This window comes from Mytilus trossulus, chromosome 12 (genome assembly GCF_036588685.1).
Source record: "Mytilus trossulus isolate FHL-02 chromosome 12, PNRI_Mtr1.1.1.hap1, whole genome shotgun sequence".
NCBI classification, from domain to species: domain Eukaryota; kingdom Metazoa; phylum Mollusca; class Bivalvia; order Mytilida; family Mytilidae; genus Mytilus; species Mytilus trossulus.
The window spans coordinates 18,179,953-18,252,041 of record NC_086384.1 but is presented as its reverse complement, the minus strand read 5'-3'; the positions used below and the strand labels follow the sequence as shown (position 1 = coordinate 18,252,041).

Here is a 72,089-nt window from a genome sequence, read left to right as displayed (position 1 = left end):
TTATAGTCATTATGTAGAGTTGTATATTCTTCGATTTTAATTCAAACATGTTAAAAGGAAATTTTGTTACAATAAAACATGTATCTAATCTCTGCTAATGAAATGGTACCAGATGTGATTGTGTGTGTGTCAATGACTGTCGACAACAAAGACTTCATGTAAAAACAGAGTGTCAGGATCCTTTCAAATTAAAACTTGTTATTACCTTATTTACACATTTCAGGGGTGATAATATCAAGTAATTAAGAAAACAAATGTTTATTTTAGTTTGTTTTTTGCGCCAGACTTTTGTTGTGTGGCTAATAAAGAGAAATACGATCAATCTGTTATGCGAACACTTTTACTGAGAGGTCACTAACATACTGTAATTTGGTCATATATTTGTCAAAGACAGCCAGAGACACACACGATTACGTTTAAATATATATAATATACAAGCGGCTCTCAAAGAGCATACGTTACGTGGGGGGAAGCAAAAAATATAGAGCTCCTTTTTGAGATATTAACTTTTTCTTAAATGACGGGAAAAGGCTAACTTTTTCTTAAATGACGGGAAAAGGCTGTCTCAGACTTTGACCTTATATTTGATTGGTATAATTTGGGTATCAAAAAAATTCTAACCCTGACCAAAGTACATCCTTAAGTTATACACAATACAGTATAATCAAAACTGTTATAAATTCTATTCATAATCAAAATTATTGTTTCATAACCAATTTGAAATCGACTTGTCTCAAGACTCTTGATTTTTAACCATACATGTCTGAATTCTTTATTGTGGCCAGTAAAATCAAAATGTATCTGTGGATACAACGATTTATTTTAATGTTATGCATAAATAGTACAAGAGCACAATAAGAAAATATAAAACTACTATATATACACCGCAAATATTGCGGACGCCTGACGCGTCTAGACGCGTTCCATTTTTAAACACAATATGTTCAGTTATTAACATTCGTGTTCCACATTGAACGCCAGCGTTAAAGAATATAACACATTGTGTTCAGTCTTTGAACGCACATGTTCAAGACAAGTGTTCTAAATTGAACACTAGAAATGTTCTAATATTGTAATGGGGAGTGAAAAAATATTTCATCGCTTCAGAGTCAAACAGACGATGAATAAGGGTGATTCGCACTATAATTTGACGATAAATGTATTTTAGCTGTATCAACATAAGCAAGTTATAGTTTGATAAAAAAAAAATGACGGGAATTTGCCCCAAAGTGGGTCAACAGGTGCAAAAAACGTCAATTTTGCCGATTTTTCATCCCTTCTCTTGACCCAGAAGACCTAGGGTTGCTGGTTAAGGTATCCAGCTGTAGCCTGTGTGTAGAGTGGACCCTAGTGAACAAATAGACCCCAACAGTTGTTAGGTCGGAGTGAATCTGATCTTGATTCATCGGTCTACAGAAGGTCATTTGGACCCAAAATACCGAATTTCACGATTTTTGCCGATTTTTGACTTCGAATGGACCCAAAACCGGAAGTAGTTGTTTCCTATGCGTATTTCAATAATAACAATGATCAGTAGTTATATGGCTGTGGGTTTGCACTATCTTTGCCAGTTTTATGCCTCTGAACTTCTTGTGTAAGATACAGATGTGAAGCCTACCCCTCCAGAAAATTGAGTTTTAGCCAATTTCAATTTTCCAAGTCCGTATTTGTGCTCAAAATGCTACTTATACATGAGTATAAGTATGGAACGCCATTAGAGCCAAATAACGGTTATTAGGGTCCGCCCGTCAAAAGACGGGTGCCGCATGGTAAGTGTTAATAGCTTTCTCATTCTTAAATACTTAAATCTTAGTAATTCATTTTAGCAAAATTGTCCACCGTCCATACATGTATTGTTATGTATTCTTATGTTACTTTTATAGGGTACAAACACAACTACAGTACTGAGGGGTAATTGTTCGTGCATACCTCGCCGAGAATGAAGAGAAAATTTCTCAGTTCAAGAGATGACTACTTATCCTGCACCATAAAAGTACTTTCATATGTAAGTTTAAGAATTTTAGGAGTGCCCATTGACTTCTTACAAGTTTTGTTATTGCAGATTTATCAATAAAATGTGCACCATTCACTGGTGTACATTATAATCAGAAAACTATTTGAGCTAAATTCGATAAAATAACATCAATTTAAATTGGAATTACCGTATACAGATCATAAGTGAAATTACTACATATCTTAAAAAAAAAGAGGCAAAAGGTAGTTAGTTTCTAGAAATGTGAGCAGTTAGTTTAGTGACAAAAAGGTAGTTAGTATCTAGAAATGTGAGCAGTTAGTTTAGTGACAAGTCTAACGACAAAGTTTTACCTAAAACACCTACTGTATGAGCATTTGCTGGACACTTCCTACCATCTTTTTTTAAAAGTTATATATAGAACACGAGAGCCCATATACTTGAAAATGCATGTATACCACTCTTTAACAAATGTATCTTATCTAATAATGCTGACAAGTATAATGGAATTAAAAAAACGAAATAAGAGTTTAATTCTAATTCTTAAGGAATATCGACATGATCCATAATTTGTTTACTCATACACTTTATATTTCATATTTTAGAACTCACAGTTGATGGATAACAAGGTTAAAGAGTAGTTATAACCCAAGGAGACGAATGTTCTAAAAAATGGAAGCTCAAAAGACGAATGTTCTAAAAAATGGCAGCTCAAAATCAGTTGTAGACGACTCAAATCATGTTCAAAAGTAGAGGCCCCCCCTCGAAAGTACCTAAGGTAGCAGTGTTACATGAACACCGACTCGACTAGTAGAAGCATATACACAGGGTATTTTATGTTTGATATTGACTATCTGAGTGCTATGAAAGCTGTGGATCATCGAAAATATTGGTGATAAACGAGTCATTGACATAAGTATTTTGTAATTCAGGACAGTGCTTGACTTGAGAAGTTGCAAACGATGAGTTAAACTGTGTTCATAAGTCACTAAACTTTGTTGTTACATACTAATTTTAAATATGACGAACAATTTGTTTATGGTTAAATATTTGGACACATTAATTTTTGCAAATTACAAATGTTATATTTTTAATTTGTCTAACTTGTCATTTTAAAGTTGCTTCAATATTTCACATTGTATTGTACTTTTTTTTTTAAATTTTGCCTCTTTTAATCAATTAAAGATATTTTTAATCAATTTAATTATTTGTTTTACAAGACCACAATAATGTTTCAGAGAATAGAACACTTTTTTCTGGAACATGTAAAATTGTGTTCCACTAATACATGTATAAACTATGTGTTCTGGATATTAACACATACTTCTGGAACACAGTCCGAGCGTTCCAGAAGTGTTACAAGGCTTGGAACGCGTAACGGCATACAATTTTGCTCACAAGGTCATGTTCCAGATTCAAACACTAGGCGTTCAAGGAGTACACACTATCCGATCAAGAATAACACACATAGCGTTCGAAGGATGCACACATGATGTTAAAAACTGGAACACCAAAGTTAATATTTAGAACACTGTTACGCGTTCCAGATTCAAACACTCGGCGTTCAAGGAGTACACACTATCCGTTCAAGAATAACACACATAGCGTTCGAAAGATGCACACATACTATTAAAAACTGGAACACCAATGTTAATATTTAGAACACTGTTATGCGTTCCAGAAGTGTTACAAAAGGGTGTTCAAAAAGTGTTCAGATTCTTAACACTTTTATTTACAGTGTATAAGGTAAGATGTGGTGCTTTAATTGTGGTGTTAGAATATCAATTGTTTCGGTATTTGGAATACAAAGCGGTTTTTGTTGAAACATTTCCAATCGCAACTATTATGTTCAGTAATATAAATATTATTTTAGCGAAAATTGAAAAACAGTATCAGTAAGAGACAGTAAGAGGAATGTGAAAAAGGTATATTCCCGTTTAACAAAACTGGATTTTTTTTCAAACACCCTTCGGAAATTAGAAACATTGACAGTTTTTTGCACTTAATGAACAACACAATATTCGATACTTACTATTATATAGACGCGAATCCGTAGTTTTTAGTTTATATTACCAAACTGTGTCAAAATACAATAAAAAGATCTACGTCAATTGACTGCTGGAAAATTGTCTCATTGGCAATCATACCACACCTTCTTTTTATATTAGAATAGACACATTATTAAAGATATAATAGATGTCGATTTTTTCAATCTGGCCAAAAAAAATAACAAAAAACGATGGCAGCTGTGATCAAATGATTCAATTTCAATATTATTAAACCCTGTTTTATTACATTCACTCCTACCTTAGTTCCCATTAATTCATATCATTAGGAATACGGTATTTCAAATTTCATCAAAATATCATTCATTATATTAGCAAATCGTGAGTATTAAACGTGGGTCTTAAACTATATCTATTTTAATAAATATGAAAAATAACTAGTCTTTGGTACGTGCAAGGCATAGGCTAAAGAAATGTAAAATCTGAAAATAAGAAATTATTCATTTCCCCAAATATTCATAGGAAATCAAGTCATTGGTACCATAATAATGATAATTAAATACCAATTTTAGAAAATCACGTAAGATCACCAAAAATAACTAGTTCGGAGTTGTTAGTTATCGGCTATTAAATCTTTCAGAAAAAAAAGAATGTTCCTACATTTGTTATCCATAGGGTCAGGCTATAATATTTCGCCAATTAGAAACACTGTGTGAAATAAATGAAGATATGTGGATGTTTTACGTCCGGCTATTCTGTCTGGATATTGCGAACTGGAAAAAGCTATTTACAGACCAGTGTCTGTTTGTCGTTTGACCTTCATCAGTTTACTCCGACTGCGTTGTTGTGGCTGGAACGGAGTATCAGGTCGTTCTGCTAGTATGGCTGTTTGTATTGCCTCGATCTTTCGATGCAGTGTTGATGATGGGCGATGTGTGTGGTGGTGTGCGCAGTGGGTCTGGGTCGTTGATGTCAAACCCTTCATCGAAATCGATTCTACTGCGCTTGCCTCTGTCATTTATGGAGGTGTAAAATACCAGGCGATGGCAGGCCTTTTGTGGTTGCAAGGACTGATGACAATATCATTATTGACTACAACCCCAACTGGTTCCCCTTTGTACTTTGTTGGTGTATAAGTACTTGACCGACTATATATATATGGTGTCTTTTGCCTCGGTTTGCGTGATGTGGTCTACGCTGGTGGTTTATTGATTTTGAGTACCAGGTACAACGGCTGTTTTGCTGGCCATCCACTGATCGTAAAGGTTAAGTGTTGCGTCTCCTGGTAGATGATGGCTTGTTCTTGCTTTTCAGGGCCGGTTCAGGTTTCCTAGATGTAGTATCTGGTTTCTTGACCTTGATCCAAGTGAGTTGAACGGATACTTGGTCAGAACTGGCGGTTAATTTCCATTCGGATTTTCCTGCTCTTTTCCATCCTACTTTATTGTTACCAATAAGGATCTCAGTTTATTAGGTAGTTCCATAATGTCTGTCATTGTTGTTTACGATTCTTAGTTAAAGTTAACTTTATTGCACTGTTTATCTGTTTGAAATACAAATGCCCTGACAGATATTTATACTACAAGTTATGATTAAAAAAATTAATTAATACTTGGTTATATACATATATTTGTTTTAAATCGATTGAACAGGAAATTCATCTTCAGATGGAATGTTCAGCATTCGAACAACAACGACCAGTTATGTTAAATTTGGTTTTAAAACATGTTATAATGTCAAAAATATAGACATAGAAAACATTTTTTTTTGGTTTCTTTCATGTGAACATATAGAAATACTGCAAGACTTTGGCTTTTATTTGTATAAATGCTTAACAATAAGAAAACAACTTACTACTAGCAAAGACGTATAATACAACAAGCGGTCGCGAATTAAAGTCACAGTATAAATAACCCTTTGTAAAATACATTGTAATAATAGTGTTTAGATTCTAAGCACAATTCTAAACACATCTTTTGTGCATTTTTTAAATGTTTTGGTCTAAACATGTCTAAGTTCTAATCATGTTTAGGCTGACAATATGTTTAGCTTAGAAACTAGTGTTATATTCATTAAAACTTAAATTCTTCGGCACATTTAAAAGTGTTTATATTCAAAACATGTCTACATTTAATGAACTTACTGAGAAATGTGTTTGTAAACATGTTTAGAACCAAACATGTAATCCATGTGTTTATTGTTTAATCACAATGTTTACAGTGTACTGGTTCTAGTCTGCAATAAAAGTAGTTGAGACGAAAATGAGGTGAATTACTAGGAATAACTAATTCATTGTATAAAAGTTAAATAAAATTTTATTGCTGTTCTTGATCTTAAAACACAAGTTACAACCTTATTCTACGAAGCGTTCTATACTGTGTTATTAATGCTATTAATCAAACCTTAATCACGTACTTTCAGGATGTACTTTGATCTTGCAGTTACAAATTTGATTCATACCTTTGCGTCGTAAATTTCGAAAGTATTCAATTCGGAAAAGGTATATGAATGGATTTATCATGGAGTTTATCCCTGCAAACAAAAAGCACACATTCCTTACAAGTCGAGATGATGACAATCCGGTAGAAAATCCGTCATATATATACACTACTGTTAAAGGTGTGTTTACAGTAAAGAATAGAATAGCTATAATACCAATTGTCATGCACAGTTTCAGGTCGGATTTTGTTATTTTGCGAACATTTAACATATCCATTTTCTTTTGATGTTGAATAAGATATACTAATAAAGTTGTCATTGCAACCACAACTCCGATTTGAGTTACGGCAAAAATTATTCCGAATGTTCCATATGCTGTATTTTTTTGTTCTTGAAACAGACTATCAAAGGAGCACGTGCGGTCATCATGGTAACTTCTAACAGTAACCGCCGACACGATGCCACTTAGCACTATAGCAAGTCCCCATGCGATTATAATAGTGAAAATTGAAACTTTCTTTTTCTGTTCGCTCAGAATTTTTATTTGTAAACAAATGATCAAATTCCGTTCAATACAAATTCCTAACACTTGAAACATGGACGCCATAAACGTTACACAAATTAAGTAGCATCTGGAAGCACAGTTAGCGAAAGATAGCTTTGTTCCTCCGAGTGTGCTCGTTATCAACAACCAAGAAACTCCAAGTACAGCGTCCGTTATACTCAAACTAAGCGTATGTATGTATTTCATTTTCAGTTTTCTGAAGAACGTCAATATTACAAACACTAATGATGGAACATTAAAAACAACCGTTAAAAATCCAAAAACATATAAAACTAAAACGAACAATATAGAACTTTCATCGTTACAATTAATTCCGCAATACGTATCATTTTCAAATATTGTAAAGTTCTCTGTTATGTTCATTTTACCGAAACCAGGAATATATAATATTTTACTCGTCTAAACATCAACCCAACAATGTAAGATCTGCAAATTTGCGAAGCAAATTTTTTGTTCTTCCCTCCCCTGGATTCGAACTGATGCTTCTGAGATATTGTGACACCATTCACTGTATATATTATATATTATATATACTGTTCCCAGCGGACACTGACCAATGGCGATCATATTATCATGACTTAATGACGTATCTTTAGGGATTTACGGATTATCGCATCAGGTCAATAATCAAGAGTCACATTGAGAGAACTGACCATTATTGGAAAATATTAATTATTAAAACCATTATTATTAAATTTCTATCGTCATATTTGTGAATGAGTTATATATAAGTAATCGGATCGGATTAGACAAACATGCATATATTGTTTCAGAAAATATACACGTGTTTCTCGTTTCTCGTTTTGTTTATATAGATTAGACCGTTGGTTTTCCCGTTTGAATGGTTTTACACTAGTAATTTTGGGGCCCTTTATAGCTTGTTGTTCGGTGTGAGCCAAGGCTCCGTGTTGAAGGCCGTACTTTAACCTATAATGGTTTACTTTTTAAATTGTTATTTGGATGGAGAGTTGTCTCATTGGCACTCACACCACATCTTCCTATATCTATATAAAACTGCTACAAACTGAAATAATGAAGAAGAAAATTGTTTTAGCGTTTTCATGAACAAGAAATTTGAATATGGTTACTCCATAGAGTATATCTTTTAGACACAATAACACAATTTAAAAGAAAATCGAGGAAATGATTACAGTAGAATTCATTGAGCGTGTAGGTAAAGGTGGAATCTTGGTTATCTTGCTTTTTAGATGAACCATTAAGTCATTATTAGATAATGTAAACTACCACCTTTACTTGTAGATAAGTCCGACGGATTAACAAAATATCTTTCTGTAGGACTTTGGTTCGAAAACATGTTACTCAAAACGTTCGACTGAAATTATGGCTTAAGGTGATGGACGTGGAAATCTGCAATAACGAGTAAAGAAATGGGATCCATGAGTTATGATTGCCAATGAGAAAACTATCCACCAGAGTTCAGCTGAACAGAAAAGAACAGTTGTCTCTCTGTCGCACGAATGGGATCCATGTGTTATGATTGCCAATGAGACAACTATCCACTGGAGTTCACCTGAACAGAAAAGAACAGTAACTCTGCCTCTGTCGCAACTTAGAAAATGAACAACATTAGATTTTGATACTTTTTGGACATTATATAATAGATCTTCGTAAAATCTTAATTTTCCATGTATTTGCAATATTTCTGAAAAATTGTGTTAATTATCATTGCAGAAGATTATGCATATCTAATGTCATGTTTCAATTTGTTTTCAATCGGGATTATTATATTGTGATAATTTTCAATTAGCGATTCGATAAATTTGTGACAGTGGAAAAAGCAGCTTCGTTTATTATTTGGACTTTAATATAAAATTCTTAATTTTGATATTTAAGACTTTAATTCTTTGTGATTTATAATTCATTTTATTTAATAATTTCGTTTCTATTTACATTTCATATCCCGGACTAAATTTCAACATGCTTTGATATGTATTTATATCTCAGTTTGGACATTGAGTGACATATTTTAATCTGTAAGCTAATTAGTGACATTTTTACCTTATTTATAATGTATGTTCTTAATTGTCATAATCAGATTATCATTTAATATTTATTCTTCAAGTTCTAAAAATAGTTTAATCTTTGTCAGTGAACAATATTACTCAAATTAATTTATTTTATGTACCGGTTAATTGCAATTATCACTTATGTATAGACGTATATTTATGAATGAATGATCTTTATAAAACCAAAATACATAGTTACAGAGAAGAGAATATTGTTGCAATCTATCTATTATCGCTTTTACATGACCGTCCGTGCAAGTCCCGAATGGGTCGTCAAGGTCGTTCGAAAAACCGTCTCGTCAATCGTTTTTACAAAGTACTAAGAAATCATAAAATGATTATTCAGGGACAATAACACACACAGGAGCCAGTTGACAATTGTGGTCAAGTTGAGATATTCGTAGATCGTGCCTAGCAACTTTGATATTTACTACGTTTCTCTATCTATTATGGTTTCTGCCCAAAAAAAATGCATACAGTTGATAGAAAAAAATCTTTCAAGGACAATAATTCAAAAAGGGTTCAGTTGACGATTACGATCATGTTAGCTTGATTGTTGATATTATTTTGCTGAATACTTTTGTTTTACTGAGTTTAGCAACAAAAAATTTGACTGTCCCTCTGGTATCTTTGCGTAATTGTAGATTTTATTGTGCTTATATGGTTTCTGTTAAAAGTGCATCAAATTGATAAAACCATTTTGAATGGAAATAACTTCTTTTGAGTTGTCAATATATGACACTAAGCCACGTTGACCTATTCTGAAGAACAATTTTAACTTTGAATATTCACATTTTCTCTATCATGGCCTTTACTGTTTAGAAAATCACTATAAAAAATAACAGTTTATCTATATATATTATGATTTCTGCACAAATTTGCTACACTCATCGCTTTAAAAGGTCAATAACTCCTTGTAGGCTTCTATAAACGAATTCGGCGGAGTTCGTCAATTTATTTTTCTCTCCGGATAAATTTGGTATGCACAATTTCTCTCTGTAAAATTTTCTGCCCAAAAAAATTGTTCTAATTTGTCTTTCAAAGGCAATAACATTAAAGCATGTGTGGGGTTATTTACGATTTCGTTCATGTGGATTTATTATCAAATAAAATTTTGCTGAACATTTTTACACTATGCAAATTCAAAAAAGGGTAAATACATCAACAACTCCAAAAAATGTTGTCTAACTTGTTGTCTTATGTATATATCTTATTGTTCAGGTCAGTTTTACTGTTAACGTCATAAAATTAACGGTACCAAATTTTTTGCACCAGATGCGCATTTCGACAATACATGTCTCTTCAGTGATGCTCGTGGCCAAAATATTTGAAATCCAAAGCTTATATAAAAGATGAAGAGCTATAATCCAAAAGGTCCAAAAAGTATAGCCAAATCAGTGAAAGGAATCAGAGCTTTGCATGAGGGAGATACATTCCTTAATTTAAAATAATTTCTAATATTTTGTAACAGCAAATTTTAATAACACAAACAATCCGTATTTTCATGCCAGTACCGAAGTACTGGCTACTGGGCTGGTGATACCCTCGGGGACTTATAGTCCACCAGCAGAGGCATCGACCCAGTGATCATGTGTCTCTATCTTTTTCAGTTTTCAATACATATAATAACCAAAACGGCATGTTTGTAATAAGACATTTCAAAGCCAATAATGCCACTACAAGTCAGCACTCGCACCCGCAAAGTGGAAAGGGATTAATATAAGTTGCAAAACTTGTTTCTCAATCCACTTTAAATAAATATGTTTAAACTAAGGCCAATAACTCCTAAATCAATTCTCTGAAGATAAACATTGAACTTCAGAGTAGTTTTGTTCATGTCAGATTTGCTTTGATTAGAATGTTGATGATTTGATATATGTATATAACATACTGTGAAATGTTCTTTAACTTGACATTTTAGGTGCAATAACTCCAAAATATGTTGTTTATCTGAAAATTCCAAAGGAGATCTATAGCTCTGTCATTTCATATAAATCTTAAATAAAACATTTTTTTTCTTTCTAATAAATAGAAAATGTTATTCAGAGTTTATATCTGAAAGTAAAACTCTTAAAACAAAACTAACATAAATTGTGCCAACCGCGTACGAGAGTACGAGACCCTCATGGGTAGTTAATACACGCCGTCAAACGCCCCCGTAGTAGCAAGGAGTTGTATAGTTTACTATAGTTTACGATACAAATCCTTGTGTTAGTAGTAATAAAGAGACGTTAATGAATTGCCTCGTGAAATTTTAAAAAGCACTGAGCAGTTGATCAATATGATACGTCATAAAGCTGATATTTGCATCTGAAGATGTAGATTTCAAAGTTGATTGCTTTAAAATATTTATCAAATTTCAGCCATACGTGTATGTCAAACGATGAAAGTTTTAAAATTGTTATATATATATATAAATTTATATAATCTATTTTAAATAATCTAAGCATATTTCTTCATACTTTTAACGAGGTCAATACGCTAAACGAACCGGTGCTTAACGAACCTGTTTAGAATATATTGACCGATATATTTAACATATAAAATTTTATGAAAGCGCTTAATTTATATATGTTCCAGACCATATGAGTATTTGGACCGTACGCGTACGGTCCGGACCGTATACGTATACCCATACGGTCCGACCATACGCGTACGGTCGGACCGTATGAGTATACGCATACGGTCCAGCTGGCAATACATGTTATTGAGTCAAATAGATCAAATTTAAACAAACATTTATCGAAATCTTTGTTTTTAGTTTTACAAATTGTTATTATTGCAATTAGATGGATAAAGTGAACAAGCGAACAGTTGAAATTAAATTTTAGTTGAACTGTACATCTGAATCCTATTTTTGTACTCTCGCACTAGGTGACACTTGCTACCACAAGTAACGTAATATTTGTTTACATTTACATGTTTTCAGTTCATGCATGTTCCTAAGCTTTGCATTTTTTTTTATAATATTATAAAACAATCACAGTGTACAAGCGGACAGTGACACAAAACGGAAGTTGCTGATCTGTCCGACGGCGATCGGCTCGTTGTTTTTCAAAAAAATATAGAATATCAACACAAAGTGTCCCATAATGGATTGTTCAGCAGCTCAAGGTAAGTGAATAACTACAATGATGTATTTTTGACCATTTAAAGCTTATTTTATGCTTTTAGCATCAACCGTCTTTTTAAAATAACTCCTGATCATGAAGAGGGGTCAAAATTTTGCGATTTTTCGAGTCATAAATCTTAACAAAACTCAAACATTTTCAAGATTTTTAATCGATACATAGTTGAATAATCATATTCCGCATACACACACAAAAGTTTGGTTCATTTTTTTTTTATTATATTGTCACAATTGAATCTTTTCTATTCAAAGTGTACTGTCCGCCTCGTTGCCACCGTATGTTTTCATACTGTCCGATTCGTTGGTCATATTCATGATCGATATCTTAAGCAAAAGTAAGATTGAAACATGCAATTTATCCACATTTAAACTTTATTCAACACAGATACTGTCTATGATTATATATGGAAAATATTTATAGATTATATATTCAGCTTGGATCTCGTGTCAATTAAAGGGGGACATTGGTCACTCTTCCAGAACCTTTACTCATGTCTGCTGCTCGTATTCATCGTTTGCGGACCTTGTTGTTAGATTCTCTACCGATATAATATTCTAATAAATGCATGGTGAATTCAGTACACATGTTCCCTATGACATGACCGCCTGGATCCGCAACTGCCTAAGCGATTACAAATACATGTATTAAGTAACGTGAATGTATTCATATTAATTTATTTAATCGATGATTTGTACATATAAGAATTGAATAATAACTCATACAGAATAAATGCAAGTTATGATAAAAAATTTAACAAGAAAGGCTTCACCGCATACTTCATGTTAAATGTGTGTATATAAGTATTCTTACCTCTACTAAGGCAATAGGAAAACAAACTCATGGACCATTCAAGTACACCGTAACTTTTCAATTGATTCTTTTTGACTTGAATTCCAAGCCATGAGATTTGTTTGATTATTGGTGAAATAAGACGCAAACTGGGTGTAAAAAACTATTGTTTTGATTTTCTGTGTCAAACGTTTATAAATATAAAAAAGAAGATTTGGTGTAATTGCCAATGAGACAACTCTAAACAAGAGAACAAATTAAATGACACAGAAATGAACAACTATAGGTCACCGTACAGCCTTCAACAATGAGCAAAGCCCATACCGCATAGTCAGCTATAAAAGGCCTAGAAATAACTTTTGTTGCATGGTTGTATTTTTCATGAAAAGTTATTACCCCTATTCATGTTTTTAAGTGATAAAAATAACAATGTTCCACATGAATGTATGAATAAATATACCATAAAAATCACCTACGTGCCCCATTTTCCTAAAACAAACTAGAGAAACGTATATTAAATTTTCATGTGCATGCATTAACAATGCTTTTTATATGTAACAATCAGTAACATTTTATAAATGCTGATATTTCCTAGGAAATCGGTCATGAATGTGGATAAATTGCATGTTTCAATCTTACTTTTGCTTAAGATATCGATCATGAATATGACCAACGAATCGGACAGTATGAAAACATACGGTGGCAACGAGGCGGACAGTACACTTTGAATAGAAAAGATTCAATTGTGACAATATAATAAAAAAAAATGAACCAAACTTTTGTGTGTGTATGCGGAATATGATTATTCAACTATGTATCGATTAAAAATCTTGAAAATGTTTGAATTTCGGAGTTTTGTTAAGATTTATGACTCGAAAAATCGCAAAATTTTGACCCCTCTTCATGATCAGGAGTTATTTTAAAAACACGGTTGATGCTAAAAGCATAAAATAAGCTTTAAATGGTCAAAAATACATCATTGTAGTTATTCACTTACCTTGAGCTGCTGAACAATCCATTATGGGACACTTTGTGTTGATATTCTATATTTTTTTGAAAAACAACGAGCCGATCGCCGTCGGACAGATCAGCAACTTCCGTTTTGTGTCACTGTCCGCTTGTACACTGTGACAATTGTCCTCCCACATTATGCTTACTTCCGATATCTTCAATTTCAGTGAGCATAATTCAATACAGAAAAAAAATGTAATGTATTACATCGACATGCTAACTATAAGAGATTTAAGTAGCGTTCTTTTTTTAAGTAATTTTAAAACTCTAAAGTTTGTTTTTCAATTACCTTATTTTATGTGTTGATCTGTTATATGCATTTGTATCTAATAAACTTGACTAACTTCTTAATATTAGTCAGACCGTACGCGTACGGTCCGACCGTATGAGTATTTTGAAAAAGTGCGCATACGGTCCAGACCGTACGCGTACAGTCCAAATACTCATACGGTCTGGAACATATATATTCCATATGTAAATATTGTAATTTAAAAAAAAAAGAGATAATGACTGAATGATATGATGTTATGCCCATCATAGGGGCCTTTTAATTTCGGTCTTTGTGTCCTTCCTTTTGTCCACGCATCCATTCTTTCGTTCGTTTGTTCGGTTGTTCGGTCGAACGTTCGTCTGTCTGTCCCGTTTCGGGTTAAAGTTTTGGTTATAGTTTTTGCAGGTCAAGGTAGATTTGATGAAGTTGAAGTCCAGTCAACATGGTCAACTTGAAACTTAGTACACATTCTTCGTATGATATGATATTTCTAATTTTTAATGCCAAATTAGTGTTTTACTCTTATTTCACGGTCCAATTAACATATAAAATGATAGTGTGAGTGGGGCAGCCGTGTACTATATAATCATTTCAATGGTATAACACTAGTTCTTTAGTTTCTTTAGGGTCTTTTAAAGCTTACTGTTTGGTGTGAGCAATATGATCCGTGTTGCACGAAGACCGTACTTTGACCTATGGTTAATGGTTAACTTTTATAAATTGTGACTTCAAAGCTTCCAAGGATGAAGAGTGGTTTCATTTGCACTCATATAACATCCTTTTCTAAACACTATAACCAAATGGAATATGACTGTGATCGACATAATTTTCCGAAGTTTAATAGATATCTTATTAAGCCCGGCAGAGAGTCTTGGCATTAATCTGTATTTCCTTTGACTATTTTGAAAGATATACATATGTCTATTATTCTATATAAATCAATCATACGTCCCTTGTTACAATACTCCACTCAATACAGTGTGGTCACCATATTTGAAGAAAGATATAAGGAAAATCGAAAAGATCCAGCGACGAGTTACTAAACGTAGTACCTAGTATAAGAGTGTTAAGTTATGTAGAAAAATTGAGAGCATTGGGGCTGGGCCTTCCAACACTTGAGTATATACAGATGAGATCGTTATAATATGATACAAGTATATAAAACATAACATGGGATAGATAATATTTAATGGCAAAATATGTTTGAGTTATCTACTAATTCTACTAGAGGACATCCTTTGAAATTGATAAAAAAAAAAAGACCTTGAAGTCCCTTGAAGAGGTGTTATTCAGTCAACTCAACGTCTTCCGCATTCGTTTTCACAAAGGACCATCGGGCCAATGGAATACTAGTAGTCTTTCAACAGAAACAGCCTGTTTGTGAGTGGAATCTGTCAATATTTTTAAAAATCGTATTAATGATGAACATTGGAATGGGAAGAAGTTTAATCCTACATGACATTAGCCTATGATGACATAATGAATATATGCAGCAGTATTATGGGGACGAAGTCCCCAATAACAGTAGAAAATTCAATAAAAAAAAAAAAATCGGGAAAATCTCCCGAATTTTTCATTGTACTAATGAACTCAAAATCATTCAATTTTTTTTATGTCATGTTTTGAAATCCCGGACCTGCGTAGAAATCTACAATGTACTTCCTTTTTCCGGTTTTGTTTGTATGAATCTTTAAGTAAAATATATATTTACCAGTCTATTAATATGAGGCAGGCATTACCTGTAAATGGGGACGAAGTCTGTATGAATTATTTCAAAACATGACATAAAAAAAAATGAATGATTTTGAGTTCATTAGTACAATCAGAGACATATAATTGTATTATATGTCTCTGGTACAATGAAAAATTCGGGAAATTTTCCCGATTTTTTTTTTTTTATAGAATTTTCTACTGTTATTGGGGACGTCGTCCCCATATAAATAGGAAGGAACGGAATATCAATTTCATTTTTATATGAAAAAACGTTACCTAATGAAAGGCTAAGCGTTTCTTTGTTTACATTTCATATGACGTCATAACTTACGCACAACTAAACTCCCTAACAACAGAACTAAAATCGGAAAACGTTACGGTATATTTCCGTTTCTTTTTTTAACAAATATTTAAGTTACAGAAAAATAATTCATACAGACTGTCTGTATGAATTATTTTTCTGTAACTTAAATATGTGACAGTGAGACTTCGTCCCCATTTACAGGTAATGCCTGCCTCATATTAAAATAATATTAAATCATAAGTATTTTCATTTAATATAAAGTAATTACACCTTATCGCTATTTCCGCTTGACCCGAGAATCTGTTCCGCTTGAACTATTGGCGTCATACAACAATCACTTTTCCATTGTGGCGTCAGACATTTTGAATTATGACGTCAAAATTTTACGGGACCCTGTGTGATGTCCAGTAATGGCGGACAAATAGCGATAAGGTGTATTACGAGGCGGCAAAAGAAGTTATCAACTTAATGATCGCCGCAATAATCCAGGTAGAATCCAGGTAGGTAGGTAGAATGAAGAACACACTGACTTGAAATAACAAATTCTTGTAAATCTTTCATTATCCGGAAATCTAATGTATCCGAAAACGATCTGCATATTACCATTACACTCAAATAATACCGCCATCTTTGAAAATGGTAAACAGATGACAAGAAAAGAATAATGTGTATTGCATGAATGTAAAAAATACAGATAATTTATAGCTTGTACGATACAAACAAACATGTCATGCATACCTTTGAAAAACACGATTAAGACTTTAGTGAAACAACACTATGTTAAAGACTGAATGTCTGCAGGTTCTCGGGAGTTTGATACAAATGTATCCTATCAATAACTGGGTAAAAAATAGCGATCCAAATAATTATGACATCTTAGATCGACGTAAGGCGTCAAAGATTTTTTTTATAGCCTCTCAAGACGTCATAATTATTTGGACTAGGTAAAAATATACCAAACTTGTCTATCACAGTGAGTCTTCCCCTACGTTCAAATTCCTAAGTGTATCTATATTCTCAACGTTTTAATCAGATCCCCTGTAGTTGGTGATCACAATTCACTGTATCGCTAATCCTGGCTGACCAGGCCGCTTGAACTTTTGACGCATACAACAATCACTTTTTCATTGTGGCGTCAGCTATTGTAAAATTATGACGTCATAAAACACAATAGCTGATGCCACAATGAAAAAGTGATTTTTGTATGCGTCAAAAGTTCAAGCGGCCTGGTGTGATATCCAGTAATGGCGGACAAATAGCAATAAGGTGTATACTGGTATAAAAATTTTGTACCAGTATTGTAATTTTTTTTGGATCTGGGGGTCGAAACCCCCTGGACGATTAACGCATTTGAATGGGGACATATAGTTGGACCCCCCCCCCCCCCCCCCCCCCCCCCACTTTTGTCCTCGGTTGGGACCCCCCTTTTTAAAAATGGCTGGATCCGCCCCTGAACAGCAATACTGGTACATTACTGATATATACCAGTCATGAGTATTGTAGTTGTATTGTTGACTATACTTTAAGGTTTAAATGAAAACTGAATTTTAAGCAAAATTAGATTTTGATGTTCAAAGGGAGATTAAATGAACTCAAAAAGATTATAGAGGATAATTGTGAAATCAGTTAACATGATTAACAACCAGTTTATTTTTATTTTACAATATTCTATATATAGCACATTATCTAATTAAAATTACTCTAAGCGCTTAACATGAATTAATTAATGTAACATTAAAACAATCAATGCAATAACAATGAAATAAAATTTTGAAACACATATACAAAAACAAAATGAACAGAATAGTTAAAAGATAAAAAAATAATCGTAATTAAAAGGCATGTTATACTACATGTACTACAAAGAAAAGAACAAAGTTAAAAAAGTCATTGTCAGTATAAAAAGTTACATGTAATCACTAATCACAGAAAGCGAGACTAAAATAATGGGTTTTCAAATTTTTCTTAAAAAGTTTGATTGAGTGTTCATGTCTTAGATGGCTAGGAAGATGGTTCCAGAGGCTCGCAGTAGCTTTGTCGAAACGTCATTCTCGATAGATTTTGGTGCGTACACAAGGTTGTATAAGCTGCATGGCGTTTTCCAATCTAAGAGATCTTGATGGTTGATAGGCACTTATAAGTTCCCAAAGATAGAAGGGTGCTAAGCAATGCAGGATTTTGAAAGTATACAAAAGAAGTTTATATTGTCATCGTACTACACCGCAATCCAATGAAGAGACACAAGAACTGGTGTTATAAGATCATGTTTCGTGGTACGTGAAATGAGTCTGGCTGCCGTATTCTGTACTCTGCTGTAACTTTTTGACTAAACTGGCATTTACTCCATACAGCAGAGCGTTTCCGTAGTCTAGATGTGACGTAACGAGCGAGCACACTAAAGTTTTACAGGCATCCTTGTTGATATATTGCCAAAATTCAACCAATGTTCCTAATTTGGAAGTATCATGACTTTGTGATGCCATTGACCTGCTTTTCCATGCTTAATGTTCATGATGTTCTATCAAAATAAACACCAAGATTTTTGACTTCAGATGCATTGCTTACTATTGATCCATCAAATAACAGATGACAATTTGAAAATTCCTTTACACGATTTTTTGGTGAAAATTAGATCAGTTCCGTCTTGCATTTGTCTTGTCTTGGTTAAGTTTCGAATGTTTAAGCACATCCATTTACTATTGTCAGCTAAATAAGTCTCTAGACATGAAGATATGTTGTCCCAATTATCCATATCAATTAATAAAAATAATAACTAAATAACAAAATATTACTGTAATTAACTCTGACATATTTTTCAAACAATTTTGTTAATTATATAAATAATTGCTTATAATTTTATCATATTTCTATATTTTATTTAATTCAATTTAAAATAAAATTTTATTATTATCTTGAGTTAATTTTGGTGCGTACACAAGGTTGTATAAGCTGCATGGCGTTTTCCAATCTAAGAGATCTTGATGGTTGATAGGCACTTATAAGTTCCCAAAGATAGAAGGGTGCTAAGCAATGCAGGATTTTGAAAGTATACAAAAGAAGTTTATATTGTCATCGTACTACACCGCAATCCAATGAAAAGACACAAGAACTGGTGTTATAAGATCATGTTTCGTGGTACGTGAAATGAGTCTGGCTGCCGTATTCTGTACTCTGCTGTAACTTTTTGACTAAACTGGCATTTACTCCATACAGCAGAGCGTTTCCGTAGTCTAGATGTGACGTAACGAGCGAGCACACTAAAGTTTTACAGGCATCCTTGTTGATATATTGCCAAAATTCAACCAATGTTCCTAATTTGGAAGTATCATGACTTTGTGATGCCATTGACCTGCTTTTCCATGCTTAATGTTCATGATGTTCTATCAAAATAAACACCAAGATTTTTGACTTCAGATGCATTGCTTACTATTGATCCATCAAATAACAGATGACAATTTGAAAATTCCTTTACACGATTTTTTGGTGAAAATTAGATCAGTTCCGTCTTGCATTTGTCTTGTCTTGGTTAAGTTTCGAATGTTTAAGCACATCCATTTACTATTGTCAGCTAAATAAGTCTCTAGACATGAAGATATGTTGTCCCAATTATCCATATCAATTAATAAAAATAATAACTAAATAACAAAATATTACTGTAATTAACTCTGACATATTTTTCAAACAATTTTGTTAATTATATAAATAATTGCTTATAATTTTATCATATTTCTATATTTTATTTAATTCAATTTAAAATAAAATTTTATTATTATCTTGAGTTAATTTTTAATAAATTCAAACAAATTATTACACTATAACACTGTAAATTCAGCATTTACATGTATGCCATCGTATATTTTTTACAGATATTTTGAAACATGACATTGTATATGATCATATGCATTTGTTGGTCTTTATTTTCACATTAAACAAGATAAAAGATATCAATATCCATTATCATGATTATTGATTAAACATGAAGAGTAGTAAAAAAAAATGGGGCAGGTGGGAGGATTTTTTTTTTTTTTTTTTTTTATTTCATATGAATCTTTTTTGACGAGTTCTTCATATTTATATATGCAAGTGAAATAATAAGCTTATATGTATACTGATAGGTATAAGGCATGTAAGGAATCTTACATAATTTTTTAAATCCTTTAACTAAACAACAAAAACATGTGAGAAATATTAATGCTCTCTTTAGTTGGACTACCTATAGCTACACCAATTGTATTTAGGTTTCTAAACAATGGTTTGTATTCCCATAAAATGAAGCAAATGCATTGGTATGCAACATAATTATTATGAGTACAGAATAAAACAAAAACTCATTGACGGTGCACACATTTTTCGAATGCAGCACTTCATACAAAATGAATGAATGAAGATGAATGAACTATGTTCAACCCCTTTTTGTCCCAAAAAAATTGCAGTTTTATAGAATTGTTAAAATGTACACCTTAATCTATTTATCAATGTTTATTGGAAAGTAAAATACTACTGCTACATAAATATGGGATGTTTTTGACAATTCAATGCACTTACATGTACATATATACATGATATATATATATATATATATATATACATGTATCGGGTACTAGTGTCAATAAGTCATGCTTAATTAATGATATCTTCACAATTTTAGCATTTCAGTTAAATTTAAGACAGTTTGGTCTTAAATGGAACATGATGGAAGAGGTCACATCTGTGTTATTCTTAATATGTAAATGAAACTTGTATTTGGTGATAAAACATTTAACATTATTAAAGGTTGAGAGTGAACACAAAAAAACGTCTGGAAAGTGACGTATTATGGCATATTTGATAGATTTGTCTTATTTAAGCATGAATTTGCGCGTCTGTAATCATAAACTCAGTTCTAATCTTTCACATAAACTAATTGAATCGACTGAAGTAGACACTAAACATGCAAAAGTGATTAAAAAATGTTCAAAATCTTTCATCAGATGAACCTGGAATTTGAGTCCAAAATCAACCCTTAGCAAATTAAAGTAACCATGCTTACAGGATCGGCAAATGTAACTTGTAAAAATAAGAATCATTGTTAGGTTCTTCATGTACTTTTTATAGTCTTTTGAGTATTTCATGTAATTATTAACATGATTAACAAAATAAAGTAAAGTTTTGATTTATTTTTCAGAGAAATGGTTAAATAGCAAATGAATAGTATTCCAGAATAATGCCTAAATGGTTATTTGAAAACATAAAAGGAAGATTTTGAATAATTTGAAGATTTCAAGGAGCAACAAGGTAAGTTTTTGTTTAAACACAAATCTAGCCTTGACCTTTCATACATGTCAAAAATGTTGACTCCTCTTCGCCTTTTCAGAATCTAAAGGACTATTGGTAATGTCATTGTTCATACACAAAAATGAAAAGAAGGTTACACCATTGGAGTGCTTTCCATTGTTTAGAACATTCTAAACCAATCACAACCTTTTGGTGTACTCTTTTAAAAAATTTACCCAGAATGCATTAGATTCTGAAACGGCAAACTAGTAATTATCACTCTGACGTACAGAAGTAAAATATTGGTTAGATATGAATGGGTTTACCAATTTAGAGTTGTTTCAGTTAGTCAGAAAATGTAAGATTTCACTTATTTACGTAGATTCATGAAGTGATTTTGCTCGTGCTCATCATTTTCATCATTCATCTAACATGCCTAACGGTTTTCAAAATGACAAAAGGTTTTTATGCCCCACCTACAATAGTAGAGGGGCATTATGTTTTCTGGTCTGTGCATCGGTCTGTCCGTTCGTCCGTCTGTCTCGCTCCAGGTTAAAGTTTTTGGTCAAGGTAGTTTTTGATGACGTTGAAGTCCAATGGACTTCAAGCTTAGTATTCATGTTCCCTATGATATGATCTTTGTAATTTGAATGCCAAATTAGAGTTTTTACCCCAACTTTACGGTCCACTGAACATGGAAAATGATAGTGCGAGTGGGGCATTCGTGTAATGAGGACACATTCTTGTTCAAATCTATTTTGTCACTTAAATTTAAAAATGTAAAATTTCGCAAGAAATACTATAAATCAGCCTGTCTTCATGTTTTTAACAGTTTTATTAGCTCACCTGGCCCGAAGGCATCCGTCCTCCATTGTCGTTTACTTTTACAAAAATCTTCTTCTCTGAAACTACTGGGCCAAATTAATACAAACTTGGCCACAATCATCTTTGGGGTATCTATTTAAAAAAACGTGTGGCTTAACCTGGTTAACCAACCAAGATGGCTGCCATGGCTAAAAATAGGACATAGGGGTAAAATGCAGTTTTTGGCTTATAACTTAAAAACCAAAGCATTTAGAGCAAATCTGACGGGGTATATTTGTTTAGTAGGTCCAGATCTATCAGCCAAGACATTTTTAGATGAATAGGACAACCCGTTGTTGAGTTGCTGCCCCTGAATTGGTAGTTTTATGGAAATTTTGCTGTTTTTGGTTATTATTTTGAATATAATTATAGATAGAGATAAACTGTAAACAGCAATAATGTTCAACAAAGTAAGACCTAAAAATAAGTCAACATGACCGAATAGTCAGTTGACCCCCTAAGGAGTTATTGTCCTTTATAGTCAATTTATAACAATTTTCATAAAATTTGTAAATTTTTACTAAAATTTTCTACTGAAACTACTAGGCCAAGTTCATTATAGATAGAAATAATTGCAAGCAGCAAGAATGTTCAGTAAAGTAAAATGTACAAATTTATCACCATCACCAAAACAAAATTTTGTCTTGAATCCATCTGAATCATGTTAATATTCACATAGACCAAGGTGAGCGACACAAGCTCTTTAGAGCCTCTCGTTTTATGACCCTCTTCTTATTAAGGTTAACGATTTATGTTGTAAGTTGTGATCACAGGTAATCTGCTTATTGCCATCCGATCATTGGTCTCTATAGCTATAATCCATAATAAACATCATAAATTATTGACCATCATTATTATTTTCCCTGTAAAATCGGCCAGTTGACAATTTAATTTAAATTTTTCTCGGATGACCACAATTGGCAGTTTATTTATCATAAATTCAGCTTTTGAACAAAATGTTTTCCCCTGTTGACAGTTCGCATTTTAATTTCAATATTTCTCAAATGATTACAGTTGGCAGTTCTTGTGCAGTAGTTTCATCATCTGAACAAATTTTCTAATCACTAGTCAGGACTCAGTCAGCACTGAGGTTGTGAGTTCCAACCCCGCCCATGCAGGTGCACTTGACTCCAATCTTAGTTGACTAGGATTGTAAGTTTTTCTATCGAAGGTCAGTGGTTTTCTCCAGGGACTCTGGCTTCTTCCACAAATAAAAACTGGCTGCAAAAAAATAGCCCAAAAGTGGCTTTAAAACACCAAAAATTAAAAGTAAACAAATATAAATTAGACATTTAAACAGTATGATACAGCCAGGAATGTTTTCAATGATTGGATTAAGAATTCACTACTTGCAACAAGGTCAGTTTCTATAATTAACTATTTTAAATATTGTAGCAAAGAAAATGTCTGTTTTCTATAGTTTGAAACTTTTGGTTTCTAAACTGTATATTGATTTGACAGGTAATATTACTTTTAATTGCAAAATCACTCAAAAAGAATAAGATATGATCATGTTTGGCATTAAGGGTTCCTTTATTCCCAGAACATACATATAATGGATATCAGTTAGAATCTTTAGATAAAAGTTACCTTGATATAATTGATGGCAGTATAATTTATAACTTCTCCAATTTGTTAATTGATTGTTTGTCTGTATTTTAGGGTAGACTTTAAAATGCCACTTGGAGGTTTTAACTTACTGAAAGAGGACACAAGACTGATAAAGTGTGATGATACAGTCTATAAGGTAAAAGTTTTACCGCAGAGAAATTTCAATGATTGTCTCCCTTGTTCTGTGCCAGACGCGCACAAACAGATTGAAGATGTGTTACGTGCCATGCTATATATGGACCAGCGGAGTGTTATTTTCAAACCGATCCATACAACAGACTTTGTTATAACAACTTTAAAAAAAGGTTGGAAGACGTGTCGAAGTTTGAATTTCTTTGTCAACGGGAAACAATTAAAAGCGTGTCCCTATCAGTATATATTGAAGGTAGATATAAAACCGTTAATCGACAAAACGACATTTTACGCAAAAAGAAAAAGTTTAGAGCATGTGAAAAATCTTGATAAGTCACATGACAAATCTAAAAATAGAAAATCAGATGAAGTAAGAACTGACCCTAAACAAATTGTAGAATCTTATAAAAATATACAGAATAAAGATGATATACATTCAAATGATACATCTGTTGGAAATGATGAAAACTTGAAAAATGATGAAGAGAAAGAAAGACAAATTTTGATGGAAAAAATTAGAAAACGTGAGAGAACGAAAAGAGAAGAAATACGCAAGAAGGAAGAAGTTGAAAAACTATTTACCAATGTTGGTGTATCAAATAGTCCTGGCAATGTAAAGCTAAGAAAATTGTACAGGACTGAGGTCTATTGTAACACACCTGGATCTGTTAATCTGAACAAATTTTATAATACAAGGAGCACCTCAAAATCAAGAGGGAATGACAGATTGTCAGAAATACATGTATCAGAAAAAGTAGGACAGAGAGACGCAAGAAATATTACAAGATCTACACAAAAACAGGTAGATGCATGTACCTCTGAGGCCAGTGGTCGGAAAAATGATAGTAAATTGATAGATACAGATAATGTTTCAGAATGTGAAACACTTCTCAGTAGCAAGACTAGGCCACCTAGGTTAGCTAGAAGTCAGATTGATAAACAAAGTTTGCAGGGTAGCTCAGTATCAGGTATTCCTAAGACGTCTAGAAGGCAGTCAGTCCGCTACTCTGAAGATGAATCTGTATCTTCACAAGAGAGGGAACTTAGAAGCCAGTCTGCAAAATCAAGTGGTGCAGATTATACAAAAAACGTACAACAAAATAGTTCTAAGTTAAGACAGAAAACAAAATTAAAAGGAACTCCAAAATGTGTGTCAAAGAAAACTCCAAATACTCACAGTAGCAAACAGAGATCTTGGCATTCAAATAAGAGATTAAAAACAGCAAAACAGTTACCAATTAAAACATGTGTTGACCGACTAACAAGGAGTAGAGCTCACTCTATTAGTTCTGGATCAAATACCGGAAGTTCTAGGAAAAATACAAGATTGAATATATTGAAGGAAAGAAAGAATAGGAGTCAAACCCCAGTAAAATCAGTGTCACAGAAGAAATCAGTTGAAAACTATAGTGTAAAACCAGTTAGGAGACCAATTTTACAAAATAACCCCTCTGTTGCACCTGAAAAGTTGAGAATGAAAAAGTCATCAGGCTGTGGCAGGAAAGAATCACCACCCTCTACAAGCGAAAGTCGTAGGCTTCGACAAAATGTTCGAAGCATGAAAACTGTTACAACAAAAAATCAGGATCATAAGACAGATACATGTAGCATCTCACAGACTAGTTCTTCTAGGTCATCGTCTGAATCTCGAAGTTTGGATCCTTCTACTCGGAATGCAGTGAAATATTCTTTCAGGAGCAGAAGTCTGTCACCACAAGGAAAGAAAAGAAATAATTCTGGGAAGTTACAAAGAGGAAAAGGACCACATAATTCAAAGGATGATTCTAAGAAACAATCACAGAAAATTGACCTTTTTAGGTCATATCAATCAATCGGAAATGAATCAGATCGACTTGAAAATTTAAGGTACAATTCCTTCAGTAAGAAATCAAAGCGTGTTACACGGAATCAGATGGATCGGCATGAAGTTGAGAAAGAAGAAATAGCGGAATCAATGAAATTGCAGACAATATCAAAATCAGATTCTCCACCATCTTCTTTAAGAAGATCACCAAGGAAACGGAAGTCAAATGCATTATGGGATTTTATTGATGCTTTTATTACACCAATGAAGAAAGTTTTTAAAGGTTGATATTTTATTGGATAAAGTTTACTGTATGTCATGCATGTCAAAACTCAATGATTGGGTAGTTCCATGTACATTGTTCCAATAAAAGAAAGGTCTTATTCACAGCAATTATTTTTCTCAACTTTTTCACACATTCATGACACATAATATATTTTGTTTTGAATCTCTAGCTCCTATATCATTAGATATAAAATCATAACAAATTTGTTTAATCCCTGCTTCATACAACATGTACATGATGTATCATATTTTCAACGCTGCTAGACCAAATACCTTTGTATAATTCTGGCTTTAAAGCATCATATTCTGAAAGCTGCTAGACAAAACGTAACCCTTTCACAAGAATTAAATAATCCACAGTGAGACATTTTTATCAATTATTGTCATGATTGTTGCAATATAAAGTTGCATTGGATTATAACATTATGTTTTAATTGAGAAGCTACTTTCACACAATATAGGAGTATTCTAAATTGCTTTGTAAATTGTAAACCATTTAATATGTATTGTACTTTTGATCACACAGCCTTGAATATTATTACAAGACATCAGTTTTTTTTTAATGGTGCATATTGTTGAATTGTTTTCAAAAGTTTATATATTTTGTACATGTTGTAAGTAATATGATTAGTAATACTCATTATGCACATAACATGTTCTTATAAAAAAGAAGATGCGGTATGATTGCCAATGAGACAACTATCCACAAAAGACCAAATTGACACAGACATTAAAAACTATAGGTCACCGTACTGCCTTCTTGATTAGTTGTCAAATATTTGCAATTTTTTTTGTAATGAATTATGTTGAACTTCATAATGATTTGCATTTATTGTCCTCAGAGTGTATAGATATAGGAAGATGTGGTGTGAGTGCCAATGAGACAACTCTCAATCCATATAACAATTTAAAAAAAAGTAAACCTTTTATGAATGTTATATATGAAAAAGAAGTTCCTTTAAAAAGTTTCTAAAATAATGGAAGTGATGTTAACATTCTCATGATTCAGTTAAATTGTTACTTAGAAAACATATATCAAAATGTGTCCCTTATCATTATTAATTACCGGTCTAAGGGGTAAACACAAATTTGTTTTCTGAAACTAGTTTATTAGAACATGATTATATTATACTGGGGTATATACAGATGAGAGACCTGGTGTAGTTGCCTTAGTTGAATTTGGAGAGTAAAAGTATAGAACAGGCTATTATTTGAACATAGAATTATTTTTAATTAGGCCATAGTTATTATATTTATAGTTTTACGAAATTTTTTGACAAAACCAATGGGTAGGAGGACGAAAAAAAAAAAAAAAAAAAAACTGCTGCTGCTGATTTTTTTTTTAATACCAACCGTCAATTTCAAATTTTTTTTTTTTTTTATTTCACCAGGAGATTTTCTACTAGTGTAACAATTATTTTTTCTTTACTTGACAAGGTTTGAATTGAAAATCAATGTGCAACAACTAACTAAATCACCAAGAGCATAAATTTAGATTCTTTCATGCAGTTATGAACTAAAATTTAATTTTTTTTGCATGGAAAACACTGGGTCGGAGGAGAAAAAAAAATAAAAATCCACCTTTTTCAATTTTATTTTTTTTCCTATTTGGCAAAAATTAGGGTAGGAGGGTTCGTAAAACTAAAAATAAAAAAACTACAGCCTTATGGAATTTGCTTGATTTCTTGTTATTGAATTTTTTAATAAATTCCATGTTTATTCTGTACTGATATGTTTTGTGCTACGCACAACACTTTCTATTACAAAGAAAATAGTATATTTTTAATAGAATGTACTGTGCAGCGCACAACACTATCTAACCAAAATACATTGTATGGAAAGTGTTATTAACTGCTCAAAAGATTATGATACCAAATAAACATGGAATTTATCAAAAAAAATTTAAACAAAAGAAATTATACAAATTCCCTAATTAAAAATAATTCCAAGTTCAAATAATAGCCTGTTATAGATAAGCTGACTAATAAGGCCATTTTTCATTGATCCCAAAGTATTTTTTTTTTATTGTACATCATTTTTAAATTGTACATGAAAAATTATGAATAACACAAGTTTAACAGACATTAATTTTTACAAGCTTATTTTTTATTTCTTAAAACTGCAGTTCTGCAATGAAATCGAGGAATTTACATGATTTATAGAATTTTAGTGTTTACTGAAAATTTATTTTTGTTTTTTCTGTAGATATAGTGACAAATATGAGGCATTTTATTTGAATTATAAATCATAACAAAAGGTCTTTGTTATTCCAGTGTGTATTTATTTTAGAAATTTCAGAATTATCTTTCTATGGAATATATGTCAGTAGACCATGTAGACTATTAAATTTTAGAACTTATCTCCCCTTAATTGATTGTGTACTCTAGATCTGCTTCAAACAAATTATGTAAAAAAAAGATTTGGAAAGACGAATGAAAAATACAAATGGGAGGGGGAAATAAGCACCTCTGTATCACCCCCTCAATGATTTTACCAAATGATAGTAATTGTATCTTGTAATCGGAGATAAGCATGACATGTACATGTATGTAAAAATGAATTTTCATTGGTGTTTTTAATATGTTTAAATTGATAATATTTGTTAATTTGTTGAAAGTTACTATATTAAAATATGTATTTATAGAGTTAATATTGATAGTACATGTACTTCTAATTCTTTGCCATAGCTAAGGTGTTGTGAGTCTTGATTTGTAAAAGCAGTCAGTTGGTCCAGTACCACCATTGTTGTCCCTTGATTTTCATTGTTCACTAATATAGTCCCTAGTGTTGACAGTGGGTTACTTGCCATTAATTTGTATACCCCTTCCAAATTTATTTCTCCAAGTTTAATGCCTCAAATTGCAAGAAGGGGATAAAACTACACTGTAAAAATATTTGGGTCCAGAATTTTAAAGGAAAGTAGTGATTTGGTCCAGCTGAAAAAGGTTGAAAATGAGCACTTTGGAAGCTGTCAAAGGATTTCAAGATGCCCTAAACATAAAATTGTCCATATTTTGAGTTAGAGGCGATGAAGTTTTCTATAATTTTGATATAATTTGTTCCAAAAGTAGTACAACACACTGTAAAAGTTTCTTTGAGAAAGCGCAGGTGGGATTTTTTTCATTTTCATTTATGTTCTAAAAGAAATGCACTACCAATTAATTGTGTTCTCGGACCAGTTAGATGTAGAGGAAGGGTAAAAATCTACCAACATCATGACATGAACATAAAAACAAAAACACTGCATGAGGAAGTATAAATTAAGTTTCACAATTCCTACTTTTATTAAACCAGGACATTTTTAAGGACCCTATGACCTCATTTAGAGAAGTTGACCTGAATTTATGTAGCCAAATATTTGTATATAGAAAAACTTTTTAGAATTATACCTCAAATTGCAGGTTTGTTCCTGAATTTATATTTCACTGATCAAGAAAACGATAGTGGAAGTAGGCCTATGGACACACTTTCTTGTTTGCCAAATTTTGACCTCTGTTCATGTTATTACCAAGGCAGGGGGTCTACAAAAGCTATATTGGTTTTGCAATTTCAACTAGAAATTTTTTGAAATATAATTGCAGTTGTTTTATTTTCTTTCATCATAGACGTGAACTTTTGTTAATATGCCTTTTACATGTACTATGTTATACTCCCAAGCATAGAAAAGAGTTTTGGATAAATGATCATCACAAAAAGATAGATTTAAGTTAGGAAATAACTATATTTTAAATGAATAAATAAGAAGATTGGTATAATTGCCAATGAGAAAATTCTCCAACAGGTACCAACAAAGTTTGCAACTAAGTCCATGTAAAGCCTTCAACTAAGCAAAACCATCACTGTATAGTCTGCTATAAAATGCCCTGAAATTACATAGAGAAAACTAACAGAGTAATTTCTGTACAATACAATAAAACAAAAAAGAAACTGCAAATGAAGACCTCTCAATTACAGTCTCCTGAATTAGGACATGCACATTTAAAATGTATTGGGGCTTAAAACACAGGTGCCAAATCTCCCCCTCACCTGGCACAGTGGTGTAGCAGTACATCAAACGTATGCCACGGCTCTTTTATTGGTTGTATTTCATCCTTATCATGATTATATTTGTTGGAAGGTCTTTAAATTGGACTGAACAGATTACACATTTTCTTCTTACATTTTCGTCTATGGCTTTGAACTTATTCACAATGTGAAAGTCAAAATTGGCAAATTTCTAACAGAAACATCTACACTATAGATGTAATGTTTAATTCTGGTGTCCTCATTGCAAACAAAATGACAATGGTATTTGGTTAAAAAAAAAGTTTATAAATTATATGAATGGATGACTGTTTTATATATTATTGAAAACAAAATCCAGAGTCAAAGTGGTCATATCTACTGACTTCCAGTAAGCATTACGAAAACTTCTTCCAAACTAGTAGATGGATTTGGAGAATGGAGAACTAGTACATTTTTCAAACAGAGATGAAACCAGACTGTTTAGTAAAGTTGATTAAGAACTTGATGATGTGATGATGTTTACATTCCATTGTAACCCAACCACCCTCACAGTTTATTGTAAGTATCTAAGCTGTAATACATTTAGTCAACAAAATAAAATCGGTGAATATCAGAGCTTATCACACATGAATACCATTGTTATTTGTCTGCAATAATGAATATTACAAAAGTTCCCGTAAAATTTGAGGTCACATCAAAAAAACTTTCTCCACAAAGGTAAACTGATTGTTGTATGATGTCAATAAATAATGAGTTACACAGGTTCTCAAATAGTGATAAGGTCTTTGGAAGAATTGTGACAAATCAAAAAAATACAACCTACATTTACAATTTGATAAAAAATAAAATGGATACCCATACTGTCTTTAGAAATATTCACATGGTAGGAGATCAAAGGAGTAGGTCTGGTAAGACCCCTTTTTGGCCCCAAAATATAACAGTTTTACAAAATTGTTAAAATGTAAACTTTTAGATTTTTATTGGACAGTTGAATGCTTCTGCTTCATAAATATGGGCTGTTTTTGACAATACAATGCATATATATCGGGTTGTAGCATCATTAAATCATGCTAAATTACTGAAATCTTCAAAATTCTATCATTTTAGTTAAATTTTAGACGGTTTCCGTGTAAAACGAAAGTGGCCGCATTCGTGTTCATCCTTAATATTGAAATGTAAGTTGTATTTTTTTATAATACATAACATATATAAAGTTTGTGGATGAACACGGATGCGGCCACTTTTATTTTTGACAAAAACCATCTGAAAAGTGACGTTTTTTTGCATATTTGAGAGATTTTTCATATTTATACCCCCACTTTAAAAAAGGGGGGGTATACTGTTTTACCTCTGTCTTTCCGTCAGTCCGTCCGTCAGTCCTTCAGTCCGTCAGTCAGTCCGTCCCATGAAACTTTTGTCACATTTTTCTCAGGAACTACAATACAAGAATTTCTGAAATTTGGTTTCATGGTTTATCTAAGTCAGCTATACCGTGTGATGCGTTTTCAGATTGATCACTTGACAACTTCCTGTTTACCGAACACTTGTATGATTTTACACATGATAGCCAAGTTGAAAATTTTCGTCACATTTTTCTCAGGAACTACAATACAAGGATTTCTGAAATTTGGTTTCAGGGTTTATCTAAGTCAGCTATACCTTGTGATGCGTTTTCAGATTGATCACTTGACAACTTCCTGTTTACCGAACACTTGTATGATTTTACACATGATAGCCAAGTTGAAAATTTTCGTCACATTTTTCTCAGGAACTACAATACAAGGATTTCTGAAATTTTGTTTCAGGATTTATATAAGTCAGCTATACCGTGTGATGCGTTTTCAGATTGATCACTTGACAACTTCCTGTTTACCGAACACTTGCATATTTTTACACTATTAATATTATCCACTTGCGGCGGGGGTATCATCAGTGAGCAGTAGCTCGCAGTTTACTTGTTGAGCTTGAATCGGATTGTTTTTAATGACTAAATTAGTTAAAATCTTTCACAAAAACTAATTGAATCAAGTGAAATAGACACTTAAGTGTTTAAAAAGTGGTCAAAATCTTTCGTCAGATGAAACTGAAATTTGAGGCCAAAATGAGTCCTTACCGGACCTACTCCTTTAAAAAGGATAGATTTTTTTCTGATTTGCCAAACTGCAGCAGCTTTATCATACAATTTTAAAATATAATAAAAGTATATTTTACAGAGCTTTTATTCAAACTCATTTGAGAAAAATTGTAAGATTTTGTATAGATTGTATATTGGACAAAGCAATTTTGAGTGAATGAAAAGAAAACTAATTGATAGAATTTCAAAATAAATTATGAGAAGATAATTTTTTCTTCCAGAAGACAAAAAAAACCCAATGTTCAGGTCAAATAATTAGTTATCTTGCATCAAAATTGTATATCTTCAAGATAAGAACATCTGCAGACAATTGATGAATAAAAATGTACTTCAACTGCAATTAAAAAAAAATATGTGCTAGTGAAAATAGACTGAACCAAATATAATATTAGAAGTTATATATTATGAACTTTTGAAAATATTTACTTAAAAGTGGAAATTCCAACTCAGAACTTATAGGATTTTTCTTTAAAGAATCATTGAAATAGTTTAGCGTGAGTCACAAAATGTACATTTAATACATGAATATATTAAAAAAACATTTAAAGATGATTTTTTTGAATTAATTTAAAGTTTAGAAAACCTGTATATGATTTCTTTACTAAGTATAAACATGAGTAATCAAATGTATATTTTATATACTATTACATTATAACACCATTAAACATTGATTTGGTTGAATTCATTTAATATCTCTTTTAAGTATGTATGACTAGAGGTCAAAATTAAAGAGAAAATCAGAGTTATTTCCCCTGGTAGACAAACATCAATCAATAATATAGAGTTATCTCCCATTTGTTTACATCATAGAATTTTTGCATGATTGGTGACAGACAAACAAAGAAATATTTTATCAGCTGATTTGTGAAATGATTTTGACAATGACCTAGTGATTGTAAATCAGAACTAACTTTATATGTTTTAGGAATAAGACTTCATGTTGATGATTCATTTTTATCAATAATCTATTTTTAATTTTATTTCATGATGAACAGGATGTTGACATTTTAAATGTTTTGTTTTCTAGACAGTCAAAATATGGATCATGTGTAGTGGTGTGTGTCATGTGTAGATAGTTATTATAAAAGAAGTGTGACAAAGAATATGGTAAGATTTCAATTATGTTTTTTATTATTTTATTGTGAGTATTATAAAGAAAGGTTAAAAAAAAAATCAACATGCTCAAATAAGGTCAAAGACATTATTTACATTTTTGATGGAAAGCATGTAGGTTTTATTGTGTGGTAGTCTTTCTTCTGTTGATATAATAGAACTCGTTCATAATGGTATGGTGTACATATTTAATTTTTAAAGTATAACAAACATCTTTTACATTTGTTATATGTTCTATTTTCTCAGAAAAAGACTTCTTAAATCTTTACTTTTCTGGAAAAGTTTGGTTTGAGCAGAGCATGACTTTTCATACATTTGTATTATCTAAGCTAAACGGGCCCAAGCTAAACATGTATGTGCATTGTGACAAAGCAGTGAGTTTTAAAATATATGAAATAGGAATAAACTTGTCAGAATTTCTTATAATTGTTGTTAAGAAGTCAATATTTTAGTCATATTTAGAATGTTTTTTTGTAAGCATGATTTGTAGTAGTCATCATTTGTGGGGCATGGTTTTAATATCTGGGGACAAAGCTTTTTTTCTTCGAATATTAAAAACCTTTTTTTCATTAAAATCAAAAAGATATTTTGTTTGACAGAAGCTTAACATACTAAACATACACATATATAGTTGTATCGTTAGGTTGATTTTCTAGGCACCATGTACATCATAACATGTATATATTATGTTCCTTTTAAATTTACTTTGAAAAAAAAAATGTCACTTAATCCCTTCTGAAACGTTTTTATCTGACAGATAAATTAAAATAAGTGAAAAAGGCTTTGCTCATTGTTAATTAGGCTGTACAGCGTGGCCATTATTTGTTAATTTCTGTGTCAATCGGTTTCTTGTGGAGAGTTGTCTCATTGGCAATCATACCACATCTTTTTTATATTGTGGGTTCTACATGTATTTATATATATAATATCAAATTTAGATTATTAAAAACAAAATCAAGGGTTTTTAAGTGCAGTCTAATTTTCTCTACATATGTAAACTAAGTTCCATATCCAATAATCTTTCTTTAAAGAAGTTCTTTCCGAATTACTAACCACTACGAAATATTTACAATATATCTATTAATATGTTTTTAAAAATGTTCAGTAATTTAATCTCTTTTTATGGTTAAACATGATAAATGCATGGTTAAACATGATAAATGCAAAATATCCAATTACTATACATTTAATGGTGTGATGGTGCACATTTTTATACAGGTACCTTCCATATCTCATTTGAGTTAAAATTATAAAAACTTTATACCATAAAACGGAAAAACCTTTGTGCAGGGTTTTAATACAATGACTTATCTGCACTTTAAAATTTGGTCAGATTTCTTCCTTCCTTGTTACTTAGATTTGTTGTGTCGGTCAGAAAACAATCTTATATTGGATGTATTGTACAAAGTTGTATGACCGAGTAGAAATATAATTCAGGTTAGATTTATAAGGACTAGTATTTCATATTGTAAATTCAAAGTAGGATTTAGTACTGTTTGATTTTCTGAAAGGTAATCAGATAAGTTTTTTTTAGGAATATTGACTATAATTGGATAATGATTGACCATTTTCTTTAACCATGTGTTGACATTACAGTTAAGTAAACTGTATACTAGGTTTACCGGAATTTCTGATATGCAAATCATAGAATACACAAATCATAGATACATTGTATCTCTTGATATTTCAATGTTTTCTTTTCTTACTATTTTATCAAATTGCATTTCATTATTTTATCTAGCTTAAGGATGTATTCTTCTGACATTTCAGTCTCGTTCAGTCTCGTTGAAATCTCGTTCTGGAATTATGTCTAAAACATGTGGTACAAGTGGAAAATATGAATGAATTTAAAAAATGTTATAATCAAACTCAACTATGTGAAAAAATTGGGTATTTCCAACGAGTAGTTTTTGAGTAATCAATTTTTCAAATTTTATTACCAATCAAGTCAGTATTTTTAGCCAAAATTTCGAGAAAATAGGTGAGGGATACAAAAAATTATTTTACCAGAAACATGTACATCCCACATCCCTTTTTTCTTTTCAAATTTCTTAGATATGTATGTTTTCAAACATTTATAACAAAGAAGTTGAAAAGTATGCAATTTGTACTTAAAACGGAGAAAAATCTCAAATTTACAAAATTGACAACATGGTAAATTTGGCACAAAAAAGCATCAAAATATGATAAAACTTTCTTATATTAACACCTACCTATAGTGTTTGTAATTCAAATTTATTCAGATTGGTCCCCCTTATCTTTATTGAAAGTATGACAAAAAGTTTAATTGTGGAAATGTGATTTTTTTCATGATTATAGCCCAAAAATAGGTAAAAACTGATGAAAAATGAGAAAATCATCAAAATTGTGTACTTTCAAAGGGCCGTAGCAAAGAAAGAAGTGCACCACCATATGATTTTTTCTTCACCAATTATTTTTTTACAGTCATATGAACCCCAAAAACAGGGTTAGAAAAAAAGTTTAATTCTAGAAATTTTTGGCTCCTCAGAGGTGTACATCCTTAACTTTGTAAAATTTCTTCCTTGTGGGTCAAAAATCATTCTTATCTCAGATGAATTGTTTGAATGTTGCAAAAATATTTAAGTCAGGTCAAATTGATAACAGCTAAAAATTGACCACAACAATAATTCTTTGTTTGTGTTAATGAGTTTAACAGGAAAGACAGTAATAAAAAAATATTTATAATATAAGTGCAATACCTATTTTAAACAGCCTATAAATGACAATATTTGCAATAAGCTGCTTAAATATTATATCATGCTTGAAATTAACAGTGAAGAGTGCACTTTTGGTTAAGTCAAAGTGTTTGAAGTATTTAAGCGGAAACAGCTTATTGAAATACAATATCATAAGTGCTACTGATACTGTATACCAACATCTTGAAAATTGAACAATATCTACATTTTCTTGGATACCACAAAATTTAAAACAACACTCGAATAAACTGCATTTTTATTGGTTAAAATGTTTAGCCATTTACGGTAGATCAGTGTCTTCATGACAAAGTATAAAAAATCATGGCATCAGATATGTGACATCATAATCTTGATAATTGTCTATTTTTATTATGTCCCACCTATAATAGTAAAAGGGAATTATGTTTTTTTTGGTCTGTGCATCTGTTCGTTCATCCAATAGGTCCCGCTTTAGGTCAAAGTCTTTGGTCAAGGTAGTTTTTGATGAAGTTGAAGTCCAATCAACTTGAAATTTAGTACACATGTACCCTATGATATAATCTTTTCAATTTTAATGCCAAATTAGAGTTTTTACCACAATTTCATGGTCCTCTGAACAAAGAATCTTATTTCTCTTGAAAAAAAATATTCTGATGGTCAATGTATACCAGTGAATAAAATATTTTGTAAAAAAAGTCTCTGGGGAGATATATATATTCAGAAAAAAATAATTAAAGACAATATTTTACTCTTTTTTTTTATTATATGCAATTGACCAGGAAAATTATAGTACATTTATACCAATAACTGTCCCTCCCTCTTTACTGCAATCATCTGAAAGCTTGATTGAATTTGTTAGCAACCCAATGATTAACATGGGAGTTGTCATTAAAATGACACAATATATAATTACAGTTGTTCATGACAGAACTGGCATGGTTTGTTGTTGGGGGTTGTGATGCAAGTTCCCAAGTCCTTAGTATATGATAAGATATAAGGAGATAGAGTAAGATTGCTAATTGCAATAAGACAATAACATTGAGAAAGGAAATGGGGAATGGGTTAAAGCGACAACAACTGGACCACAGAGCAGACAATAGCCAAAGGCCACTAATTGGTCTTTAATGTAGTGAAAAACTCCCGTAGCCGGAGGCGTCCTTCAGCTGACCGCTTAAAATACATGTATACTAGTTCAGTGATAATGGATGTCATACTAAACTCCTAATTATACATGTTATACATAAGAAACTAAAATTAAAAAAACATACAAGACTAACAAAGGCCAGAGGCTCCTGACTTAAATGAGACAGGCGCAAAATTGCGGTGGGTTAAACATGTTTGTGAGATCTCAACCCTCCCCCTATACCTCTAGCCAATGTAGAAAAGTAAAATATAACAATAACATGCATTCACCAAATCTAAAAAAAAAGGATGTAAGCAACTATAGATTATTAATATACCTAAGTATGTATTTAATTTATAAAATTATAGGTTCACATTTTAAAAGAAATTGTCAGTTAAATCAGTTAAATTTTAGTTTCAAAATCTGTTTATTAGGGTACGGACTATTTACTGGAAGCAAACATTTCCCCCATAAAAATACTATTAAACGGTTAATAGTTTCAATAACTATTTAATGGAAGCAAACATTTACCCTTATTTTCTGTATTATAAAAATACTTATTTTCTGGCTTATCGAACATTGAACTTGCTGTAGCCAAAAAGTAAGTAACGGTATACATGTACTATAATACCCATAATATTTTTACAGTTTTTCCTTTTTAAGATAAGAATTCATTTTGAAGATAGTGAAAGAGGTGCTTATTAATATCCAGTAAAGGTAAATAATTTGACATTGTAATTTTTTAATAAACTTGAAAATTCAGTACATTAGTTTAATCATGACCATATATAATATATCATTTATATATATTGGAATGTGATGGTGAGACCATTATCTTACAGGTACAAAATATTTTTTTACTTAATGATTTTTGTTGCACCTTTTGTGTTTTCTCATAAAGTACTGCATATTTTCTTTATCTTATTGCACAGAATTATCTGATTATTGAGAAAGTTAAATGAGGGGGATATGACCTTTACTGGGGCTCCGGGATCAGGTGTTTTTAAGCTCGGGATTTTGGGATTGACCCTTTCGGGATCCAGGAATCCTTTTTTAACGATTTCGGGACGTCAGGATTTACTTTATTTAAATTTGGGACCTCAGGATTTCGTTTTTTTAAGTCCAGGATTTCGGGATCAGGACCCCTTCTATCCCCTCTCTTAAATCATTTTGACAGACATATAGATTTTTCCTGGATTTGTTCCACTACTTTTAACAGCTGTGAAAGAAGAGATTCTCCTTAAAACAATCCAGTATATAATTTGACATTGAATTTTTATAAAAAAAACTTGAAAATATAGTACATATATAAAATCATGCTCAGATTATTGATAAACATGGTCAAACATGTGATTGTCTTGTCAATTAATGATGTACATTTTACAGGTGTTATAATGACAAGTTGTAATTTAATTTTAAATTAAAATTCTATAAGTATTGTACTTATGAAGGTAATGGCCAGACGATTTAAAGTACATGTATACTTAAATGTAATTTGATATATTTTATTGTTAACTTGGGATATATCCTCACAGATTAGTCTACAACACAGGTTTAAAGGTAGACCTTACATAAACATGATAAATGAGACTTTTCCATATAGTACATGTGATGTCATTTTCCAGATATTCAGAATTTGTTACTCTTTTCCAAAAAAATCTTACGATTAAAACTGTTTGTAAGTCATTCTGAAACGATGTGTCAAATGGATGTGTATGAATTACAAGTATTTTTACTCTAAAGATTATTTTTTAAATGAGTCACAATTTTACATGTATACAAGATTTTATCAAAATCAGAAATATTTCAAAATAATGCGTACTTCGCCTTAAATTATTTTGAGGAATAGTCATCAAGGATTTTATCATTTATTTTTACTACTCCAGCTTATTTCTATATAAGAAAACTTGAAAGGTTATTAAATATTTAGACCAGGTGGCATACATTTCATTTACCACTTGTTAGCTCATTTTTCTAATATCTGAAAAAAAAAATACACAAATAAAAACTATATACCTGGTAAAAATGCTTATTTATACCAGGATGTGGTTAATTGTCATTTAATATCCTGTATTTATTTTGCTTTTTCAAGAAATAAGGCCAAGTAAAATAAAAACTCATCCCAAATGATTTAAATCTATCTTTGTGCATTAATCGTCATATTTTTGTGCATTTATCGTCATATTTTTGTGCATTAATCGTCATATTTTTGTGTGCAGAGGGTTATACCTGTCAAGTTCATTTTCACTGATTAGACTCAAATTCTCAAATTTGGTTATACCATACTAAAATTTATATCAAAGGAGTAGGTTCAGTAAGACCCCTTTTTGGCCCCAAAATATAGCAGTTTTACTAAATTGTTAAAATGTAAAATTTTAGTTATTCATTGGACAGTAGAATGCTTCTGCTACATATATATGGGCTGATTTTGACAATACAATGCACATATATCGGGTACTAGCACCATTAAGGTCAAGGAACAGTAAATGGGCTATATCTCAGATTTTGCAAAAAATTTGCATACAACCTTGGCTCGTTGAACTACAACTGAAAATCGAAAAAAACAAACATTTATCTCTTTTATTATCTGAAAAAATGTAGATTGATTTCTTTTAATATGGGTGAATATTTGTATAGAAAGCACATAAAATCGGCGAAAAACCTTCTAAAATTTGTCTTATAATCGGCAAATCTCTAATTCTACTCCATAGATTTTTCTTAAAAAACTATATATTGTTGACACATAAATTTCTGTTTTAATGATATAAAATAATCATGGGGTCACCGACTTCGTTTTTTGTCTAATAATCAATTTGTTACCTTGTTCATAGTGAAAAACATCAAAAAAAATTTATGTACCAACAACATTTAGTTTTTTAAGAAAAATCTATGGAGTAGAATAAGAGATTTGGCGATTTTAAGACAAATTTAAGAAGTGGTTTCGCCAATTTTATGTGCTTTCTATACAAATGTTCACCCATTTTGTAAGATTTCAATCAGTAATATTTCAATTGATAAATAAGATAAATGCATTATTATTTCGATTTTCAGTTGAAGTTCATCGAGCCAGAGTTGTATGCAAAATTTTACTGAAATCTGTGACATAGCCCATTTACTGTAATTTTACCTTAAGTCATGCTAAATTACTGAAATCTTCACAAATCTAGCATTTAGTGTAATTTAAGACGGTTTCCGTGTAAAACGAAAGTGGCCGCATTCATGTTCATCCTTAATATTGAAATGTAAGTTGTATTTGATGATAATACATAACATATATAAAGGTTAAGGATGAACACGGATGCGACCACTTTCATTTTTGACAAAAACCATCTGACAAAGGACATTTTTCGGCATATTTGGTAGATTTTTCATATTTCAGCTTGAATCAGAGTGATTTTATGACTTAATCAGTTAAAATCTTTCACATAAACTTATTCATTCAAATAAAATAGACACTTAAGTGTTTAAAAGGTGGTCAAAATCTTTCGTCAGATGAACATGAAATTTGAGGCCAAAATCGGTCCTTACTGGACCTACTCCTTTATAAGGAGTCCAAAATAAACCTAACAATGCATTGACTTGTTATAATGTATCAGCATTTCATGTGGATTGTTAAACTTGACACTATCTATAAATTAACCATGAAGAAGCCCATCAAAGACTGCCATACAACCTGATTAAAACAAAAATGAAAACAAACAAACTAGCACATGCATTTTTACAATGATAATTTTTCTAGGTCATAAAAAACATGTTTGTCATCCCTTTCTTCGTATAAAAATTATTATTATTGTGAACTGACTTCTTCCTGTTTGTTTTCTGGTTAGACTTTTCTATGTTGACATAATTTTCTTTTTGTTAATAAACAAGCGTAGAACGATTAGGGTTACTTATTTTCTTTCAGAATTTTTGGTCTTCAGTACTCTTCAACTTCATACTTTATTTTGTCTTTTTTTTTTTTAAACTTTTTTTTGTGTTTTAGAGTGTCATTGGTGAGTCTTTTGTAGAGTAAATGCACATCTAGCCTCAAAATGTTAAACCCATTCTATACATTAAGTTTAAATCAAGCTAAAGTTAAAGAAAAGGTAAAATGAACTCAGATTCAAATAAGATTTAATGATTAACTTGCAAGACAAGATATTAGCTATATTTTCACCAAATTGTATCAATTGACAGCTAATAGCTATATATAGTGAAGTATTATTTTAATATTCTGCTTTTATAAATATTTGAGACATTGAATATGTTTAAATTTATTTTTTAGAATGTGAACTAGCACAATGCCATCAAATCACAGATACTCCAGTGTTCCGTTAGATGACCAGTTTGACGAGGAGTTTATTGATCAAGAAAGACAACTCCAACAGAATGATGAACAAGAAAATCATGAAATCCAAACCGAATGTGATAACACAGTACAAAATTGTTGTAAAATACCAAACCTAAAAACATGCCGTTGCAACTACTGCTCAAAATGTTCCAAAACCTCAAAAATAGTTATTGCCATAGTGATTCTTGTAGTATTTAATGGATTTTGTATAGGTCTTGGCTGTTTAAGTGTCTTTGTATTAAAACCGGGTCCAGTTTTAGATAAATCTTACCATGCATTTTCAATTCCAAATCATGTAGCCTCAATGAATTATGATTCTTTTAAACTGGCTGCCAAAAACAGTGTGATGGATTCCAGTTTCTATAGTTCTATGGAACGTGCTATTTTAAACTTGAAACGACCAAAACGTGAGGCTACGCCAATCTTAAAAAGAGAAAAACATGACATTAATATTTACAATTATAACCTACAATGGAAAATACAGTGGAAAATGCAGGTTGTTTTCTTAGCTGAAGGGGATGATGAAAAAAATATATTTACAAAAGAAAGATTGGAATTTATTCATGGAATAGAACAAAGGATTATGAATCATACTAAATTTAAAGAGTTTTGTTTTAAAAATCATCTTATTACTGACCCTGCAATTAAAGGAATACATGACTGTGCACCATTAAATTCTCTAATGCAGTATTTTTATCCCACTATTGATGGAAGTAACAACACACATTTTGATGGTTTAGGATCAGAGTTAGCAGACATAGAAAGTACAATCAAATTTGCCATGTCCACATCAGACCATTTCTATTATTTTGTTGACCAGAACATCAACAAAACTCATCGTAAGAGTAGGCTTTTGAGGACTGAAGTTTTATTTGGATCACCAATAAAAGGTTTGGGAAATTTATTATTTTGAATTTTTGCTTTTTGTGCAATTTGTTTGTAAATTGAAAGAGAGTAACTGTTTGATTTTTGAAAAAGGGGACAGGGGAATGATCTCTGATTCTGGATTCTTTTCCTGCCATAGCATGTTTCCTTTGAGTGTGGGGGATCATAAGTTTGAACCATGGACAGTTAAAATCAAGGACATTCAATCGGAATTTGTTGCTTCTCCATTAATGAGGTGGCATAAAGGAGTAAGAGCAAATATTGGTCAGTTCAAAGCAGGGTTAATATTCTTATAAATATTTGAATAGTCTAACCCTAGATATGCATTTAATTTTCCACTGGAGTTAAGATAGTCATCCATTATTCTCTTTATTTTCATCAAAATGTACATAATGCTATATAATCAGAAATACATAATAAGTAAAAAAAATGTTTGTTGGATCAAAATGATCAGTGAAATAAAATAGAGGATGGGAATTGGGAATGTGTCAAAGGAACAACAACTTTGCTAAAGAGCAGAATACAGCCAAATCTATATGTATAATTGATAAAAGCTGTTTGAGAATTTAACAAAAAACTTTATCATTTAGGATACAACTCACCATATGAAAGGAAGGATGAACAATCAGACAAGTTCAAAGATTTTGTTTTGTCTTACGTGGAAATGTTATCTAAGGCTTCTAATGAGTAAGTGGACACAATGTTACTTGTAAGAATGGTTATTAAGGAAAGTGGTAATTATTTAGTTTGCTGTGGATTCATTATTATTCGTTGGATACCAATTTTTTGGTATAGGTGAACCTTGAAATTAAATGTTCATTGTTTGTAAGACAAAGTTTCTAAAGGCTTGTATTTTAAGTATTAGATAACAAAGGATTTAAGACACACAAGACAACAATCCAATTCCTTAATACATATATTGTCCTGAACATGCATGAAATATTTGCTGATGGACATAAAGAAACCAACAATTAATCAATCATTAATACACATGGAAAGAATCATATATCAGGGTTTGTCTCTCCTATTTTCAAGATTTGATTAAATTAAAATTTTTTCGTTAATTAGTGCAGAAAACAAAATTTCTCATTATGTCGTGTATTAATTTAGCTGCTGTGAATGGGTAAAAGATTAAACACATGCCAAATCAAAGCAAATGTTTGTATACTATAGCATCTTCTGCAAAAGAACTAGAATTTCATCTTACAGTAAAACAGTCAGCCTGTCAAAGATCTTTTATTTAAGCAATTTGTCAATATTATGAAAAAATAGGCAATATAAACGTTTGTCATTTATTGAATTTTAAACCTATAACCTTTTTTAAACGCAAAATGAATTTATACCATTACAAATTATAAAACTTTCTTCTGTAATATTTTCAGAAAAGTGACGATTTTATACGGAGGAAATGAGATATTCGACTATGAAGTTAACAGTGTATTTTGGAGTGATGTCAAGCTGGCATCCTTCAGCTTGGCGGCCATCTTTATCTTCATGCTCATCCTGACATCATTTTCCGTATGGTTGACGTTCTTTGGATTATGCAGTATTCTCCTCTGTTTCCCGTTAGCCGTGTTTTTCTACCACACAGTGTTTAGCGTAGCTGCCTTTGGTATACTTAATGGAGTGGCTGCTTTTGTAATTATTGGCATTGGTAAGATTGATAAGGACATGTCCTTTGGAGTTTGGACAATGGACATTAAGTAACTAACAATCATAAAATCGTAAAATCACATAGAAATAACCATTTATCAGGGTTTAGAATTTAATATATCTCAGCTTAGCCAGTTTATAGAAACCACTAGTGGTTGGTCATGGATAATTCGCTGTTTCAGAATCTAATGCATCCTGGGTACCGTAATATTTTCAAAAGCGTTTTGATTGGTTTAAAACGTTAAAAACAATGGAAATTAAACCAATGATGTAACGTTATTTTTACTTTGGGGTACGAACAATTAAATTACCCATGATGCTTTAGATTCTGAAACGGCCAATTGGTATGCAGTTTTATCATAGGCACATCTCATTTCCATGCTGGATGGCCCTTCATCACAGTTCATTGACCTTGGCTGTTTTGCATACTATTTTACAAGTATTTACATTTTAGTATCAACATTTTCATTATACTATCAAAATTATATAAAGGCAGGACATATTTTTGTGTCAAAGTTTTAGCAGAAACCAGTTTTTAGGTTTCTGTCTATGCAGCAAAAATGTGTCGATGTTACATTGGTTTAAATGTCAAATTCAGATTGTCTGATTTGTATTAATTTCCCTATATACTACTACAGGGTATTTTAACGACTTTGATTACCCATGAGAGTCTTGCTTGTTGATTTTCCTATAAAAATAAATAGTTGTACATACGTCATCAATATTTTTCATTAAAAAGTCTTTTTATCACTTACTTAGGGGACTGCTTTTGATATAATGAAATGTATGATTTTTCATTTTATAAACATCTGGAAAAGTTCAGATGTCTCATTTGAAATTATCAGATAATTTTAAAATGTTTTTCAAACCTGAAAAAGGCTACATACATTTCATTTGGTAAATGTTAAATTTTTAAGCAGAGTAAATATTTTCTTTTTGGACAGAGGAATTATCAAACAATGAAATTTAGAAACCCCATGAAATGTTAAAATCACAAAATTTAGAAGCCTCATGAAAGGTTAAAATCACAAAAATTAGAAACCCCATGAAATGTTAATATCACAAAAAATATCAAAATGCTAGTTTAAATCATTGCGATTACAACCCTGTCACTTTTTTTAGCTCACCTGTCCTAAAAGGCCAAGTGAGCTTTTCTCATCACTTCAAATGGCTTCCCTTGTGAGTTGTGGGTCATCTGTCGTCTGTTGTTGTTAACTTTTACAAAAATCTTCTCCTCTGAGACTACTGGACCAAATTTAACCAAACTTGGCCACAATCATCATTGGGGTATCTAGTTTATTATAGATAGAGATAACTGTAAGCAGCAAGAATGTCCAGTGAAGTAAGATCTACAAACACATCACCAACACCAAAACATAATTTTGTCATGTGTCCTTTGTTTAATATGCTAGTTGATTATTTATCTTTAATTATTATTATAGATAGAGATGAACTGTAAACAGCAATAATGTTCAGCAAAGTTAGATCTACAAATAAGTTAACATGACCAAAATGGTCAGTTGACCTCTTAAGGAGTTATTGCCCTTTAAACAAACACTAAAAATCCACAAAAATGAGTACCCTATTGGCTATAACAAATCCATATTAAACTTTATATATACTTTAACTTTTTCTTTTTAGGTGTGGATGATGTGTTTGTATTTATCAACATATATCGCCAGGCCACCAATATGAAGACACCTGAGGCCAGAATCAAACATACACTAGTAACTGCAGGGAAAGCTACCTTCTTTACGTCATTTACAACAGCTGCTGCTTTTGCTGCAAACACTGCATCTTCTGTAAGTTTTCTTATTACAATGAAACTTGCCTGAATGAAGGCAACAGTAGTTTACTATGTTTAATTCTTTTAAATTCATTAAGATGAAATAAATCAAAGTTACAAAAAAACATTGAGGGAAATGCATGACATTTATAAGGCATCAGACCAGGTGTTTTGACCAAGATGCAGTCCTGCGATGCAAGTTTCACCACCACTATTTAGAATTGTATTGAATTAGACAGACTTAGGTACTGAAGTATATTTATTGCTTCTTCAGACTATTTTATTAACATCTTATGATTATTGGTTGATAGTGAATTTTACTTTAAATATCTTTCCTAACTATAAATTTAGGTAAACCATTTAAGCTATAAATAATGCTTGTTTTCGCTGAACATTATGATGGACAATTGCAATTACAATATACCAGAACTATATAATTTTCTGAAACAGTTTCAAAATCATAGAAAAAGACTTTTGTATCCTAAATTTGTTGTTTCAGAAACATGTGTGAATCAAAGGAAATGGTATTGTTAGACTTAAATACCAGTACATAATTTTTGAGGTGCCAGAAGGCCATACATTTGGTGTTTTGGGAATTAAATGTAACACATTTCATTATAGTTTGTTAACAGTCATGATTATATATTTTCAGATTCCAGCAGTGCACCAGTTTGGATTGTTTATGTCCCTGATTGTTTCCTGTTGTTGGGTAACAGTTCTGGTAGTTATGCCTCCAGCATTGTATATTTGGGGTGTTGGAATACAAAGATGGGAAGAACACATTCTCTCAAAGTATGTATTATCTTTTATTTGTTTATTTATGACCAAAAAAGTACATCTCTATCCAAAAGTAGAACATATTACAATACAATTGTGCATGTCTTTTTCTTATTTGATTAAAAAAACTAATATTGTTTTATACAATTTCATACAACATGTACAATTTAAATAGAATTGATCACTTGCAAGTATTACATACATTTTAAATTGGTTTGCTGTTATAAAAAGAATGCATATAACTTTAAAAGGCAGAAAAGGAAGAAAGATAAAAAGACAGCAACAATTACAAAATAGAACATCGAAAACTTAGGCTGATCAATACAAACCCCACCAAAAACTGTAAGTGAATTTTGGGTGTATCAGATCAGTAAATTTACTTTTTGATTTACTTATTTCCTGTTTATTCTTTTACTTAGTCACATGGTTTGAAATGCACCAATCAAATGATATGAAATCATAAGAAGTGTTCTGTTCCATGACAACATAAAGAATTTAATAAATTTAAAGTATGAATATTTTACTTTTAGAATTTGCACAAAATGTAAGTTCAAAGTTCGAAGCTTGCCGAATGACATTGTGGACTTTGTTGGTGGTAAATCAACTGGAGGGGAATTACAAGTAGGTCGTAACCTCCCGACAGCAGACGACGATGAAGAAGATGATGTACAGCTTCTTTCATTAGATGATCCCATGGAATATTATATTGGTAAATAAACTCATCATAGATACCAGGACTAAATTTAGTATAGACGCCAGACGCACGTTTCGTCTACAAAAGACTCATCAGTGACGCTTGAATCCAAAAACGTTTAAAAGGGCAAAATAAAGTACGAAGTTGAAGAGCATTGAGGACCAAAATTCCTAAACGTTTTGCCAAATACAGCTAATGTATCTTATAAAAAAGAAGATGTGGTATGATTGCCAATGAGACAACTGTCCACAAGAGACCAGAATGATACAGACATTAAAACAGTTAATAGTTGTCTTCAAATACAATATTATTATTATGATAAAAGCTGTTAGACTAACAAACAAGGAAGATCTATATAAATTTTTATCAAATCAGTTGATAATGAGATATGATAAACTAAATCTTTGAGAAGGTTATATACAATAAGAAGAGGTGGTACGATTGTCAATGAGACACTCTCCACCAGAGACCAAATGCCATAAAAATTAGCAACTTAAGTTTAAACAAATAAAAAAGAATTGCAGTGTTTTTGAATAAGTTTATTTAAGTGATCTACAAGTTACCTGAATCATATCATAAATTTATGTGCTCGTTACACAACATCATAGTTAAAACTATGTTGTGCTATTTTATTTGAAATAAGTTTTTTACATGTACATGTACAGCCAAACTTCCAAACCAAATCTGTGATTTGATTGAAGAATTATGTAAAGGCTTTAAGTCTTTCTGAAAATTGATAAAATAATTAAAAAACAACTCTTCGTATTTACAGAACGGTATGGAGCAGATGAGGATGATGAGGTCCTGTTGATACCAGACAATACTCCCAATCAACTAGGAGCACCACCAAACAATGCAAACCAGGTTAAAGAATCTTCATTGATACAGTTACTACAGATAGCTTTGTATCAATATGTGGCACTGCCTGTGATCAGGTTCAGACGAGTTTTCATTGGTTAGTACCATAGAGAGGGTAATATTTCAATAATTTGTTTCATAAATAAAATCAAGAAAATATTGCAGCTCCTGAATTTTAACTTTAGTATGATAAGAGTAAGGAACAAGAAAAACACAAATATAAAACCTTATAAGTAGGTTTGAAATGGAAAAAGCAAAATCTAATATCTGTAAAAATAAACCATTTAACAGTCAGTATCTATATGGGAAAAGGCCGATAGCACTTCAAAAGGATACAGGGTATCAAAGGTACAAGAAAAGAGTATACTTAAAGTTACCTATATATGAGCAGTTTAAACACACACAATTTGTGCATACATTCTGATTTAAATTTATGACAGAGAAAAGTGTTAACAATAGATTAGTACAAAAATGTACAAAAACATTCCAATCAAAGAAAAATGTTGTAAATAGAGTTACTATGGATTATGAAATACATATTATATTTATAACTAGACACCTAATGAAGAACCTTTTTTTATTTTATAGCTTTATAAAGTTGTCCGAGTTCATATGACAATAAGAAAAAAATGGAATAAAAAATCAACTGCAAAATGTTATAAAATTATATAGAGCTCAAAGCTAAACCCTTACGCAATTTCCTTTAAACAAACCTTTTAAATTACATATGTTATATTTATTAGGATTGTGAAATCATTAAAATACAATGATAATTTATTTTTTTAACTTTTGTTTTGTAGGATTCTCTGTACTAATCATGATTGCGTCCATAGTTTTAATCACACGACTTCACCCATCGACTAAACCACCACAGATATTCCGTGAAGATACGAACCTTCAAATGTTATTGGATCTGAAATCCAGTATGGGTGTAATTGACGAGATTTCTTGCTCTCAGTGCTCCGCCATCAATGATGTAAGTCTTATTAGGGACGACATCAAAAGATTGATGTAGGATAAAAAACTTAAATCAAATAGTTTGGGGGGGGGGGGGGGGGGCAACAGTGCTGCAAGTTTTGTGAATCCAAAATCGATTTTACATTTATCCATATAGGTAAATCAATTTTTCCCAAATTAAGTTAAGAGGGGGGGGGGGGGGGTCAGTGAAAAAACTATGTGAATTAAGTTTTTTATCCTTCATTGAACTTTTGATGTAAGTCTTATTACTAGGATTCATGAAATTATTATACTGCAATGCTTAAAATCTTTCCAACTGATATTTCCATCACACTTTTCTCAGATGCTTCTAAGGGGAATATCTTTAAATTTTTCAGCAGCTTGAAGGAACTTTTCAGATCTATTGAACACAAATATCTTTTTTGCTGGTTTTTTTTCCTTCTGAAGAATCAAGTAATAGCAGTTTTTTAAACAATTAACATGTTTAATAGTCGTTGAAATTGGTTTTAAATAGGAAATACAATTTGTATAGAGTGTCTGTAGTGGCTAATTTCTGAACTATTGTATGAATTACAGCTCATTTTTCTATAAGTACACTTCAATGTTACAGTTAATTAAGACTGAATTGCAATAACTATTATGTATCAAGACTGATTAAATCAAATAGATTATACTCTCAATTTAAAAGAAAAGGAGATGTGGTATGATTGACCATCACACAACTCTCCACAAAAGACCAAAATGACACAGAAGTTAACAAATACAGGTCACTGTATGGCCTTCAACAATGAGCAAAGCCCATACAGCATAGTCAGCCTCAATAATTTGCTGACAAATACGGAAAAGCTACTTTTATTAATTAAAAACCATTGACTTCTTGATCAACATACCTGTGAACATGAAAAACAATGAAACTAAAATTTATATAATCCATCACACTTCAGCAGTACTTTGAAAGCACTTAAGGGTTGCCTTGATTAAGATAGCGTCACAATGCCACCATCACATTTTAGCATAACCTGAACACAAATCAGTGTTAACCAATACATTTCAGTGTGAACATTTAGGCTCGACATACCATCACAATTGAAAGTCCTACAGTTTTTTTTATAAAGCCCAATTTAGAAATCTCAGTTAATTAACTTTGTTTCTTAAATGAAGATAAAAAGAGAGAACAGCTTCCTATCATTCTTTTTTCATTTTTTTTTTATTAGTAAACCAAATTCTGACCATTTCCTATATATTAACATAAATTTATTGTTTTTTTAAGAAAAAAATATATGTTTGTAATTTTCAAGAACATACATTTTATTGCAGGTTCACAAGCACAATACATATAATCCAACCACTAACAATGGACATTTACCTAATCCCAAAGATGATCATCAACATGTGGTGCCTACAACACTAAGACCAAACCATGTAAATCCTATGGCTACAACACCCAGACCAATGTCTTATAGTAAGTTCTGACCAGACATGCCTGATTGGCTATGGTACAGTATCAAGGTCACACCTAATTAGCTTAGTATAGGCTGAATTTATAAGATATCACATAGTACAATTTCAGGAGGGTGGTAAAGGGGGGTGCTTGCACGATAAAAGCGTGGAATAAGAGATAATTCCACGTTGAACATTAAATAAGCAGAACACATTGAACGAAACACCCGTCTTGCACGACTGAAAGTCAAATAAAAAAGTAAAAACATGTTGAACGAGAAATAAAAAACGGTGATCAAGTTGCACGAAAATAACCCTTTACTACCCTCTTTCAGGGGCTCAAATATTTAGTTTAGCATAGGCATAATTTATGGAATATAGCAAAAATATCAGAATCACAAATATTTTATTTTAGAAATAGCTTATTTTATAGGATATAGTACAGTACCTGTGCCACAAATACTTAGTTGAGAATTGACTTAAATTATTTATGGGATATGGTGCACTTCACAGACCTGTCAAAAACAATATATGATTTAAAAAAAAAAAGGAAAGCAACACTTTATATATTTCATATATCCAAGGTGTTTTCTGCATTTACCATCTTCAGGAATGCTAAAAGCCCAATATTTGAAAGCCATAATGCATTAGAAATAAAACAGTTGTATCCTTCATAAATCTGTTAATAGTTATCAAAAGTACCAGCATTACAATTTTATACGCCAGACGCGCGTTTCGTCTACATAAGACTCATCAGTGACGCTCATATCAAAATAGTTGAAAAGCCAAATAAATACAAAGTTGAAGAGCATTGAGGACCCAAAATTCCAAAAAGTTGTGCCAAATACGGCTAAGGTAATCTACTCCTGGGGTAAGAAAATCCTTAGTTTTTCGAAAAATTCTAAGTTTTGTAAACAGAAAATTTATAAAAATGACCATATAATTGATATTCATGCCAACACCGAAGTGCTGACTACTGGGCTGGTGATACCCTCGGGGACGAAACGTCCACCAGCAGTGGCATCGACCCAGTGGTGTAAATAGTTATCAAAAGTACCAGCATTACAATTTTATACGCCATTCTAAATTGTATAGAAGGGGTATACATCTTGAAACACAGTAATAACAATTATTCCATATTGATAAAATATTAGTAGGTTTTTCTATATGAATGGGATTTTGAATAAATAAGCATATTCACCTGCGGAAAAAGGATATTCACCGCGCAAAACGTCGCGTGCTTTAACGTGTATAATTTAAGTAAAAAAACGTTTGATGTACAATTGTTTTTTGGTAAATATTTTCCACTACATTCATTTCTCTCGGAATATGGAATAAAACATTTACTGTCTTTTGTATCGGTAAATATGTGGTTTTATTGACTTTTGAAAAACTGATATTAACTTCGGCCGTTGGCCTCAGTGAATATCAGTTTTTCAAAAGTCAATAAAACCACACATTTACCTCACCAAAAGACAGTAATTGTATAGTATTAATTTTCAAATACTGGTATCTCATAAGATTTCTGAAAGTTGGTTTTTTTCAAAACCTCCAGAATTTGACATGAGACCAAGCAATAAGTCAGTCTTAGCTGTTCGAAACATGTCTTGAAACACAGTAATATCAAGTATTAATTTTCAAATACTGTTATCTCATAAGATTCTGAAAGTTTTTTTTTTTTTCAGAACCTCCAAAATTTGACATGAGACCAAGCAATAAGTCAGTCTTAGCTGGTCGAAACATGTACTTTTATTGTTCTGTAAGAGGCTATCCAGCCCCTTCTCTAAGCTGGGAAAAAGATGGTCAAAGAATAACGAGAGGAGAAGTGAAACAAAGGCATGTATTATTGTACGAGGAAGGAATATTAAGGTTGGATGGTGTACAAAAGACAGACCAGGGGATATACACATGCATAGCATCTAACGAGAGAGGAGTAATAAGGGCATCAGCTAGTTTGACTGTTAATGGTATGGTTAGATTTAAATAAATAAAAGAAATAAGGATTATATTAGAATATTATTGAAAATAAAACTATATAGAAAAAGCAAAAGAAAAAATTATTTCCAAAAAGACTAAGGTTGTTTAGTGTATAGAAAAAGCAAAAGAAGAAAACTGAACTCTAAAAAGGTCAAGGATGTATAAGAATCAAAACAGTTGAAGAACAATATGAGCCAAAGGACTTTTAAAAATCAGTTAAGGTGGTACCCAACACTTGCACTAAAAAAAAATCATTTGGCTTGTTTAATTTTCATAAAACTTTAACAAAAATATAAAAATTTCAAAGATTTTAAACCAACTGTTTTGTCAGAAAAATTACACTGGTTATATATTGCAGTTTGACAAACACTAATTTTGATCATTGAGAATCATAATATTCCTTTTACAACACAACGTAATTAAAAGGTTTAGCTGACTTTACAGAGTTATCTCCCTGTAGTGTTGGGTACCACCTTAAATCCGTCTAAGATCAATGTATATATAAAAGACCAGTCTTATTGTCATCTAAAATTACAATGATTGTGTCAGCATGTGCATTTATTATTGCAATTTTTGAAGACTGAAAAAAATTGTGAGATTAGTTATTGCACTTTAAAATTGTGAGATTAATTATTGCACTTTAAAATTGTGAGATTAATTATTGCACTTTAAAAGTGTGAGATTAATTATTGCACTTTAAAAGTGTGAGATTAATTATTGCACTTTTCAGGAAAAGCTTCATGCATATGAATGTGTCAGAATATGAGTTCTTATATCGATAATCACCCAGGTGCATTAGGCCATGGAAAAATAATTGATGGTTTCCCCTAACCTGACTGGGTCATTTTTTTAACGCCGGGTCATTTAAATTACTGTAAAAAAGTTTTTTAATAAAAAATTTAGAAAATGATATATTTTTTTTGGCAAAGACAACTAAAAGTGTTGGAAGTATGCAAGATTATAGAAACAAAACATATAGATATAAAATATGCATGGTAACAAAAATAAAAAACAAAAAAAAGCCTGCCTGCCGGGTCTATAAAATTTTCCCATGTATGAGGAAACCAACAATTAATTTTCCATGGCCTTATTCACATTAATGAAAACCTTGCAATATTTTTTGAATTTACAGCACTCAACACTAATTATACCATCTAAATGAAAAGTTACATTGTATATTTCTTGTTTTCAGGTTCATCAACACCAATGATATTTCCATCAACAAAACAGCCTATACCTATAGCTAAAACTTCAGTAGCTACGCCTAAGTCAGTACCAGAGAATTTTGACATGTGTAAGAAAGCTGATTGTACCAAGACAAAAGACAGACCCATGTTAGAGACTGGTGCTACAGTTTATGTAGTGTTTGGTATATCTGGCTTAGATCAAAGTGGTATAGAACCTGGGCATGTCATGCAGAAAGATAAGGTAGTCTTTTAAAACCAAAAAATGAAAAGGGGAGATAACTAAAAATATTTATTATGTAAGGTCATTTCTGATGATATTCTATCAATAACAAGGATTTGTTAAATGAATGAGTAAATACACATGTTGTGTGATAAGTTGTGTGTACCTTTACAAAAAATACTGTGGACCAGCTTTCTTAAGCTGATACTTTTTTCACACCTAGCCTGATCAATCAGACTTGGTGAAGATTTGATATTTTGGATTTCTGACCTTGTTGTATTCGATATATTCAATATGAGAAAAGATCCTTGTTTGACTCATACATGATATTTGCATGTATATTGTTTCATTCGTGTTATTGTTCGACTTGAAAAAAGTTGCAGAAATTTAATATAAAAATAAGAACATGTAGTTTGAATGCCATTGAGACAACCAAACACCAGAGACCATTTAAAGGTTAGTATAGTTTACTGTATGACTTTAAACAATGAGCTAAGTCCATACTCATAGACCATAGCAAGCTATAAAAGGCCAAAAATTGAAAAATGTAAACCAATTAAGGTGGTACTTAACACTACAGGGAGATAACTCTGTAAAATCAGATAAACGTTTTAATAACATTGTGTTGTTAAGGGAGTATTAAGCTTCTCATTTATCAAAATTAGTGCTTGTCAAAATGCTATATAACCAGTGTAAATTTTCTCATAAATTGGTTGGTTCAAATGTTTTAAAATTTGTATATTTTTGTCAAAGGGTCAAAGTAAATATTTTGTCAAATTTTTATGAAAATTAAACAAGCCAAATACATTTTAGTTAAGGTGTTAGGTACCACCTTAAACATGTAAACTAATGACCTGATTTTGGTACAATCCATTACCAAAAAACAGAAAAGATATTCACCAACAGAAGACAACCACTGAATTACAGGTTCCTTACTTGGGGCAAACGTCAAACAGGATGTAGCGATTAATCTAATATGCTGTGCCAAATGTTTGAATATTATTTAATGGTCATCTCATATTGATGATATTATATTGATGCAGAAATTAAAAAATGTATTTTCTATACTTTTTGGGTAATTGATTTATTAGGTATTTAAGATGTGAATATTGAGGGTACTTTTGGTATTTGATATCTTGAATTTAACATATGGTTACAAAATATATGTTATTTTATTTTCAGGGAAAGGTTATATTTGATACGAATTTTAAGAAGAATTTCAACTTTTCAAGAAGTTACCAGAAAGGGATCTCAACACTTTGTAATATTTGTAAACAAGTGTCATCCATGCCAAATCTAGTGAGAAATGGTAGTGCTCAGTGCTTCCCAGATTATATTGCAAGTTAGTATCAGTCTTAATAAGTATTTTACTACTGTGGATTCATTTATTTTTGTGGGTACCAATTTTCATGGATTACAAAAAACTTGCATGTTCATGGATATTTAATTTCGTGGTTTTGCCTAAGTCTGCATATAAGCCTATAGAAAATATGTTAATCGTTGAACATTTAATTCAACTGTACCAACGAAAGCCACGAAAATTGGTATCCAACGAATAATAATGAATCCACAGTATAAGAATAAGAACATGTGATGGAATAGCCACTGAGACAACTCTGCAACACAGACCATGTGATGTAGGAGTTTGCAACTTAAGGTTGCCATACAGACTTGGATAAAGAGTGAAAACCATACAATATAGTGAGCTTTAAAAGCATAATACAATAAATCAAAAACAACTTAAACAACAAACCATCAGCCTGAACAATGCTAAAACAATAAATGAAAAAGCATATCGCAAGCATGAACAAAAGACAACCAAATAATTACAAGCTCCTGACACATAAATAATATGGTGGTTTTAACATGATTGTGAATGCCAAACCCGCTGCTAACCACAGTGTTGCAAGAGCAAGACATTTACATATAAACAAACTGTAAAAATCTGTTGTTATTTATTCATATACAAAAAGCTTTTTGTGCATATATATAGAATTTAAATAATAATATAAAGACTACTGTCAATTCAGAAATTTTTGCAATGTTTTTATTATTGTGAAAAATGTGACAGGGTTATTATCTCAATAATTTAAACCTGCATTTTGAAATTTTTGATATGAATTAAACAGGATTTTTCTCAATATTGCAAAAATTAAAATTGCATTTTGGTCTAAAATGACAAAAATTGCAATAATAAAGTACACAATAATATCAGAATTTACAGTACTTGTTTGTTTATGTTGGAATTAAGATACAGACAAATTTTACATATCTACTATTAAGAATTGGTGTATTTCAGAAACATAAAATATAGAAAACATAAAACATAAAACATAAAACATAGAAAACCTAAAAAGAATTTTATTTTTCAGTGCAATATATACTGAATCGTATCCCAGCATGCCATGATTTACCCAAGCCTGTAACAGTGTATGGTAGACAAGCACAAGCTCATGTTGTGGGTGGATTTCAGAACAATTCTTTACAGTGGTGGGCATTTGCATTTGAATCTGTAAGTATTATCAGTAATGAAAATTGTGTTAGTCAGTTTTAATTAATGGAATTATCCAGAGAGGAGGAAGGTAGGACCTTTATTGGGACTCTGGGATCGGGTGTTTTTTAAGCTCAGGATTTCAGGATTGGCCTTTTTTGGCTCTGGAAATTATTTTTTCCAATTTCGGAATGTCAGGATTTGAATATCTTTAAATTAGGGACATCAGGATTTCATGTGTTTAAGTCAGGGATTTTGGAATCAGGACCCCTCTTACCCCCCTCAGAGAGAACATAATGTCAAGTGGAAAACTGAAAATTCAAGTCAGTTAAGATTGAAGTCGAATACACCTGCCATGTGTAGGATTTAAACTCGCAACCTCTTAGCCTACTCTGCCACCAAAGCCAGGTTCCAATTGAAAACAGATTTGAGATCTATAAAGAGAAACAATATGAAGTCACAACTTTAGACCTTGATTCTGTTGAAAACATGCCTTACTATAGTTCATCTAATGACCTTAATTCAAAAATTAGCAAAAGCCTTAGCTTATAGTAAGCTATAAAGGCTATGGGATGATAAAATGTTAAACAATTCGAAGAGAACACCAATGGCCTGATTTATTCAAATACTTTAACGGTAGATAACCATAACAACCCTAAGATCAAAGGCTCAGGGCTTGACCAAGCACATAAAGTACCACAAACATATACAGTCTGCCAAAAGTTAAGCACCACTGAAATATAATTGGCAATATTTTTTTAACTATTTAGAAAAAAATATTTATGTTTGGTGTTATGAATTACCTTTAACAACACTAAGAAAAATCATTACGACCAAAACGATTGAACTCCGATAAAGTAGTCAAGCAACTTTTTATTAAAGGTCATCTGTGCGTTAACAAATACACTGTTTCCCCAGGTGGTCGTATTAGTGTTCGTACATTGGTCTGTCGACTGCATAGAGGCAACCTAAGAGCCAGTCGTGATGTATAGAGACCTGTAATTACAGGCACGCTTTTACCGCCAGGTTTCAATGGGAAAATGACGTTCTATGCTTGAAAATAGGAAGCTGACAAAACACTCATTGGTCAGATGGGAATCAGTATCTTTTACTGTCAGTAGACCCCATAATACGAATTTCGCTTGAAAACAAAACGGCCTATGACCAAGACAATGTTTGCACAAGGACTGCATTCAGTGTTGGTGTTGTTCCAGTACGGGGTTGCTTCTTATACCGTTATAAGCTGGGTATGCATATTCTGATGGGTAACATAAACGGACAGACATACAGAGATTTGATGCCTTAAAACATTGTAGTCCCTTGTTTTAATAATCCCTCACTTGCGTCAACATTGTCAAGACCCTTTTACATGGATGACAACGCTAGACCACACAGGGCACGGATTTTAACCGAGTCCAAAGAGCAACAAGCCATTTACACTATGTTTTGACCTTGCATGTCTCAATACATGAACCTTATCAAACATGTCTGAGGTACCATTGGTGGAAATCTCAGTCGCAGAGATCCACCTTCACAATATTTTGTGGATTTTAAAGTGGCATTTGTTGTTTAATGCAACAGATTCCTTAACTAAAGTTTTGAGGGCTTGTACTGAGAATGATACGATGTGTTTTTGAAACTGTACCAGAAGAGATGTTGTTACACATGCTATTGACTCAAATATTGACATTAAATTTGCCAAACAAACCAAAGATTATGTGTTGAAAATTTTTATTGATATTGGGTAAACAATTGTTGTAAAAAAATAAAATCACAGTGAAACTTAAATTCTGTTTCTGAATTGTGTAATTTACACTACTTCTATGAACGAAAAACCTATATGCATAGAACCTTTATAAGTGACCAAAATTATATTTGCGGTTTGTTTATGGTATACAAAAGCAAAATTGCTATATGATTGTTTCCTTTTTATCGAGGAATCCTTGATTTTTTATATTTGAAAAAAAATCGATGCAATAAAAGTAGGTGGTGTCTAACTTTTTGCAGACAGTATTAGTTAAGCAGCTTACAACAAAAATCTTGCAAATGGTGATACAAGCATGAAACTTTGTCAGAACATGCCTTTAGGTGTATGTAATCATATTAGGGGGGTAGCCACGAAATAAAATCATCCGATCATGGCGGCCATCTTGGATTTTCAAAAATGCGTCTTCACAGGAAAAAGACATCATATTTATAGAGCGTTTTGCTTGTATTGTATCCAAAATTTAACAAAATGTAGTAAATCATTGTTATACAAGATAAAGTATCACTTTCGGTCAAAAATCAGTCGATAACCCACTCCTGATTTTTTTAATATTCCGAATATGACTGTTTTATAACCCGAATAATGTCAGTCGTTATATTCCACAAATCTTCGACTAATCTTCGTTTGCTACATTAGGTTCGATAGGTTATATGCCAATAGAGGGCGCAATTTTATCTATATAATCTTTTTGAGAGTGTGTGTTCACTTTGTTATAAGACGTGGCTCTGTACTTGTCTATCCTCCGTTCATATTTTTAGGTACGAAGTTTTATTTGCAATTCTGATCGGATATTGATTTGAAGGCAGACAGTATTATGTATAAAAAGCTTCAAGTAACTTTCTAAGCATATCGAAAAGTGCTGTAAGAAATACACTTTTAATGTTGTAATTCTAAGACAGGTGTTTAAAACAGGGGGTCAAATAAGTGGTGGTGTGAGGTCTTCGACCTTCCACTATTGCAATCAGACTTTTGTTTTGTTACTAGCTATGCCTGACGGTTTGATTTAAAAGAAAATAAAAAATGAACTTTGCCAACCTATTTAACTAAAATTTCCAAACGATCTCAAAATTTATTTTCATATTTGTTATTCATGACAGTGATGTTCAATTTGTTCAACTGCTTGCTTTATACTGAAAATTTCCAACAAGTAAATTGGTAGTAAATATAATATTATATTTTTCAGACAACATCAAAAGATCAATCTTACTTTGAAGCCTACAAGGAGTACTTGCAATGGGAAGAACTGATGAAGAAAATCAAACAGGACTATGAGAGTACTCCTTTTGTACAGAATGTTTTCCAGACATCACAATTCTGGCCTCAGGTTGGTAACTTATTTTAACCAATCTCTTTGAAATGTATGAAAATAATACTTTATACATTTGGTGCATCAGTAGTGATTTTCTGGATTTTTGTTCACTAAAACATGAAAATTTTTGAAAGTAATTTAATCTAAAAAGAATAATTAAATTCCTCCAAGGTCAGCTTTGCCTGAGGAAGTTGAAATTTGATTTTGTAATTATTCTGTATATCAATTTTTCAAGTCTGTTTTGATTTTCACACAGAAAGCTTTTTAGCTCACCTGGCCCAAAGGGCCAAGTGAGCTTTTCCATTCACTTGGCGTCCGTCGTCTGTCGTCCATCGTCATTAACTTTTACAAAAATCTTCCCCTCTGAAACTACCAAGCCAAATTTTACCAAACTTGGCCACAATCATCATTGGGGTATCTAGTTTAAAAAATGTGTCCGGTGACCCATCCAACCAACCAAGATGGCCACCATGGCTAAAAATAGAACATTGGGGTAAAATGCAGTTTTTGGCTTATAACTCAAAAAACCAAAGCATTTAGAGCAAATCTGACAGGATATCATTGTTTATCATGTTAAGATCTATTTGCCCTTAAATTTTCAGATGAATCCGATAACCCGTTATTGGGTTCCTGCCCCTAACTTGGTAATTTTAAGGAAATTTTGCTGTTTTTGGTTACTACCTTGAATACTATTATAGATAGAGATAACCTGTTAACAGCAATAATGTTCAGAAAAGTAAGATTTACAAATAAGTCAACATGACTGAAATGGTCAATTGACCCCCTAAGGAGTTATTGTCCTTTATAGTCAATTTTTAGCTCACCTGGCCCAAAGGGCCAAGTGAGCTTTTCTCATCACTTGGCGTCCGGCGTCCGGCGTCCGGCGTCGTCCGTCGTCGTCGTCCTGCGTTAACTTTTACAAAAATCTTCTCCTCTGAAACTACTAGGCCAAATTTAACCAAACTTGGCCACAATCATCATTGGGGTATCTAGTTTAAAAATTGTGTCCGGTGACCCCGCCAACTAACCAAGATGGCCGCCATGGCTATAAATAGAACATAGGGGTAAAATGCAGTTTTTGGCTCACAACTCAAAAACCAAAGCATTTAGGGCAAATCTGACATGGGGTAATATTGTTAATCAGGTTAAGATCTATCTGCCCTGAAATTTTCAGATGAATCTGACATTCCGTTGTTAGGTTGCTGCCCCTGAATTGGTATTTTTAAGGAAATTTTGTTGTTTTTGGTTATTATCTTGAATATTATTTAACATAGAGATAAACTGTAAAAAGCAATAATGTTCAGCAAAGTAAGATCTACAAATAAGTCAACATGACCAAAATGATCAGTTGACCACTTTAGGAGTTATTGCCCTTTATAGTCAATTTTTAACCATTTTTCGTAAATCTTAGTAATCTTTTAGAAAAATCTTCTCCTCTGAAACTGCTGGGCCAAATTATTTTATAAAAATTGTGTCCGGTGACCCCGCCCACTAACCAAGATGACCGCCATGGCTATAAATAGAACATAGGGGTAAAATGCAGTTTTTGGCTTATAACTCAAAAACCAAAGCATTTAGAGCAAATCTGACATGGGTAAAATTGTTAATCAGGTGAAGATCTATCTGCCCTGAAATTTTCAGATGAATTGGACAACCTGTTTTTGAGTTGCGGCCCCTGAATTGGTAATTTTAAGGAAATTTTGCTGTTTTTGGTTATTATATTGAATATTATTATAGATATAGGTAAACTGTTAACAGCAATAATGTTCAGCAAGGTCAGATTTACAAATAAGTCAACATGACCAAAATGGTCAGTTGACCTCTTTAGGAGTTATTGCCCTTTAAAGTCAATTTTTAACCATTTTTCGTAAATTTTATAGATCTTTTACTAAAATCTTCTTCTCTGAAACTGCTGTGCCAAATTGATCCAAATTTGGCCACAATCATCTTTGTGGTTTCTTGTTTAAAAAATGTGTCCGGTGACCTGGCCATCAAACCAAGATGGCCGCCACGGCTAAAAATAGAACATAGGGGTAAAATGCAGTTTTTGGCTTATAACTCAAAAACCAAATAATTTAGAGAAAATCTGACATGAAGTAAAATTGTTAATCAGGTCAAGATCTATCTACCCTGAAATTTTCAGATGAATTGGACAACCTGTTTTGGGGTTGCGGCCCCTGAATTGGTAATTTTAAGGAAATTTTGCTGTTTTTGGTTATTATATTGAATATTATTATAGATATAGGTAAACTGTAAACAGCAATAATGTTCAGCAAAGTAAGATCTACAAATAAGTCAACATGAACGAAATGGTCAATTGACCCCTGTAGGAGTTATTGACCTTTGTAGTCAATTTTCAATCTGCTTCCTTTGTTTAATATTCACATAGACCAAGGTGAGCGACACAGGCTCTTTAGAGCCTCTAGTTAACAATTTTCATAAAATTTGTAAATCTTTACTAACATTTTCCACTGAAACTACTGGGCCAAGTTCATTATAGATAGAGATAATTGTAAGCAGCAAGAATGTTCAGTAAAGTAAGATGTACAAACACATCACCATCACCAAAACACAATTTAGTCATGAATCTCTCTGCTTCTTTTGTTTAATATTCACATATACCAAGGTGAGCGACACAGGCTCTTTAGAGCCTCTAGTTTAAAGTTGTAAGTTGTTCATACCTGTTATCCTTTGAAACTGAAAATGCAAGTCCCTACATTCAAGAAGAAAATTTCAGGTCATAACACATACTAGCTATTTTCGTGGTCAGTTTTAAGATTTATTTTTATTCACTATCGCATGAACATGTACCACTGAGTGTCCTACTTGTTCAAATAGATTTAATCATGTTTTAACATCAAGTTGCAACATTGCTTAAGTCTAAAAAAAGAAGATGTGGTATGATTGCCAATGAGACAACTATCCACAAAAGACCAAAATGACACAAACAGTAACAACTATAGGTCACTGTACAGCCTTCAAAAATGAGCAAAGCCCATACCACATAATCAGCTATAAAAGGCCCCGATAAGACAATGTAAAACAATTTAAACGAGAAAACTAACGGCCTTATGAACGAAAAACAAATATGTAACACATACACAAACGACAACCACTGAATTGTCTGTCCTCTCTACTTACATTTAAAAAACAATAGAGAATTCTGAGAAATTCATTACTTAGTTGACTAGATGAGAATACAGATTGCTATTCTGAAGGTCTTTGGAAGTATTCTTTAGATTAGTTTTTGTTTTCTGATTATTTTCTGGTATTTTGGATTATTTCTGTTTTCCAGATTAGTTTTATCTTCCCTTATTAGTTCTAGTTTCTGGATTAAATTCAGATTAGTTTCTGGTTCCTGGATAATATTATAGTTTCTTTATCAGTTTTATAATTTCCAGATTAGTTTCAGGTTTTTGTATCAGTTTCTTATTTCTGGGTTAATTTCTAGATTTCATATTACATGTATTAATTTCTTGTTTCCTGGATAAGATTATAATTTCTGGATCAGTTTTATAATTTACAGATTAGTCACATGTTTTATTATAAGTTTCTTATTTCTGGGTTAATTTCTTGTTTTTAGGTTAGTTTCTGGTTTCCTCATTGGCTCATCCAGTTTGTGATGATTATTTTTATAAAAAAATTAAGTCACAGAAAAGTAATTTATACATTTTCCTGCCAAAAACTGTTTCACAAAATTGAACCTGTCAACAAAATGCCTAAGATAACATACAGAAAATAAAAAGTACCTCTTGTCTTGTTTCTGCTTCATTTTATTACAAGGAAGTGACACATTTCTAACTTACTATTTTATTGTAGGTGATGATGGAAGTTGTAGCAGTTAACAGCGCCATCTATAGTTTGGTCTTCTCCATGGTGATATGTTTAGTAGCAGTAGCCATCTTTACAAGTCATGTGACTTTATTACTTATTGTATTCATAACCATATTAGGTAAATGTGCTGTTATACAGTAGACTTATTGATTTGAGATGCATCTTAATTTCATGACTTTGTTTTTTATTATTTTTTTATAAAAACGTGGGAGGCATATACCTTTTTTGATTAAAAATTTGAATATTATTACTCTCATATAGCAAATCCAAAATAAAAATCAGTTGGCAATGAACGAAGTTGTCTCATTAGCAATTAAACCTCATCTTATTTAAAAAATATACTTAAATAAATCGCAACTAAATGTTACGAATCTTATACATAATGCTTATTTACTCAAAAGACATATCAAGTTTGATTATTGGTGGCAACATTTTAATTTATAGTTACTCCACTTTACAAATTGAAGATATATTTTACCTAGCTGGTTGGGAGATGGGCGGAGTAGAGATCTTTACATTATTATTTTGTATTACAGAAATGATTTGCCTGGTAGCTGGTATATTTTACCTGGCTGGTTGGGATATGGGGGGGGGGGGGGGGGGGGGGGGTAGAGATCTTTACATTATTATTTTGTATTACAGAAATGATTTGCCTGGTAGCTGGTATATTTTACCTGGCTGGTTGGGAGATGGGCGGAGTAGAGATCTTTACATTATTATTTAGTATTACAGAAATGATTTGCCTGGTAGCTGGTATATTTTACCTGGCTGGTTGGGAGATGGGCGGAGTAGAGATCTTTACATTATTTTATTTTGTATTACAGAAATGATTTGCCTGGTAGCTGGTATATTTTACTTAGCTGGTTGGGAGATGGGCGGAGTAGAAGCTATATCCCTGTCTATACTGGTAGGCTCGTCGGTAGACTATTGTGTTCATTTAGTGGAAGGTTTCCTGCTGGCTGGGAAAGCAATTCCAGAAAATTTGAAAAATGTAAGTCTTAATTTGACTCTTTTTTTAGCTCACCTGGCCGAAGTGCCAAGATAGCTTTTCCCATCACTTTGTGTCCGGCGGTCAGCGTCCATCGTTAAATTTTACAAAAATCTTCTCCTCTGAAACTACTGAGCCAAATTAATCCAACCAACAAAGATGGCCGCCATGGCTCAAAATAGAACATAGTGGTTAAATACAGTTTTTGGCTTATAACTCAAAAACCAAAGTATTTAGACCAAATCTGTCACGGAATAAAATTGTTTATCAGGTCACGATCTATCTGCCCTGAAATTTTCAGATGAATCAGACAACCTGTTGTTGGTTTGCTGCCCCGAAATTTGTATTTTTAAAGAAATTTTACTGCTTTTGGCTATTATATTGAATATTTTTATAGATAGAGATAAACTGTAAACAGCAATTATGTTCAGCAAAGTAAGATTTACAAATTAGTCAACATGACAGAAATGGTCAATTGACCCCTTTATGAGTTATTGCCCTTTATAGTCAATTTTTAACAATTTTTCGTAAATCTTAGTAATCTTTTACAAAAAATTCTCCTCTGAAACTACTGGGCCAAATTAATCAAAACATGGCCACAATATTTGGGGTATCTAGTTTAAAAAATGTGTGGCGTGACCCACCAAATCAACCAAGTTGGCCGCCATGGCTAAAAATAAAACATAGGGGTAAAATTCCGTTTTTGGCTTAAAACATAAAACCAAAGCATTTAGAGCAAATCTGACATGGGGTAAATTGTTTATCAGGTCAAGATTTATCTGCTCTGAAATTTTCAGATGAATTGGACAACCCCTTGTTGGGTTGCTGACCCTGAATTGTTAGTTTTAAAGTCGTAAAATATGAGTAACCGGTGAAAAATAATGTTCTTCTAATTCTTGAATTAATACATACAAACATCATAAACTTAGTCTTCTGTGCACAAATTTATCATTTTTTTAATGTAAATTTCGTATAATCGTCAATTTTTTTTCTCAATCGGTCAGTGTTGTTGTGAAAATATGGCAGGTAATTAAAGTTTGTGTTTTAAGCCAAAGTTTAACGATTGTCACCTGTTTGTCAACAATTGACAAAAAATCAACAAAAAGCATGGAAATTGAGCATGTGTTTAACATATAAATTCAGATAATAGTTTATTTTAAGGACATCCATGCGTATTGTGATCACCGGATTTTTACGAGATGGGTCACACTGAGGTCACTTTTCATAGGGAAAATATGTCAGGGGAATTGCTTTGGAAGGAGGCAATTAAAATAAAGTGAACTTCCTCTAAATATGAATAAACTAAAGAATTTTCTTCAAAAAAAAGTATATGTACATAAGATTTATTATGAAAACTATCTATTGAGTTATAAAAAAACATATGCATCATTTTTTTTTATTTGAGGTTTCTTATGACTTTAAGAAAATTTTGCTGTTTTTGGTTATTATCTTAAATATATTTATAGATAGAGATAAACTGTAAACAGCAATAATGTTCAGCAAAGTAATATTTACAAATAAGTCAACATGACTGAAATGGTCAATTGACCCCCTAAGGAGTTATTGTCCTTTATAGTAAATTTTTAACAATTTTCATAAAATTTGTAAATTTTTACTTACATTTTCCACTGAAACTACTGGGCCAAGTTCATTATAGATAGAGATAATTTTAAGCAGCAAGAATGTTCAGTAAAGTAAGATGTACAAACACATCACCATCACCAAAACACAATTTTGTCATGAATCCATCCTCTTCCTTTGTTTAATATTCACAAAGACCAAGGTGAGCGACACAGGCTCTTTAGAGCCTCTAGTTTTGGTTTTAAATGCTTGAATAAGAAATCTATATAAAATATAGTTATCTTTCATTTTGACTACCACTTGTCTATGTAATGTTCTATGGATAATTTCTTGTCTGGGTAAATTATCCTCTTTCTTTCTTGAGCTTTGATTATATGGTAACAGGTTGTCTCTCAGCATCTTAAATCTCTTAATGAAAGAGTTAACATTTTTTTAAATTCTTCATATTTTGAATTTGTTTTAATCATCTTTGAGAAAGCAATTTAATTTATAGCTGACTTTGCAGTGTGGGTTTTACCCACTGTTTTAGGCACCATGGTGACCTATAGCTGTTAATTTATATGTCATTTGATCTCTTGTGGAGATATGTCTCATTGGCAATCATTCCACATCTTCTTAGTCATCCTTTAAGTTGTATATTTTGCATTATGATCATCTTTTTCTTTATCCAGGATCATGCTGGTTCTAGACAGTGGAGAACAAAAGCTGCCATCAGCCATATTGGAGTATCCATTTTCAGCAGTGCCATGACAACCATAATTGCTGCAATACCTTTAACCCAGACAACCATATTGCCGTTTTCCAAATTTGGACAAATTCTTGCCATAAATTCATCTGTTTCCATTGTTTACTGCCTGACTATTTGTGCCGCATTTTTAGCATTTATGGGACCGAGTAAATTTGTATGTAAATGGAAATCAACATTGAAAATGACAATTGGTACTTGTGTAGTAATAGGATTATCTGCCCTTGGATTGTTTATTATCAGCAAATGCGGTATTTTTATACCAGGACCAAATGGTGGTGCTTTGTTTCCTGAATAATATTTTACTATGGATATGGCATGCATGTGATAACTTTTTTTAGATATAGGAAGAAGTCCATATAGCCAAATTTAAACATGTAAGTGTGAGATTTTTCCTATTTAAGCTGAACTTATTGAGAATTTTAAATTCTTGACCGAGAATTGCACCTTTACGTGTTATCGCAGAAATTTTATGATACGCTGGCAAATAGTGATGTCATCAAGTAGGAGTTATCACTAGCTTACCTCGTAATTTTTAGGGTAATAGATTGTGATAATTGATTATTGGTTTACAAATATTTTTAATTTTAAACAAATGATAACGGTTATATTTTATAGAAGTAGATCAGTTTTAATACATTCCAACAAGTATGAAATGGACTTTTTTTTAATTTAAAAAAACTTTCTTATTCCAGTTTTCTAATTTAAGATTTGATCAGTTACAATATTTTTATCAAATTTAATTTTTAAATAAATAATCACAATTATTATTTATTTGTATATAGCTTATTTCTTGCAAATTGAGAATAGGAAAAAATCATAAAATGATAAATTTTTTCCCTTTTTAAAAAATTAATGTTTCAAAATTATAGACCTTTTTATTCACATAATATTATACTAAAATTGTATAATTTTAAAGAAGAGGGAGACAAGGTAGAGCGACTTAGGAATGAAAGACACTTTTTATTTTACTTTTGCTATGCATTACATTTTATATGGGTATTTACTTTACCTCTTTTTAAAGAAATTTTATTTGTATCCATCATGTCTTATTTAAAATGCCTTTAAATGTTCCTGGAAAATTATTTGATAATTTAGATAATTACAAACCAACACATGCGAGGGTTATTGTGTGGTAGGGTGAAATTTGTGTGAGTGTAAAAAATACCTTGAATTCTTGAGTCTGATCTCTAATGTGTGAGAGTATGCATTATCACTATTTTGTGCATTTTTCCTTTGATCTTTTTTGTGATAATTTTCATATCATGCTTCTCGCTTGAGATGAAAAAATTATCGCTAGAAACTAAGGATTTCTAGTCCACTTCTCAGCTACTTAATTTCACGATTTTCTAATTTACTTGATGTAGTTTGATAAGTAAAGATCCAAGTTAAACATATTGGCGACGATTTATATTCGCGTTATTTTTCTACTTGCGAATGTCACGAAAATAAATCGCTTGCGAAAATAAGTTAGTTTATAGTAAGTCAACTATATTTTTTATCTCCGTAAGACCTAGCTCTATCCTTCAAAAAGAAAATAGTAAGAGCTTATTTCTTTATGTTTGTAGAGTAAGACATTGGTTTGCTTCCTTGCTTTTGTATAAATGTTTGCTCAAGCATTGTAATTAAGATTGACATAAAATAAGTGTAATTAAACCTGTTTACAATGTACTTAAATTTAATTAGGTTTTATACTAGAAGCTAGGAAGACTTAATTGTAAAGGCAAATTTGAACCTATATACTGTAAACCAACTTATTTTTGCAAGCTCTTCAATTTCGCGACTTTCGCAAGTAGAAAAATAATGCGAATTTAAATCGTCGTGACTATTTATCACTTGGATCTTTTCTTATTTAACCACCTCAAGTAAATTAGAAAATCGCGAAATTTAATAACTGTGAAGTTGCCTAGATAGGACCAAACATGAAATTAAGTATCCGCGAAAATAAGTTGGTTTACAGTATACAATATACTTGAATTTGATTAGATGTTATCCTAGAAGCTAGGAAGACCAAGTTTGTACATCATTTACATGAAAACAGGTTTAACTCCACCTGCCTATATTGTTTTCACATGTCAATCTTAGTGCAAAGCAAATAAGCCAAGCAAAGTCTTACTCTACAAGCGTTATGAAATTAGCTCTTAAAGTTTATTCTCTGTTTTTAAACACAGAATACAATAGAATATATTTTAATATGTTTAAGTGTGTTTTTTAAGTGCAAGTCTAACACTGTTAGAAGGACCAAAGATTAACATAATGCTATGTCAAGTGTTCATAATATATTTTTATTTATAGTATATGGATTTTAATGTGTCTGACATATATGTATCTTATCATGTTTTAGTTTTTTAATCTGAATCTTTGAATACAGGTGAATTTTACTAGCATTTACATGTACCCTTCGAGAGCACCTGAGATCACCCCTAGTTTTTGGTGGGGTTCGTGTTAATAATTCTTATGTTTTATTATGTTGTGTCATGTGTGCTATTGTTTGTCTATTTGTCTTTTTCATTTTTAGCCATGGCGTTGTCAGTTTGTTTTAGATTTATGAGTTTGACTGTCCCTTTAGTATCTTTCGTCCCTCTTTTAAATTTTGCAATGTTGATCCTATGGCATAAAATGAGGCAGGTGTTACCTGTAAAAGATCATCAAATTGAAGAGGAAATTTTATTGAGTTCTGAGTGGTACTATAAAAACTAAATAATTAAGTTATAGATCTGTCAAGTGGAAACCAGCCTTTCATAACAATTTATTTTACATATATTTAGAAAAGATGCTTAATTGTATATATATACGATCGGAAAAAAGTCCCATAGTTGTAGTAAATGTTTTTTTTTTTCTTCACATGAGCATAATCAAAACATGCTTCTTTAAAAGCAAATGCTTGTTTGTAGCTATGCATCATGGCAGATATTTTGTGCTAGTTTTCTTTTTATAATATCATTTTCTAATTTATAATTGTTATTATTTCTTAGAATAATTTTATTTTGATTTATTGTTTATTGATAAATATTTATATATATTTTAATATATACATACAGTGACCTATATAGCTATTTCCTACTGTATTGTTTTAACGGACAACACATTGATTGATCTATTGATTGATTGTTACTTACTTAATGTCCAGGGGCAAATATTTCTTCCATATTCAGGATGAAAAAATAGTAGTACTGTAGTAATATGGTGAAGTGAATGGAAAATTACAGAAATAGCTTATAACTAATAGGACATTTATTATTTATTTATTTAATTCTATGTAAGTTGGAGATAACTTTTTAGTTGATAGCTGCTAATATAATTTCTTGTTCGGACAATAAACCTTGTAATTACTTCTTTTTTTTTTTTTTTTTTTTTTTTTTTTTTTTTTTTTTTTTTTTTTTTTTTTTTTACTTTCTTTTAATGTTTTATTGGTGTTTTTTTTCGCTTTTGCTTATATGCTTGGGGTAAATTATAATCAGGCATTTACCTGATAGCAACCTTTTGTCATTTTATATTTATGATATGAAATAGATGGTTTATTTTTACAAATATTTTTTTAATGTTTCAATAAGTTGCATATTTTATTCCTTCAGAATCTGTTCATATCATGTGATGAACTAATCTTGTTTATTGTTACCATCTGAATATGTTCATGCTGTTTATATATATGCTATACTTTATGGTAAAGTATGTTTGTGAATGTGTTTATATGTCTTGTTAAATAAACAGTTGCTTTTGTTGAATATGAAATTATTTCTTCACTAAATGTTAGAAGATGTGGTATGATTGCGAATGAGACAACTTTCCTTCCAAGTTATAACTTGTAAAAGGAAAACCATTATAGGTCAATGTTAGGCCTTCAACACAGAACCATAATTCAAACCGAACAGTAAGCTATAAAGGGCAGCAGTCTAGTATATATAAGAAAATGAGAAATGAGAAACACTAATGTACATATAAAAAATGAAGATGTGATATGATTGCAAATGAGACAACTATCCACAAGAAACCAAAATGACACAGAGATTAACAACTATAGGTGAGGTCACTGCATGGCTTTCAACAATATTAAAGGCCCCTAAATGAACCACACCAATAAACAACAACCACTAAAACAACAGGTTCCTGACTTAGGAAAGTATAAATTACACCAACTCTTATAAGAATAAAAAGAGAGTATTGTATACATCAATACAACACCGATCAATGTACAGTGACACAATAAGTAAAAAGAAGTCTACAGAGATTTTAGTGCATGGTTCAATTGAAATTTGTTATAGATAGAGATAACCTGAGGGAGCAAAGATATTCATGATATTGAGATTTACATGTACCTTATGTTTTTTTGCATCAAAACTGTTAGTAGACAAACTCTTCATAGACACCAGGAATAAATTTTGTACGACAGACACAGATTTTGTCTACAAAAGCTACTAATTTGTGAAACCTTGAATTAGCCAAATGGTCAACAAGACAAGATCTACTAGTATATCTTATGGCCGAAATCGTCAGTTAACTCCTTATTGGAAATATTGCTCTTAAATGCCGATTTTTAGCCATTTTTAGTGTTTTTGTCTATTACTTAGATCTTGAAAACTTTGATTTATAGAACCCTTTAAAATTAAAAAAGATCAGCAAGTTTAGATATATTCATTTCTGAGAGGACATCTTTTGTTCTCAGCTGATTTCTTATGTACGATCACACGTTGGTAACTCATACAAATTAAATAAATGAAAGAAACAGTAGTATATCACTGTTCAAAACTCATTATTAAAATCATTCAAAAGAAACGAATCCGGGTAACAAACTAAACTCGAGGGAAACACACCAACAGAAGAGGAAAACGAAACAACAGAAACACTGAACACAAAAACAAACGTTTTTTGAAACAAACTGATGATTCCCCTCTTCGATTTAGTTGGTCAATTTCATCACACAATAAAAAGTAAAATCACAAAAATACTGAACACAGAGGAAAATCAAATTGGAAAGTCCATAATCACATGGCAAAATCAAAAGACAAAACACATAAAAAACGAATGGACTACAACTGTCATATTCCTGACTTGTTACAGGCATTTTAAAATGTAGAAAATGGTGGATTAAACCTGGTTTTATTGCGCTAAACCGCTCATTTTGTAAGACAGTCTCATCAAATTCCGTTATATTTACAATGATGCGTTAACTATTCTAAACAGACATAATAAATAAAATAGTCAACATATTGATACAGCATTCATCATTGTCTTTATGTCACTGTTTCAATTGTATAAGAAACAATTTCGCGTGTCTGCACTTCATTTATCTGCTTGTCAAAATACTCTCTTCTCCGTCGTTTAAGTTTATCTTGGCTTAGCTTTCTAATTTTGAAATATTCC

At 31.6% G+C, this 72,089-nt stretch overlaps 2 protein-coding genes across 6 annotated transcripts; both read left to right on the top strand.

Annotated features, from left to right (window-relative positions):
- The first annotated feature begins 16,831 nt into the window (after positions 1-16,831).
- On the top strand, positions 16,832-27,388 carry LOC134693046 (uncharacterized). 2 transcript variants are annotated; one of them, XM_063553750.1, is made up of 3 exons: positions 16,832-16,867; positions 21,393-21,502; positions 24,008-27,388. In XM_063553750.1, exon 3 carries the CDS (start codon positions 24,021-24,023, stop codon positions 26,178-26,180), a length of 2,160 nt encoding a protein of 719 aa, XP_063409820.1. In that variant the 5' UTR covers positions 16,832-16,867; positions 21,393-21,502; positions 24,008-24,020; the 3' UTR covers positions 26,181-27,388. The 2 variants fall into 2 exon arrangements, with proteins under 2 accessions (XP_063409820.1, XP_063409818.1); XM_063553748.1 differs by having other exon boundaries at positions 16,841-16,909.
- Positions 27,389-33,120: 5,732 nt separating this feature from the next.
- On the top strand, positions 33,121-67,063 carry LOC134693038 (protein dispatched homolog 3-like). 4 transcript variants are annotated; one of them, XM_063553736.1, is made up of 19 exons: positions 33,187-33,205; positions 33,344-33,423; positions 41,513-42,468; positions 43,054-43,150; positions 43,846-44,117; positions 45,758-45,918; positions 46,555-46,694; positions 47,210-47,388; positions 48,146-48,328; positions 49,032-49,207; positions 50,506-50,650; positions 52,314-52,595; positions 53,798-54,033; positions 55,195-55,354; positions 56,385-56,524; positions 59,455-59,595; positions 63,400-63,532; positions 64,239-64,405; positions 66,655-67,063. In XM_063553736.1, exons 3-19 carry the CDS (start codon positions 41,529-41,531, stop codon positions 67,024-67,026), a joined length of 3,924 nt encoding a protein of 1,307 aa, XP_063409806.1. In that variant the 5' UTR covers positions 33,187-33,205; positions 33,344-33,423; positions 41,513-41,528; the 3' UTR covers positions 67,027-67,063. The 4 variants fall into 4 exon arrangements, with proteins under 4 accessions (XP_063409804.1, XP_063409806.1, XP_063409805.1 ...); XM_063553735.1 differs by having other exon boundaries at positions 33,193-33,211; XM_063553734.1 differs by having other exon boundaries at positions 33,121-33,423.
- Positions 67,064-72,089: the final 5,026 nt, after the last annotated feature.

Excerpts from the sequence above, each read along its gene's own strand:
- LOC134693038 (XM_063553734.1), top strand. The coding sequence starts at position 41,529 with ATGCCATCAAATCACAGATACTCCAGTGTTCCGTTAGATGACCAGTTT. Across the intron at positions 45,919-46,554 it reads CTGCAAACACTGCATCTTCT|ATTCCAGCAGTGCACCAGTT; the intron begins GTAAGTTTTCTT and ends ATATATTTTCAG. Across the intron at positions 64,406-66,654 it reads TTCCAGAAAATTTGAAAAAT|GATCATGCTGGTTCTAGACA; the intron begins GTAAGTCTTAAT and ends TTCTTTATCCAG.
- LOC134693046 (XM_063553750.1), top strand. The coding sequence starts at position 24,021 with ATGCCACTTGGAGGTTTTAACTTACTGAAAGAGGACACAAGACTGATA.